General features: G+C 50.0%; 1 protein-coding gene and 3 non-coding genes across 4 annotated transcripts in view; 1 reads left to right on the forward strand and 3 right to left on the reverse strand.

Moving 5' to 3' along the window:
* Positions 1-23,347: 23,347 nt before the first annotated feature.
* Positions 23,348-23,420, forward strand: TRNAV-CAC. Its single transcript has one exon. It is a non-coding gene; the product is annotated as a tRNA-Val (tRNA).
* A 2,907-nt stretch (positions 23,421-26,327) lies between these two features.
* TRNAT-AGU lies at positions 26,328-26,401 on the reverse strand. The gene has a single exon. It is a non-coding gene; the product is annotated as a tRNA-Thr (tRNA).
* A 27,002-nt stretch (positions 26,402-53,403) lies between these two features.
* TRNAG-UCC lies at positions 53,404-53,475 on the reverse strand. The gene has a single exon. It is a non-coding gene; the product is annotated as a tRNA-Gly (tRNA).
* Positions 53,476-62,669: 9,194 nt separating this feature from the next.
* Positions 62,670-71,542, reverse strand: part of LOC120381922 (zinc finger protein 420-like) — a gene marked incomplete at both ends in the record, with an annotated part of 146,778 nt that continues 137,905 nt past the window's right edge. Inside the window, one exon of the mRNA XM_039500085.1 lies at positions 62,670-63,078. Coding sequence (XP_039356019.1) covers positions 62,670-63,078 — 409 coding nt within the window. The remainder of the gene's footprint in view (positions 63,079-71,542) is intronic.

Here is a 71,542-nt window from a genome sequence, read left to right on the forward strand (position 1 = left end):
CATTCAATGCAATTTTAAAATGACTGACGGCACCAAAAAGTCACATGTCCAAAAATGATACTAGTGGGTGGGAGATAAGGGAAAAAAAGGGGGGCAAGGAAACTTGTCAAAACTTGGATGATGAATAAAGTTATTACTACTCAGGTTCTTCAGAGACCCCCACAGCTTCTAATAACCCAGGGACAGGACTCCTTACCCAGGAGGTCACCGTCTCATAGTTCTCCTGCATGACATCCCTGTAGAGGGCTCTCTGAGTGGGGTCCAACAGAGCCCCTCTTCTGTGGTGAAATACACAGCCACCTCCTTGAAAGTCACCGCCCCCTGAAAGAGCAAGAGTCCAACACTCAGTACCTGCTGCCCCACTCACAATCCCACTATTCACGGAACAGCAGCACCAAGTAAATGGAAGCTCTGGGAGGCACATGTTAACAGAGTCCCACCCCACCTTGCCTAGAGCAGCCAGGAGGCATCAGAGGGTAGAAAGAGAGAACCTTTGTGTCTCCCAGCTGACAGACGGAGGCAGGGTCTTCACATTTATCACATACCTACTAGCCAGAGCTTGATATAAGAGATGGGGCTGTCTCTGGACCCTGCTGGTGTCTCCCTGGTAGGAATCCCAACACTCTCCAAATAAAATATATGGAAGAAAGGGGAAGTCAATAGTAAAGAATACAAGTTAGATCAATGACCAATTAATGAAAATAAGAAGGAAGTATTTAAAAAGTATATTAAGTTCAAAATTAATCCCTAACAATGGTAGTGGCAAATTACTAGAGGGAAATGGCAGAATTATCAAAATAATGCAGAAGAGGTAAAAGTGTTCAATAAATATTTCTCTCCTGGATTTGGAGAAAAACGGATGATGTAACTCATATAAGACGTTGACGACGACAGTCTTTCCATCCCAACAATAACTCACGAGGATGTTAAACAGCAGCTATTACAGTCAGGCATGTTTAAATAAGCAGGTCCAGATAACTTGTATCCAAGAGTTTTGAAAGACCTGGTGGAGGAGCGTGGAGGACTGTTAATGTTGATTTTAATTAGGACTTGGAACACTGGGGAAATTCCAGAATACTGGACTAAAGCTAATGCTGTGCCAATATTAAAAAGTGTAAAAGAGATGACCCAGCTAATTACAAGAGTGTTAGTCTGATACTGGGCAAGATAATAGAGCAGTGAATATGGCTTTAATTAATAAAGAATTAAAGGAGGGTAATATAATTAGTACCAATTAACAAAGGTTCAGACACAACAGATCCAATCAAACTAACGGGATATCCTTATTGCATGAGATCAAAAGTTTGGTTGCAACTAATAGTATTGATGTAATATACCTAGACTTCTGTAAGTTCAGCACAACATTTTGACTAGAAAACTAGAAAGACACAAAATAAACACAACATACATTAAATAGATTAAAAACTATGATTGTAAATGGGGAACCATGGTGGAGTAGATTTCTTTCTAGGGGGTTCCCACAAGGATTGGTTCTTCGCCCTGTGCTATTTAACATTCTTATCAATGACATCAAAGAGAATATAAAATCATCACTGATAAAGTTTGCAGTTGTCACAAAGATCGGGGTTGGTGGTAACTAATGAAGTGTCAGTAGGTTCAGGTTCCAGCACTGGGAGTCTGGGAAGTTTTCCCAGTCCTGGCTAGAGGGATATTTCCTGTTCTACAAAGAGGGGAAGTTCCATTCCCAACTTCTGTGCCTTGAAATTAGGCCCTGACACTACACCCCACATTCAGCATAGTGGTATGATTATCAAATGATTAGGACATGATTATGATGCATTTTGTGCAAGACGCATCATATATTCAGTGTCTTTGGAAAAGTTATGATTTGCTGAATATGATTGTCCTATCTGTGTGCACGTATCATGTTTGTATCTGAAGTTATGGATATTTACTCTGTATCTGTATTTCAAATGTGCTTACTCTGGGTAACATCCACAACGAGCCTTTCAGGTACAACAAAGAAGCCAGAAAGTGTTCATGGCTCATCAACAAAGACAATGGACCATGGAAGAGCTTAGCCTTCCTGTGAATGTTTCAGCCAGCCTATGAGTCATAGAATCATAGAATCTCAGGGTTGGAAGGGACCTCAGGAGGTCATCTAGTCCAACCACCTGCTCACAGCAGGACCAAACCCAACTAAATCATCCCAGCCAGGTCTTTGTCAAGCCTGACCTTAAAAACCTCTAAGGAAGGAGATTCCACTACCTCCCTAGGTAACCCATTCCAGTTCTTCACTACCCTACTAGTGAAAAAGTTTTTCCTAATGTCCAACCTAAACCTCCCCCTCTGCAACTTGAGACCATTACTCCTTGTTCTGTCATCTTCTACCACTGAGAACAGTCTAGATCCATCCTCTTTGGAACCCCCTTGCAGGTAGTTGAAAGCAGCTATCAAATCCCCCCTCATTCTTCTCTTCTGCAGACTAAACAATCCCAGTTCCCTCAGCCTCTCCTCATAAGTCATGTGCTCCAGCCCCCTAATCATTTTTGTTGCCCTCCGCTGGACTCTCTCCAATTTATCCACATCCTTCTTGTAGTGTGGGGCCCAAAACTGGACACACTACTCCAAATGAGGCCTCACCAGTGCTGAGTAGAGGGGAATGATCACATCCCTTGATCTGCTGGAAATGCCCCTACTTATACAACCCAAAATGCCATTAGCCTTCTTGGCAACAAGGACACACTGTTGACTCATATTCAGCTTTTCGTCCACCGTAACCCCTAGGTCCTTTTCTGCAGAACTGCTGCCCAGCCATTCGGTCCCTAGTCTGTAACAGTGCATGGGATTCTTCCGTCCTAAGTGCAGGACTCTGCACTTGTCCTTGTTGAACCTCATCATATTTCTTTTGGCCCAATCCTCTAATTTGTCTAGGTCCCTCTGTATCCTATCCCTACCCTCCAGCGTATCAACCACTCCTCCCAGTTTAGTGTCATCTGCAAACTTGCTAAGGGTGCAGTCCACACCATCCTCCAGATTGTTAATGAAGATATTGAATAAAACCGGCCCCAGCACCGACCCTTGGGGCACTCCACTTGATACCGGCTGCCAACTAGACATGGAACCATTGATCACTACCCGTTGAGTCACGGCTACTATGACTCAGCAGGCCATGCTAGGACATGCGACCAGACCATATGCCACTAAACTCCATTTTGGTACCTCTATTTTTCCACAAACTGGACTGGGAACTGAGTTTGGAACAAAGGGTTCCTGCCATATGGAAAAGCTACATAAGGTGGGGTGTGACATCATCTCTTGGCCTCATTCCGCACACAAGAAAACTCCCGGAAACACCTCAGGAACAAAGACTGAACTGGGGGAAAGTGTTGGTGCCAGGGTAAAGGGATTTCTAGCTTGTATATGGAAACTTGGTGGACTGCTTCTATCATCAGTCAGGGTGAGAAATTGCTAATTCAAATTCTATTCATCTAGTATGTTAGGCTTAGTTTGAGTTTTTGGTTATTTAAGTAATCTGCTTTGATCTGTTTGCTATCACTTACGGCTGGGAAATTGGCTTTTGTCTTCTATCTGTCCTTGAGTGGCTCAGGTAAAGCACTCAGGTAGCTTAGTTGGCTGCATGGCGCCACCTGCTGTCGTGTTGGGTGATAACAGGCCCTGGAGAGGCTGGCTGAATCTCCAGCAAATCAGTGTGAGAAGGGCCAGCCTAGCTTGAGGGTTAGAGGGCACAGCGTTTCCCAGAAGCCCCCCAGACTGCACCCCGGGGTGACAACCCATCACATCCTAGAGTACACAAGTCTCAGCAGGTTTGTCACATCCTGTCCCCTCCCATTCCACACCCTAGATAGTTACTGCCTCCCACCCTCCTATACATTTACTGCTCCTCTCCAACCAGAACCCACCACCAGCTCCTGAGAATCCCTTACCTGAGCCAGCTCCATTGCAGCCATTTCCTTTCCCCTGGGAGGAGGGGATGATTTGGGGCGAAACGTGGATGTTATTCTGTAGCCTGCCAGGGTGAGAAGGGCAATGTGAGAGAATTCAGACAGGGTTTCTGTCCTTTCCACATGTCGATTCCCCCCAGCATTGTTCCCTGCTAATGGACATTCCAGGTTCTGCCACACTGTGAAGCACAGAGTGACAGTATCCCAGTACAGGCCTAGCCCCCTCCCACCAGGGTGTGACCCTCTGACACATGGTGAAACCCTCCCAGCAGCAGAGTCTCTCTGTTACACTTATCAAGTTTGTGGATGATACCAAGCTGGGAGGGGTTGCAAGTGCTTTGGAGGATAGAGCTGAAATTCAAAATGATCTGGACAAACTGGAGAAATGGTCTGAAGTAAACAGGATGAAATTCAATAAGGACAAACCCAAAGTACTGCACTTAGGAAGGAACAATCAGTTGCACACATACAAGACAGGAAATGACTGCCCAGGAAGGAGCACGGCAGAAATGGATCTGGGAGTCACAGTGGATCACAAGCTAAATATGAGTCAACAATGCTACACTGTTGCAAAAAAAGCAAGTATAATTCTGAGACGTATTAGCAGGAGTATTGTAAGCAAGACCCAAGAAGTAATTCTTCCGCTCTACTCCGGACTGATTAGGCCTCAACTAGAGTATTGTGTCCAGTTCTAGGTGCCACATTTCAGGAAAGATGTGGACAAATTGGAGAAAGTCCAAAGAAGAGCAACAAAAATGATTAAAGGTCTAGAGAACATGACCTATGAGGGAAGACTGAAAAAACTGTGTTTGTTTAGTCTGGAGAAGATATGATCAGCTTTCAAGAACATAAAAGTTCGTTTCAAGGAGGAAGGAGAAACATTGTTCTTCTTCACCTCTGAGGACAGGACAAAAGCAATGGGCTTAAATTGCAGCAAGGAAGGTTTAGGCTGGACATTAGGAAAAACTCCCTAACTGGCAGAGTGGTTAAGCACTGGGATAAATTGCCTAGGGAGGTTGTGGAATCTCCATCGTTGGGGATTTTTAATACCAGGCTGGACAAACACGTCTCAGGGATGGTCTAGATCAGGGTGGCCAACATGTGGCTCTTTAGAATTTAATATGCGGCTCCTTGTATAGGCACCAACTCCGGGGTTAGAGCTACAGGCACCAACTTTCCAGTGTGCTGGGTGTGCTCACTACTCAGCTACAGGCCCTGCCCCACTCCACCCCTTCCCTGAGCCTGCAGTGCCCTTGCTCCATTCCCCACAGTGTCTTGCATAGCGTGAACAGCTGATCGGGAGGTGCGAGGAGGGAGGGGAGGTGCTGCTTAGTGTGGCTTCCCATGGGTGGGAGGCACTGGGAGCAGGGGGTGGGAGCTGATGGGGGGCTGCTGATGTATTACTGTGATTCTTTGGCAATGTACATTGGTAAACTCTGGCTCCTTCTCAGGCTCAGGTTGGCCACTCCTGGTCTAGATAATACTTCGTCCTCCCTGAGTGCAGGGGACTGGACTAGCTACCTCTCGAGGTCCCTTCCAGTTCTGTGATTCTAAGAACCAAAGGCCAGAGACGAGCAGAATCAAAGGAGTCACTCTGGGGATTCTCCCTGTCACTGTCCCCAAGGCAGCTCTCTCAGGTTTACAAAGCTGTTTGATGCTCCAGCCTTTATCCAGTCTCTCCTGGCAGTGCCCCTTTCATGGGCTGGGCCTAGTTTTAGCTTTTGGGAAGCGTGACCGGGGGCTCTGAGACTGGGCCTTCTTGCCGCAGCACATCTTGTTCCTTTCTGTGGCTCCCCAGTGAGTCCCAATGAGTAGACACTCCTCACACAGACTGTGAACATAAGAATGTGTTTAGTGTTTAGACTTCATTGAATGCTTGTGAGTTGCTGCCTGGGTTAACATCTGACTAGTTGCATTGTGAGCCTCTGTGGCTCTGTAAATCACCACACAGGAGAGAGACTTTACCTAGGTGAAGTGCTGATTGGCAACAGAATGCATTACACCCTGCCAGGCAGGAAAGGTCCATCAACACCAGAGAGACTATTATGAGATGTTAAAGAAGACACAAAAAACTGTTGTTGTGCTCTTGACTTCCCATTAGCTGAGTTTCCAGGACAGAGCACATGGTAGGAAGGGGATGAAAAACCCAATGCCGAAGGAACTGATGATCTGTATGTTGCTTGGACTCTGGGGGGCAAAGTTTCTAGGCATAAGCAAGAGATCCCCAGCTGCCTAGCCGGGGTTAGTCCTAAAGAATATGCAGAGCTTGCTTATTATGGAAGCTTCTATTACCTTTGAAATCTAAGACTGCAACTCGTCTGCATCTATAGGATTACCTGCTTTAACTTTGTAAACAACTCTCCTTTCCTTTTAATTAAGTCTTAATACAGGTTATGACAGGACTGGCTACAAGTGTTGTCTTTGATGGGAGATCTAAGAGTCATCTGAACTAAGGACGTGACTGGTCCTTTGGGCCTGGCAGTAACCTGAACATTGCTGTGATTCGTGGGGTAAGGCAGTGGTTCTCAACCAGAGGTCTGGGGCCCTGGGGGGCCGTGAGCAGCTTTCAGGGGGCTGCCAAGCAAGGCCGGCATTAGACTCGCTGTGGCCCAGGCCAGAAAGCCGAAGTCCCAGCGCACGGGGCTGAAGTCCAGGGCCCTGAGCCCCACCACTCGGGCCGAAGCCGAAGCCTAAGCAATGTAGCTTTGTGGGGGCCCCTGTGGCGTGGGGCCGCAGGCAGTTGCCCTGCTTGCTGCCCCTAGCACCAGCCGTGGATTTTATATAGAGAAAACCAGTTATTGTGGCCCACATGGGCAGTGGAGTTTTTATAGCGTGGGAGGAGGGCGGGGGGCTCAGAAAGATATATGGGATCACCCAAGGGGACTGTCTGTGATTCCATGTTAATGCTGTTACAGAGCCTGAAGTGTTTACACTGGATACTTGGTTGGTGAAATCTCCATACAGACCTCACACCCAATTTGGGGTTTGTGCCCTGCTTCTCACCAGTCTGCCCGAGGCTGGTGCTCGTGTTCTCGAGTCACTGGAGACAGCGTTACAGAGAGGGGCTGTGACTTCCCCACGGTCACTGAACAGGTCTGTGACAGAGCCAGGAACAGACCCTGTTAATGCCAGAGCCCCGTCACCCGCAGCTTGGAAAGGCCCCCCGAGCACACTGTATTAGGCTGCAGGAAGAGGTGTGCAGGGACTGCAGCTGAGCTGCCAAGACAGCCTGTGCATCCATGGACAAACCACCTCGCTGCGGGGTGTCCCCTGGGTCAGGAGAAGTCAGTGTCCAGCCCTGTGGGGCTGTGCTCCCGGCTCATACCTCCAGCACTCGCTGCTGCCCCTCCCTTCCCAGCTGCACTGTTCAGCCAGCCCCAGGCCTCTGTGAGGTCACTTCCCCCAGCCCCCACCTCAAACCTTCAAACTGGGACATGGTGCACCGGTGCCAATCAGAGTGCACTAGTGTAAATTCTGTCTGTACTAAGGGTTTTACACCAGTGTGGCAGAGACCTTCAGAAACAGCAGTACGGTGGCACTAGGACCTATTTCTAGGTCGGTCACGGACAGCCTGGGTGACCTTGGACACATCAATGTTTCTCCTCCTAACTTCAGTCTCTTTACCCAGCTGACACTCACTGGGGTCTCCTCTCTCTCCAGAGCTGCTCACCACTACAATCTGTGTGGGTGTCCCCAGAGCTAAGGCAGGTCAGCTCGGGAATAGTCTTACAAGGGGGGCTGGGGAGTCTCTTTCCCTGGAAGATTTTAAGAACAAGTAGGACAAAGCTCTGTCAGAGATAATCTAAATATACTTGGTCCTGCCTCGGCAGAGAGAGCTGGACTTGATGACATCTTGAGGTCCTATCTAGCCCTACATGTCTAGGATGCGATGCAATATATACATATAAAAACCCAACATACAGAATAAAACCCACCACATCATTTCAGGGGGGAAAAAAAAACACAACCTACACTCCACAGCATAAAATGACAATACAAAGGAGAAGAAAGCAACACGATGCAAACGACAACATCCGAGGGCAAAAGCACACAATGGAAAATAGCTCAACTCAAACCGACACAGCACAGGCACCAAACATGCTGAGGCAAAACAATCCACCATAAAACTGCTACACAACATGGTGCGATCACAGTTCCAAATGGCACCATGCACAACAGCTCAGCGTAGAACAGGACACAGCACAAAACAGAATTATTTCAGTGTAGGCCTGGAAGGGATCTTGAGAGGGCGTCTACTCCAGCCTCCTGTGCTGAGACAGAACCAAGTATCCCTAGACATTCCCAGACTGGTGTATCTCTAACCTGGTCTTAAAAACCTCCAATGTAGGAAATTCCACAGCCTCCCTTGGAAGCCAATGCAAGGCAAACACTGACCAAAACAACGCTGCACACACACACGCTGGGCCTGGGGTTAAGGGGAGAGGTAAGAATTCAAACAATCTGGGTTCAGTTCCCAGTTTTGCCCCAAATTCTCCATGAAAACTTGTTAGACACCGGCAGCTGGCCCGTGCCCGCTGACTTGGGCTCACACGGCTCAGGCTGTGGGGCTGTTTAATTGTGGTGTCGATGTTCCGGCTGGGGCTGCTGCCCAAGGTCTGGCACCCTCCCACCTCGCAGGGTCCTACAGCCTGGCCCCAGCCCGAGCCCAGACATCTACACTGCAATTAAACAGCCCCTTCGCCTGAGCCTGGTGAGGCTGAGTCACCTGGCATGGGCCAGCTGGGGGTTTTAATGGCAGGGTAGAGATACCCTTGGTGTCTGTTCAGCACCTGTCACAATGGGAACTGTGATCTCGGTGTCTGTGCAGAGCCCTGCGCAACAGGGCCTGACCTCAGTCGGGATCTCTGCAACTCCCGGCATTACAGGATCCCTGAGTTTGTTTAGGGTCCCTGCAGCAACTGGCAAAATGTGGGGGCAGGATCTCTGTCAGGGTCTGTGCAGTGCCCAGTACAGTGATCTGGGTTGGAGTCAGTGCAGTGCCAGGCTCAACAGGGACACAGATCTCAGTCGAGGTCTCTGAAGTGCCCAGCACAATGGAGGCAGTGGTTTGGGTCGCAGTCGTTCGCTGCCTGGCACAAGGGGGCGGGGGCGGGGCGTGATCTCGGTCCAGGTCTCAGTTTTGCCTGGCACAACAGTGGGGTCTGATCTCACCTGGGGTCTCTTCAGTGCCTGGCAGAACAGGGCCCAGATCTCAGTTGGGGTCTCTGCAGCAGCTGTCAGAACAGGGCCATGCTCAGTACGATAAGAGCCCTGATCTCAATCACACACCTGGAGAGAGAAGTGGGAAGATTTTCAAGAATTTGATATCAGTATTTCAGAACTTAGGAGAAAAATGGGGCACAAACAATATATTTGCCAATATAAGGGACAAACATCAACATGGGGATAGATTTTTGTCACCATTCAACCATTTAAGAGAAAAGAGAATTATTTAAGAGAATTATTTGGAAATTGGAGAGGATTACACAGCGATATTGAAGCTACAACAGAATGGGAGGGATTCTTCTGGTCTCACACTCACAGGGCCAGCAGAGCCCTGGGTGATGTCTTTTCACAGGGGACAGGAGTGGGGCTGGAGCCAGAAGGTCGCTGGCTGTGGGGAGGGGCTGGCAGTGGGGTCTGGGAATGTGACTAGCAAGTGGGGGGGGGGGAAGGGGAAGTAGCTGGACTGGGAAACCTGGGGCTGGGCCGTCTCCATGGGGGACACTTGCTCCTCCCTCCCTTTCCTGGCCCTTCCCAGGCCCCGTTGCCAGCAGAGAGTGGCCCCCCCGCCAGCGCAGCCCAGAGGTGTCCCTGTCTCAGGGCCCCCCCAGCCTCTGCCCATTCACCCTCTGCCCAGCTCAGGAATCCCTCGGGGGAACCATTTCCCACCCGCACAAGGACAAATCCCTGCAGGTGGAAATGGGGGAAACCCCCAAACCTGAGACCTGACCTGGCCACTGGCGAGGGGGAGAAAATGGGGCACAATCGGGGGGACAGGGAACTTCTCAGGGGTTGGGGAGGGTCACCCTGGGCGCTGCTCGTGGCTCTCTAGGGAGAAAGGGGGCAAGATGGGGAGGAGGGGTCCCCACGGGAGGGCAGCGGTAAATCCGAGGGGATCTCAGCCCCCCCCTTTCTCTGCCCGCTCCTCGGGGGTCACCTGCCCCCCCCGGCCATGTCCGGGCTGCACCGACATTTCCCGGTGCACCCCCCCCGAGTGGGCCCCCTTGTCTCTCCGGGGGGCGCTGGGCTCCTGCGGGGGCAGCAGCTCCGAGCCCCCCGCGGGCGCTGCCCCCCCCGGGAGCAGATCCCGGCGCTGCGAGATGCCGGTTCCCCCCCCCGGACACTGGGGCAGAGTCACCGCCCGGCCCCGCCCCGGGCTCGCTCCGGGGCCTGGAGGCTGCAGCTCCGCAGCGGGGCAGGCCCGGGCCGGGCCGGGCACGGGGTGTTAATGGAGGACTCTCCGCCGCGATCTGCGCATGCCCAGAGCTCCAACGGCACCAACCCTTCTCCGGCCCGGAGAGGCTCCAACGGCCCCGCGCGAGCCAGGCAGAGCCGCAGCGCCCCACGATCCTTTCCAGCCCGGCTCCGGCTCCTGTTCCAACGTCACTTCCGCTTCCGGGGGAGTCCGGACCTACATCTCCCAGCCTGCCCCGGGGCCGCTTCCGCCCTCTCTAGCCCAGGGAACGACGGGTTCCGGCAGCTGTTACTGCGCATGCTCCGTGCGAGCCCCGCTGCGGGCGGGAGAACAACGCGGCTGCGGCCGCCCCCGCGTGAGCCGGGCCCGGGCTGACCCGCTGCTGCGCCCCGGGGGGGGGAGCGGTGCGGGGGGGCCCGGCCGGGGGGGGGTTCTCCAGCTGGGCCCCGCCCCCCGGGCAGCCCCGGGCTCTGCCCGCCCCAGCCCCGCCCGGAGCCCCCGGGGCGGGAGAGACCCCGGGGGGGGGGCGCTGGGGGGGCGGGCACGTGACTCTGCCCCGGGGAACCCGGGAGACGCCTCAGGCCGCCTCGGCCCCAGCGGAGCCTCAGCAGGATCCGCCCCCGCTGGGATGGGGGCGGGGCAGGTCCCGGCTCTGCGCGGTGCCCCATCGCTGCCCCGGGGGCCCGGAGCTGCTGCAGCGCTGAGGCCGGGAGGATCCTTCCCGCAGCGAGTCTGAGCCGCCCCCCCCCGGCTCTGCTGTGCCCGGTAACGGGGGGGTGAAGCGGGTCCCCCCGCCTGGTGCCCCCGTCCCCGCACGGGCGGAGCGGGGCAGCCGCGGGGGGAGCCCCCCGGGCCCGGGGCGGGGCCCCCGGCGCCCAGCCCGGGCCCGGGCGCCAGGGAAGGGGACGGGAGAGGGTGTGAGGGGAATTAGAGGGGGCAGGTTCTCAGATCTCTGCCCCCGGCACAGTCACTGCAGCCTCCTGCCCAGGGTCACTTCCCTGTGACCGAGGTGAGGAGCAGAGAGAGGAAGAACCAGCCCCGGACTCTCCCTGTCCCCCCTGCGGCAGGAGTGCGCTGCCCTGGGGGCAGGGTCAGGGGGACCCCCCCCAAGGGGGCTCCTTTGGGTCTGGTCTGGTCCAGGGTTTGGTTCACACCCTGTTGCTGGGAGGGCTTCAAAATGTCTTGGTTGGTTCCTGCTGCTGGGGAGCACAAGGGGACAGGAGGGCCGGGGGCCAGGTCTGTGCTGCACTGTGGGGACTGAGCCTGTTCCCAGCCTGGCAGAATCTACAATCTCTGTCTGCAGGAAAGGGCCTGGGGAATCGTGATGTGAAATGAACTGAAGCCGGTTCTGAAACCTCCACAACTGCCCTTCTCGCCCTGCCAGGCTGCAGAATGACGCCCACCTCTCGCTCCAGCTCGTCCCAGCCTCCCATGGGACAGGAGAAATGGCTGTAGTGGAGCCAGCTCAGGTAGGGGTTATTGGGGGGTTGCTGGTGGGTTCCTGCTGGAGGGAAAGGGGCAGGAAATACTGAAGAGGTGGCAACTTCTGGGGAGTTAGGTCTGGAGGGGGGCAGGGAATACCCTGGGTGAGGATAGGATTGGGGACAGAGTGTGACAAACCTGCTGGGACTTGTTAACATGGGCCTAGATCCTCAGAACAAACACTTGGGTGTTGGGGGAGAAAATTCCCTAATTTGTGAAACAGGAAACAGACAAAGCAACTCCCTGGGCGGGGCTGGGAAAACTGACCAGACTTCCAGTGCTGAACCCTCAGCCTGCTAGCCAGGGGCTGGTGTGACATGGAAAGGGGGCACCCAGCAGGGAGGTGTAGGGAAGATGTCCCGGCCCCTCACATCCAGCTGCTGGCAGTGGGGAGGGTGTTGGGTTCCCTACCATGGGGCTGTGCCTGGACCCTACTGGGGGCTCCATCTCCTGTATCAGCCTCTGGCTAGTAGGTCTGTGGTGGATCTGCTGGGAGAGACGGGGCTCTCACTTCGTCCCCTCACCCAGATGTCTCCTGGCTGCTCTCAGCAGTGTGGGGATAGGACTCTGCTGACTCTCTCAGAGCTTCCATTTGATTGGCTCCTTTCCTCCCTGAATAGTGGGGCTGTGAGTGGGGCAGCAGGTACTGAGTGTTGGGCTCTTGCTCTTTCAGGGGCCGGTGACCTTCGAGGAGGTGGCTGTGTATTTCACCAGGGAAGAGGGGGCTCTGCTGGACCCCACTCAGAGAGCCCTCTACAGGGAAGTCATGCAGGAGAACTGTGAGAATGTGACCTCGCTGGGTAAGGGTTCCTGTCCCCTCAGTTTTTAGAAGAGAAATGCAGAGTTAAGGTTCATGCCACTCCCTAATGCAACCTCTGCTCTGCCCTGTTTCAGCATCACCCCGACATGCCAGAGACACCCACACTAGCCCTCTCCCCTCCCCTGTTACAGAGCGCTCTGGGAACAGAGCAGTACAGCAGAATGTCTAACATGTTCTTCTCTTTGCTAAGATAATATTCGGGTTCAACTCAATCATAGCAAACAGAAGCTTCCTCCCCCTGGCCTGCTCTCCAGTACTGAACCTCCTGCACCCAGGCCATCTGAGACTTGCACAGTGTTACTACCCCCTTGCCCTCAACCTGAGTTTTCCTTTTGAGTCACTGCCTTCACTTACCCCTCACTAAGCCCCACAGATCACTCGAACATATGCCACCAGGGTGCTGACAACCCCCATGGCAAGAACACACCCTTGGGCACCTTTGCTGACCAAGCCTACAACACTCAGCACGGAAATGAGGCAGAATTGCCCCCCAAGTTTCACATGCACCTCTCTGCATAGCACAGGCACAGCTCTGCCCAGCTGCTGCAACCCATCCCTCCATCAGCCAGTCACAGCTACAGCTGGCCCAGTGCACACAGCTACAGCTGGCCCAGTGCACACAGCTACAGCTGGCCCAGTGCACACAGCTGGAGGCATGCGGATAGGTGCTGAGATTCACACCTGTGAGCACAGCACAGACAATGTCTTAGTCTTAGTCTTTCCTCGGGTCGATTATAGGTTCATAGATTTTAAGGCCAGATGTGACTATTAGGTCGTCTACTCTGACGTCCTTTATACCACAGACCATAGAATTCATCCCGTTACTGCTGCATTGAGCTGAATACCTGAGTCCCTTTGGCAGTTGGTTAACCTTTGCACGGCCCACACAGAACCATTCTCACTGGTTCTGGCTAGCTACAGGGTTAAGGGTTGGGGGAAAGTTTACATTAACTTTTCCTGGTCTGCAGAGGTTTAAGTTTACTCACCGTCCATATGGTGCAAGGCAGGAGACAGCACTGGGCAACCTTAACTCGGCATTAATGTAGCTTATGAGCATTTAGTTTCCTGTTTTAAAAAATGGATGCTTTTGCGCTATAGCTGTATCTGTAATTGAGCTTTGGCCAGCAGAGCCATGTTGGATGGTGTGCGTGTGTGCACTTTTTCACAGCCTTAAACAATAGAGCTGGACTGGCAAAGCTTTTAAGAGCTACGTAAGACCTACCTAACTAGTTCCTCGACAGACACCTGACATGCCACCTTTAGGTGAACGAATATGCGTCTACCTGGTGGGAATTCAAACCCTGCGCCTGGCACCCTCTTGGGTGGGGCACCCGTACGGCCCCCCCTAAAGGCCGGTCCTGGGTGGGGAGCAGAATTGATCCCCTCCACTGTCCCCTGTGGGGAAGAGTTTGGGGGAATTCAGTCCCTGATTTTTATTTTCTGTCTCTCCAGCACTTACTTGGGTTTGTTCTCTGCCTTTCCATCCCCAATTCTGAGATTTCTCCTCTCTTCTAGCAGGTGATGGGGTGGTGAGGGAGAGCGAGGAGCAGAATCCTCACCAGGAAGATGCTGAGCTCGCCGAAGCGCATGGGGAATTACTGCGAAGAGCCAAAGGGAGTGTGTCCAGCCCCCATGAGCAGGGAAAAGCTGGTGAAAATTACCCCAGACCAGAGAGAGAGCAGGGAAACCACTCAGAGGAGAGAGTGGATGAACCCATTAATTGTCAGGGAACTCATAGGGACCTCAAGGAAACTACGTCCCAGGAGAAAATCCTCATGGAAAAGCGAGAGACTACGTGTAGTGAGTGTGGGAAAAACTTCCACTACCGCTCAGCCCTTATTCGACATGAGATAATCCACACGAAAGAGACACCTTACAAATGCTGTGAGTGTGGGAAAAGCTTCAATCGTACCTCAGCCCTTAGTAGGCATCAGCGAATACACAGAGGAGAAAGACCTTATGAATGCTGTGAGTGCGGGAAAAGCTTCACTCAGAGATCAGCCCTTATCTCTCATCAGACAACGCACACGGGAGAGCGACCCTACGAATGCTGTGAGTGTGGAAAAAGCTTCTCTCGGAGCTCAAACCTTACTATGCATCAGAGGATCCACACAGGAGAGAGACCCTATGAATGCAGTGAGTGCGAGAAAAGTTTCACTCACCTCTTCTCTCTTATCTCTCACCAGAGAGTCCACACAGGAGAGAAACCCTATGAATGCAGTGAGTGCGGGAAAAGCTTCTCTCGGAGCTCAACCCTTGTCACACATTACACAGTCCACACCGGAGAGAAACCCTATGAATGCAGTGAGTGCGGGAAAAGCTTCACTCATAGCTCAGGCCTTTCTAAACATCAGAGAATCCGTAAAGGAGATAAACTTCATAAAAACCTTCTCTAGAGCTGTCAGGAGATTTTTTCTTTAATTCTTTTGACAGTTCCCAGGTAGTGAGTGTTAAGGCTGTTTGCATCTTTTGCACATTGTAGTCCCTCAGCTCCCACACATGAGTTGCCCACTTTTGAAGCTCGCCCGTCTTTGGGGTGGATCCTGTGGTCCTTTGTATCAACTCCATTGTCCTGCGAGTCATGGGAGTGGGTGTCTTTTCTACCAGGAATGTCATCACCCCAGGTGGGGGAGATGGGGGGTGTCTTCAACCAGCTACGTTGAGATAAAATCTACCTGGGTCTCATCACTGTGGTTGCCGTGGAGTTAGCTAGCTTGAGTTCACTTTCCTGATGTAATAAGACAGCTATTCTTGCAGTAAAGACATGGGCTATGGATAGTCAGTGGGGTTATCTAGCACATTTCCTCCTGATCTGACCTAATCACTGTCACATTTCCTTGTCTAAACAAACCTGGAGATTCAGATTTGTACTCCTCCTCCCAGTGCAAAGTTATTGTTAGAGACGTCAAGTTCCTCTTTGAGGACAGATTGTCTCATTCCCAGTTGTTCTCACATTACCCTGGATTGTGCAGAACAGCAGTTATTTTGTTGACTTTTTTTTCTCATTTAAAATATATTTAAATATGATGAAGAGCTGGAGCAGTGTCAGGGAAATAAGGGTCATTTTAGGCTCTGTGACACTGGAAGGAGATGGGGCGACTCAGACATTCCATCCTTCCCCATCACCCCAGAACTGTTACCTTGTGCCTGAGCCATGCACAGATCACCCCTTCGTATTCCTTCGCTTCCCAGCGTGTCTGGTGGGGTCATGTTCTTGGCTGTCCATGCTTGGGAATGGTGCTTGTACACGTCTTTGATCCTAAATCAGAGTCAGTCTGGCAGGAGATGAAAGTGTCAGACTTGGAAGGGGATTTCAAGTGGATCCCAAGCACCGTTCAAATCCCTTTTCCCTCAATGGCAAAGCCGCTTCTGGGAAGGTTGGTTGTTTTTTCTCCCGTTATGAAAGTGCTATAACTCCTCTAAATAACACTAATGAGAGAGGTATCAGAGGGGTAGCCGTGTTAGTCTGGATCTGTAAAAGCAGCAAAGAATCCTGTGACACCTTATAGACTATCAGACTTCTGGAGCATGAGTTTTCGTGGGTGAATACCCACTTCGTCAGATGCATGAGAAAGCGCTGGGTGAAGCAGGTTTCAGTGGATCATGGGAGAATCTCTCATCCTGATTATGAGATATCAGATGTAACGTAGTCTGGAATTTCACTTTAAATTAAAATGAAAGTGTCTTCTACCTCTCTGTGATATGGGTTCTCTATCTTTCATGAAGGCTCCTTGGTCATATAACTACCCGTTAGTTTTGTTGGATAGAATGTAGCTCAGATTTTTTGTGAAATTTCAGACAAATTACCATTTTTTTTTACTTCAGGTTTGTTTTTCCCCCTATCCCTGCATGACGACATGGAGAAAATTCAAATACAGTTCAGTCAACAGGAGAGAATACTCTAAGCTGTTGGACATATTATCAGAGAAACAGTCGTATGTTTAAATTTCCACTCTGAAAAGGTGAACAGCAGCAGACCCCAAATGGGTGAAACTGATGGAAGTAAGTGCACATGGTCACAGCGCAGTTCAGTTGTTTAAGTCAATATTGTCTCAGATGATCCAGGGATAGAATTCCACAGCAAGTGATTCGGAACTAGGAAAACGCCCAGGTATTTGGTTCCCAAGGTGTTCGTGACCCAGTCCCTACAGGAGGTTACTCCTGAAGAGATCTCCTAGCTAATCCCCAAATTTGGGAAATGCTGTCTGTGATGAGGTGTATCAACCCTGACCTGGCACTGCTAGGGTTAACTGCGCCATGTGGGCTGAAGAGGCCACACCCACTCAGCCTCTCTGGGCATGCTCCGACGGGAGACGGAGTATAAACGGGAGCAGCTCAGCCTGGGCGGACTGGGGAGAACAAATCTATGTTGTTGGCACCGGGTGTCGGGGAGGGTAGAGCCCAGGCCTGGGATGGGGGGAAGCCCAGGGCTCGGTCAGCAGGAGCATGTGGCGGGGGACCCCAGGGCTGAGGTGGGGGCATCCAAAATTTTTTTTGCTTGGGGCAGCAAAAATCCTGCCTCCACGCACCGTGAGGTAGCTATCAGCGGATCATTATTATCCCTACTTGAAAGAGGGAGAAGCTAAGGCTGAGAAAGGAGAATTAACTTGTCTTAGGTCACACAGCCAGTCAGTGGCAGAGTTGGGAATAGAATCCAAGAGCCCTGATTTTTAAACTAACCATCGGATCTTGAATTTCAGACACTGAATGACCTGAATAAAGTGCTCTGATGAGCTCCAGACCAACAACAGTGACAGTAATTATTTAGCAAGTATTTGAGGAGAACTGCAATGTTAGAGAGAATCATGAGCTGCTCAGAGACCATTAATGCAGAGAAGCAGCAAAATTCATCAAACATAGAACTGGTTCTGACTTATTTCCTTGCTCTTAAAAGAGAACACCAAGGACCAGAATCTCGTCCCTGTCAATAACCCCCTGCTCAGCCAATCAGGGATACAGACTGAGGACGGGAGGCTGAGGGTTCTCACCAGAGAACCCAAAGGATGGCCCCGGTCACTGATGGGATCACTGCCCGAGCACTATTTCAGCCCCACATTTTTGGGTGGACCTCCCACAGTGGGAGCTGCAGAGCACTCCCCCGCAACACACACACACACACACACACACCCACACCCCCTCCTGGTGTTGGGAGGGGAACAGGTAAAAGGACAAAGGAAGCAAGAGAAAAAGAGGGAGGGAGGAAGAGGGGAAGCAAAAAGAACAAACCCTAATGTCCCCAGTGATTCTAAGGGACAAAATCCCAAGTGCAGAATAAAGTCCTGCCTCCTTAAGCTCGTGTTTTCCATGCCTAGAATTCAACTGTCACCACATGGATCAGACTGAACAGGTTTCAAACCTCCAGGAGGCTCTTACCTTCTAAACAGGGACGGCTGTTTTCTAGTAAAATCACTACAAGGGAAGGAGAAAACTCGAAACACGTCTGTGAACCCAAATACTCTCTCAGTCCTCAAAGAGAGACCTGGAGAAGGAAACTTGCTGGAGCAAAGCCACAGGGGTCTCTGAGGTTTCCCTGGCCCCTAGCCTCTATCCTGCCTCCCTGATGTCAGCATCTCTCTGTGAGGTCACCACCTCCCCACCACCTTGGACCAATAGGCTGAGGTCCTGCAAAAGGCCTTTGTGATGTCACTGCCACACCCCTCCCTTGCTGCGCTAATGCCCTGCCCCTGGCCAGGCACTTTGCAGGTTTGAGCTACTCCCTGTGGATCACCTCACTCAAGGAGCGTTCGTTCTAGGCAGCAAGCCGGCTAGACAGGGAAACATCAGGCGCTGCTCCCAATGCTACACTCAGTTTTTCAGAAATTAGTCGACTTTATGGCCAGAAGAGACCGTTAGAGCATCTAATCTGACCCCCTGCATATCACAGGCCTCCTGTAGGACACAAGAGCTACTTTTGAGGCAAACACATTCCAGAAAGGCATCTTGTCTTCATTAAATGACATAAGGAGATGGCGAATCCACCATTTTCCTTGGTAGCTTGTTCTTGTGGTGAATCATCCTCACTGTTGAATTTTTGTGCCTTAGTTGTAATATGAATTTGTCTCTCTTCACCTTCCAGCCATTGGGTCTTCTTATGCCTTTCTTTGCTAGATTAAAGAGCCCTTAAATACCCAATCTTTTCTCTCCATTAAGGCACTTCAATGAAGTCACCTTTCAATCTTCTTTTGATCAGCTAATCAGGTTGAGCTCTTCCAATAGCTCACTAGAAGGTATTTTTTCCAGTCCTCACAACATTAGGTGGCTCTTTGCTGCCCCAGCTCCAATTTCACAACATCTTTTTCAAACGAGAACACCAAAATTGGAGGCGGTATTCCAGTATCAGTCTCACTGATGCTGTCACCTCCTGTGACGTTATTGACATAATCTGTAACTGTATAGATCACCTCTGCGACCACTGTTCTATATTTGCAGCCAATATTACAGAGAAGTGGTCGTGTAAGGGGTCTATGGAGAGGTTCTGATTGGTTGATTATAATGATGCTATCTCTAGATGTGTATCATTTTTTTGTAGTTGACATTATGAATATTGGCTCTATGCTGCCTGTATTTCAAACTTGTGCTCTGCTTCAGGGAATTATACCTTTGTTTAATTGATGAAAACATAAACTAGACACTTAGAGGATTGGAACTAATATCAGCTGATGGACAGGTGTGCTAGGTTTTTATGCATTTGGACAGTGAAATGTTGAGTGTTCACATTCATTTCAAGCATCCTCGTAAGGTGGAGCTCCTGTACATAATGGAGAATGGAAATGAAAATGTTTTTCTTTTTTTTAAGAGGGTACCTGGGTTTGAACAAATGACCACCTGATCTGCAATCAAACACTCTACCACTGAGCTATACCCCCATTACAACAGGAATATGGAATCGTGGTCTCCAGGACTTGGAAGGACAGACCCTGCTTCATCGAGCTCCTTTGCCATTCCCAGACCACAGGTGGTTTTAAAAATGGGGTTTGATTAAACTTCTTAAATGTGGTAAACACCACAGCTTGCACACCCACTGATATAGCTTCTCCCCATGACAGAGCTGCCACCTCCTGGGGAAGTGGATTGACTACACCAACGGGAAAACTCTCCCCCCTCAGCATGGAGCAGTGGTTCTCAAGCTGTGGGTCAGGATGCAAAGTGGGTCGTAACCCTGTTTTAATGGTGTCACCAGGGCTGGCATTAGACTTGTTGGGTCCTGAAGCCAAAAGTCTGAGCCCCCCCACCCAGGGCTGAATCCTCAGGCTTTGGTTTTGTCCTCCCCCCACTGGGGCTCAGTCTTTGGCCCTCCCCCAAGTGGAGGGGCTTGGTCCCTCTTTCCAGGGCTACGTATTAAGTTATTTTGGCAGAAGGAGGTTGTAGTGAAAGGACATATGAGAAACTCTGGCACAGAGCATCTCCATTACTGAGCTGCAGCAGCATAGACTCACTGTTTGAAACATTGACCTGGCCTTAGCCTCTGAATATGTCTAGGCTTGGTTCCCTATGGCACTGTTGTGATCAGACACTGACAGTACAGCCATGGAGACACCACACACCAGCCTTGCCTAGCTGGCAAGGATCAAACCTTCACAGAAAGACACCCATGGTTTTCTAGCCCAGCTACCTAAGGCCTCAGCCACTTAACACAGGGCCTTTCTACACTCTGGTTCTGTTCTCACTGTAGGGTCATTACAAATTGTTTGCTCAGACCAGCTTCCCCAGCCCACTCGCTGCTGTGCAGCTCTGTACGTGTGGCCATCGCTGAACAGCAATAATTCCTGCCCATTTCCCCTTTGGCTGGAGCATGATTAGAGTGTGTTTGTGGTTAATGATGTTGCTGTAGATTGTTCATTCCCTGCCTTGGCAATTCAGACAGTCCCTTTTCCTGTTGTATCGCCAGCACCTCTGGGAGTCCAATAACAGGGGCAGGTTTTCTCTGGGCACTGAGATTTTTGAGGGCGTTGGTGGCTCCTTTCTTTCCTCACCCTGGAGTAAACTCAGCTTTTATTCCATCCTTGATAACTCATGGAATAACAACAGCAGCATGAAGAGGAGAGTGAATATCTCACTGCCAGGGGGAAGGTAGACGCATCCCCTCTGTCTGACCATTGCCATTGCAGGAGAGAAGGTTTCAGTGGAATCGAATGCCCTGGCTCAGACAATAGACACAGGGAGGTTTTGCTGTTCATGGATCTGTGCAAAGGAAATTGTGTGTCTGTGTGAAAATGAGGAGGGATATGAAATGCCCACGTGGTGGTGCCTAAGGCAAAAGGGAACCCTAGAGGTTTAGAACAGGATAAGTTCTCAAGCAACATGTTTCTTACTTTGCCCATCTGTTAGTTTTGATGATTATCGATGGAAAGATTTTGCCATTGGGTCGTGTGTTTACACAGAAATTGACATTTACCAACAAATACATAATTCTTCCAAGCCTGCCGGTGGTGAGTTTAGAGGGACACACTCACTCTTTCCACCCCCCATGCCAGGCCTGTGCTCTCCAGAATGTCAACTTCCCACAGAGCTGGGATCATTCTCTCATCTCCCCCCAGACAACTGCCCCACCCCCACTTTTGGGGTCCCCTTCTAACACTGTCCAACTCCCCTGCTGGCAGGATCCCTTTCCATTCCTTTCATTTCCTGCCTCCCCTCTGAGTGAGGGCTCTGCATTGTTCCCACACTGGGAATTGAACCCAGGCTGCCGGGGTGAAAACCAGGGAGCCAAATCACGAGACCATATGGGACTTGTATAGTCAATAGCACCTTTACACATTCACACCCAATAATTCAAAGTAGCCATTCAAAACCTTCAAAACAGACTTCAAAGAGAAATTGCAGAGTTACAATTGATTTGCAAACTTAACACCATTAATTTGAGCTTGAATAAGGACTGGAAGTAGCTGGCTCACAATAAAAGCCATTTTTCCCTCTCTTGGTATTGACACCTCCCCATCAATTATGGGGAGAGGACCACATCCACCCTGACTGAATTAGCCTTCAACACTGGTTCTCCCCTTGTACGGTAACTCCCGTCACTTCATGTTCCAATGTATATTTATGCCTCTATCTGCAATTTTCACTCCATGCATCTGAAGAAGTGGGCTTTTTACCCACGAACGCTTATGCCCAAATAAATCTGTTAGTCCTTAAGGTGCCACCAGACTCCTCAATGCTTTTAATTCTAAGCTGACCTTAACCCTTTCAGTACCCTTACAAACTCAGATGCTTCTCACCACAGGCTGGCTGGTGGCTTTTCAGCCAGGCTCTCCCCTTTCATCAGCGCTTCAGTTGCTTGGTGTGGGGGTGTCTGTAGATGTAGGTGACAGAGAGAGATAAAGCCTGGCAAATGTCTCTCCTTTTATCATGTCCTTTCTTCCCTCATGTCTTTGCCCCCCCTCCCCCCTTCAGAGTCAGGTGAGCATCACTGCATCTCTCCAAGCAAGTCTGAGCAATTCCCCTGGGGTGTCCTCATGCAGGTGAGTCATTGCATTGTAGCTCTCTTGCTGGACAATGGCTGTCGATGGGTTGTTTGACACCCTGTCCGGGTGTTGGTTACTTTCCTTGCTGTTGCCATTAGGGAGCTAATATTTGGCTGACTCCCCCACCTTGCAGCACAGTGACAACCACGCTGCACAATTCTCATAACTTCATATGCATGAATGGTATACATCCATGGGTAGAGAAGTGACTTTCAGCAGATCATATCCTTTCCCTGATACCTTACAAGTCATGCTCTATATGTAAGATCACGATGATATGAAAATGAGGATTATGGGGTTACAGCCGCTCCCCCAAAGGTATAGTATGTCACACTGAGATTCTATTTTCCTTTGTTCTGTAACAGCATTACAGAGATCCAGTGACTGACCAATGGCATTTCCAAGTGCTAAAATAGCAAGCGATGTCGGTCTCTCATTGGCCATCAGCAACTGAAGATGTGGTTTAATGAGCCGGAGCTCCAAGGTGAGGGTGGCTCTGTCCACTGCCTTCCGTTGCGCTGCTGGGCCCCAAGTCCGTGGTGGCCAATAAGTGATGCTGGGAGAAGAGAGTGGGGTGGCAAGTGGTGGCAGGACTTTTGCCACCAGGGTCTAGCTGCCCAACTTCCTCCTGGTACTGCTGGCCCCCCGTCACCTTCAGGTAACCCAGGAACTAAGGCAGGAATAGGGCGAGGAAGCAAGTAAAGCTGAGCAAGGAAGGCAGAAGTGAATCTTGTCTTCATGGGCCACTCGCAATGGGCCGCTCGCAATGACGTCCTTTTTCTGTGCCACAACTGACAACAACATCCCAGACAGAAAAGTAATAGGCCAAAAAGAAACCGAGCAGCTGCTGAAGTAGTTCAGTTGGGAGCATGCTAGACTAACAGGCTCTTCTATCCCCCTTTGTGCACGGGTGGGATGTTTTCTGAAAGTGCAGCAGTTCCTTTAACTGCCACGAGTCCGTCATTTCAGGCTATGCAGCAAGAAAAGGCAGCATGGGCTTCTGCACCGAGTTGGCCCACCTGACCTTTCATTCTTCTCTTGCTCTTTGTCAGCAAGGGGAAGAAAAAGAAGCTCTCCCTCAAGCTGGAGTCACAAGGGTGACGTAAGGACGACTTCCTGAGTGCCCGCTCCAGTCCTCTGCTCTGCCAGCTGACCTATTGAAGGACTGTCACCACTTTCTCCAGGTTTGTCCATCGGTCTGTGCCAGGGTGAGCAATAGCTAAACTAAGCTGTTGGAGTTTCTGTAGCGTAGTGGTTATCACATTTGCCTCACACGCAAAAGGTCTGTGGTTCAAAACCAGGCAGAAACATGCTGTCTTTTGCCAGATCCCTTTGCTGTTCAGGAAGGCCTCCTCCTTCTCCTATTGGCCTGTCCGTGGGATAACTCCAACCCCTGCATGACAGAGGGTGCTGACAGCAGTGGAGAAAGCACCTTGGCGTCAGGCTGGAGAACCTAGAGGAGTGCGGCGTGTCACCTTTTGGAGGCTTGTGGCTTGGCCTCCTCTGCTGTTGGAGGTTGGCCGGTGGAGGCCGGCTCTTCCTGCTGGCCTCCTCTGTGTGACTTGCCAAAGGAGGAAGTGAGGCAGGAATGGGGCAAAAGAGGAAAGTCGAGCTGAGGAAGGCAGGGCAGAAAGTAAGCACATCAGTGCGGCTAAATGGGGTTAGTAGAGCATCACCATTCGTTCTGCAAAGCCGGGGGAGGTGCGGTTGGCTGCTGGGAGGCAGAATCCTGTGCCTGCCTCTTGGCTTCCCAGGGGTGGCTCCTTGCAGCCCAGGAGAAGCGGGGTTCTGGGGGGAAGGAAAAGCAGCAGTGGCGAGGCTGAGTGGGCTCCTTTCTGGCCGACATGTTGGGCTGTGGCGGGAGGGGGGGCGGTTGGGAGTTGCCTGTAAGCCATAAGTGGACTTGGTGCAGTGAAAACCGCTGCTCCATTCTGGCTGACCATGGGAGTGAGGGCAGGGCGCTGGCTGTGAGCAAATGGGATCCAGGAAGCCCCAGCCTGCCCCTCCAGGGGCCCAGTCTTCTTCTTCTGTCCTGCCATGGGGAGCCCGGCCTAGAGCCTGCCCAGCATGTGCTGCAGCTCGAGCATTAAGCCTTCCTGTGTGGCCTGTGCTGGAGCTGACCCTGGCCCCCTGTGGGGCACTGTTGGGGCAAATCCCGACTGCAAATAATTCTGGCCACAAGATCAACCCATTGGGTCGAATGGGGCAAGCTGGAGGCCTGGTGCCTTAGTCTGTGGGGCCAGAAGGTCAAGCCATTTTCCTGCATGTGGGGGGGGAGGCAGCCGCTGTGGTTTGCCCTTCCTGCTCCCTGCGCTGCTGCACCCTAAAATCCCTGTCGGCCGGCAAGATGGGCTGGGAGCCTGGAGAGAGGAGGCAAAGGGGTGGCCCGAGCCCCCTCGGCCACTGCCCCTGCCCCCGGCAGCCCACAGAGACCTGATGCCTCCCCAAGTGACACACGGAGATGTGCCAGCAGCGCTAAGGCAGCTCCCTGCCCACTCTGCCCCCTCCCTCCCTGCCACATTGCTCCTGGAAGTGGCCGGCATATCCCTGCAGCCCTGAGTGCAAACGCCACAGCTGACCCGCCCCCGTATCCCACTGCCTAGGAGCCACTGCCGGAGGGGAGTGTGTGCCAGTCACTTTGGGAGCTGTGCTGCCCGAGGTAAGCACCTCCACCCCCGACCACCTCCTGCACCCCTACCCCTGCCCCAGCACAGAGGCTCCCTGTGTCTTGAACAAGCACTTTCAAGGATTGGCCAAGAACTTCTGCTCTGTTTCTGTGAAAGAGACACAAAAAAGGGAGCCCAACGGACAAGTTTAGTTCGCAAGCACAAACTGGCAGGGCCAAGCCTGGATCTCTCAGTTACTCAGAAGGCTCTTCAGCCAGCTCTTCCCAAAAGCCAGTCTCTAGAGGCTTTTGTGACATGATGTACTTCAAAATAGCTCCCTGTAGCTCACATAGTCATCATTCCTATATGGCTGTGATATGTCCTACCAACCATTCCATGTAAGTTATCATATGAAAAGTCATGATCTGCTGAAATCGGTTATTCTGTCCAAATATGTATAGCATGAGGGTGTGTGAAGTTATGCATTTTGCTGTATGGTTGTTACTGAAATAGGCTATAATTTTGCTAGTGACCCCTGCCGAGGAGGGTGTTCAACAACCATGAATCAGCAGAGGAATTGTAATTAAGGGATTTCCAATTCAGTGACAGATGCCCAAACACAACACTGTGGGGACCGCTCAAGTCTATGACTCAGTTGCACAAGACCACACCAGGAGGATTCCCCAACCTAGTGACTCAGCAGAGCCCACCCGGACACGTCTGGGCAAGTGTCTTCTAGACACTTGAACTAAGGCTATAAAATAGGAGACTGGGGCATCATGTTTTTGCCTTTCTCCTCCCCCACCTATGCTGGAAGCAGCAGGAATCCTGAGAAAATGAAAGTCATCTGAGGACAGTAATCCAGGTTTTAGGGGGAATTCTATGTATTAAGGAGGGTAACATCCAGTAGGATGAGAAAATTGCTTGACCTAACTACTGCCTAGTGTAATAAGGTGTAAAGTTTAGATTTTGCTGTGGTCGTACAGTGCTTAGTGCTCTGCATTCTGGCCTCAAGAGCCATGGGATGCATGTTGAGTTACAATGACCTTTTCCTTGTCTCCACATTTCTTATGTGCCTCCTTCTGACACTTGTCAGAAAAACAACTGGTTTCTTTTGCAAGCATTTGCATTGCAAGGCAGAGGCAGTCTTCTCTGTTTCCAAAAGATTCACCAAAAGGTGGGAAGAGCAGACACATTTGTTAAGGCACCACTGGGAGCTGCATCCCTAACTCCACTTTACCTGGCAGGTGAGTCACCCAGCTTAGCCACGGTGCGACTCTCTGGGACTTTTCTCCCAACCGCTCCATTTTTCATCAATGACAAACAAAAGGAAGGTGACATGACATCTGTGTGTGAACATCTCCAGGGAATCACAAGGACATGTGGCGCAGGCTCTCGTGTTGCAGCAATTGCAGTTGAAGCAACCACCATGCCAATGCCAGTCATAGCAGCGTTTTCATCAACTCCAGGTTTGTGATTTGATTGTTTCCAATGCTTCTCTCCAAGAAGCTTTTCCTTAGCAAGCAATGACTTGGATACCAAGGGAGGCCTCTTCTGTTTCCTAGGCAGACACAGGAAAATGTGAGCAGAGGAGACAAAAGCCATACACCAAGGCACCACTGGGAGTTGAACCCAGGATCTCCTGTTTACTAGACAGGTGCTTTAGCCAGCTAAGCCATGGTGCCTGCCTGAAGAAGGTATTTGCAACTGTTTCATTTGATGGTTGAAGTCAGCACCTGCAAATTCTAATGTACAGACGTTCCCCATTTCCCTCAAGACTTGCAGACCTTGAGGTGTCTGGCTCTCCGTGCACAGAAAGCCACAGCTGAGTAGACAGAGGGCTTCTAACAGGTGCCTCTACCACCAGTCACTGTGATCAGATAATGGTTAGTGATCTGTGTTTCAGTCGCAGCAACCTCGGCTCAGTTCTGAGTCATGGTAACCTTTCCTTCAGCTCCAGACTTCTCATTTGCCACTTTCCATGTGTGATGGGCTGTCTGCCCCAAACAAGCAGGAGAAAGATTAAGGCAGCCTTGAAGAGGCTGTGCAGAACCCAGCCTATCAAGAAAGGGCTTATTGGGAGAGCCAATCAGGAGAAGGCTTGCTGGAGCAGCCCATATATAAAGAGCTGCTCAGCAGAGCAAGAGTTAGTCACTCCTTGGAGTTTGAGGAGGGAGGATTGGCTGCTGTGAAGGAAGGAAGGAGCAGGGAGGGCACCGTGATCAGAGCAGTGCTGGGGTAAGGGGTGCATGAGTGACTTCCTGGCTGACTACTGCCAGACTAAGGCCCTGATACAAAGGTGGAGGAAGGTTCTAGGTCTGTTGGGCAATGGTCCAGGGAAACAGATGGCAGGGTTGGAGGTTTAGACCTTTTGCCTCAGTAGCCACTGACACGGGTGGCTACACCCTGGACTGCAGCCGGCCACTGAGGCAAGTGTCTGGGTAGAGGACATCCCCCCCCCCCAGCAGGGGGGAGAGAACTGAGTGGGGCACAGCCAGAGGGCTGTGTCCATAAGAGGACACTGAAGTCCTGAGAGCAACATGGGTCCTAATGATCATAGAATCTCAGGGTTGGAAGGGACCTCAGGAGGTCATCTAGTCCAACCCCCTGCTCAAAGCAGGACCAAACCCAACTAAATCATCCCAGCCAGGGCTTTGTCAAGCCTGACCTTAAAAACCTCTAAGGAAGGAGATTCCACCACCTCCCTAGGTAACCCACTCCAGCTCTTCACCACCCTACCAGCGAAAAAGTTTTTCCTAATATCCAACCTAAACCTCCCCCTCTGCAACTTGAGACCGTTACTCCTTGTTCTGTCATCTTCTACCACTGAGAACAGTCTAGATCCATCCTCTTTGGAACCCCCTTTCAGGTAGTTGAAAGCAGCTATCAAATCCCCCCCTCATTCTTCTCTTCTGCAGGCTAAACAATCCCAGTTCCCTCAGCCTCTCCTCAGAAGTCATGTGCTCCAGCCCCCTAATCATTTTTGTTGCCCTCTGCTGGACTCTCTCCAATTTATCCACATCCTTCTTGTAGTGCGGGGCCCAAAACTGGACACAGTACTCCAAATGAGGCCTCACCAGTGCTGAATAGAGGGGAATGATCACATCCCTTGATCTGCTGGAAATGCCCCTACTTATACAACCCAAAATGCCATTAGCCTTCTTGGCAACAAGGGCACACTGTTAACTCATATTCAGCTTTTCGTCCACCGTTACCCCTAGGTCCTTTTCTGCAGAACTGCTTCCTAGCCATTCGGTCCCTAGTCTGTAGCAGTGCATGGGATTCTTCCGTCCTAAGTGCAGGACTCTGCACTTGTCCTTGTTGAACCTCATCATGTTTCTTTTGGCCCAATCCTCTAATTTGTCTAGGTTCCTCTGTATCCTATCCCTACCCTCCAGCGTATCAACCACTCCTCCCAGTTTAGTGTCATCTGCAAACTTGCTAAGGGTGCAGTCCACACCATCCTCCAGATCGTTAATGAAGATATTGAATAAAACCGGCCCCAGCACCAACCCTTGGGGCACCCCACTTCGCCAATGGCCAGTTCAGATCTCAGGTTTGGGGGTTTCCCCCATTTCCACCTGCAGGGATTTGTCCTTGTGCGGGTGGGAAATGGTTCCCCCGAGTGATTTCTGAGCTGGGCAGAGGGTGAATGGGCAGAGGCTGGGGGGCCCTGAGACAGGGACACCTCTGGGCTGGGCTGGGGGGGGGGCACTCTCTGCTGGCAACGGGGCCTGGGAAGGGCCAGGAAGGGGAGGGAGGAGCCAGTGTCCCCCATGGAGACGGCCCAGCCCCAGCTACTTCCCCTCCCCCACCTGCCCAACCCAGCAGCCCCCCCCTGCACCACTTGCTAGTCACATTCCCAGACCCCACTGCCAGCCCCTCCCCACTGCCAGGGACTTTCTCACTCCAGCCCCCTCCTGTCCCCTGTGAAAAGACATCACCCAGGGCTCCCTGCCGACCATGTGAGTGTGAGGCAAGAAGAATCCGTCCCATTCTGTTGTTGATTCAATATCGCTGTGTAATCCCCTCCAATTTCCCATCTTTTCTCTTCAACTGTTAAATGGTGACACAAAATCTCCCAGAGGTTGGTGCTTCTCTTTTACATTGGCAAATATTTAGTTTGTGCCCCATTTTCTCCTCAGTTCTGAAATACTGATATCAAATGCTCAAAAATCTTCCCCCTTTTCTCCCCAGGTGTGTGACTGAGATCAGGGCTCCTATCGTATTGCCAGGTGCTGCAGAGACCCCAACTGAGCTGTGGGCCCCGTTCTGCCAGGCACTGAAGAGACCCCAGGTGAGATCAGACCCCACTGTTGTGCCAGGTAAAACTGGGACCTGGACTGATATCATGGGCCCCTACCCTCCCCTTGTGCCAGGCAGCGCACGACTGTGATCCAAACCACTGCCTCCATTGTGCTAGGCACTTCAGAGACCTCGACTGAGATCTGTGTCCCCGTTGGGTCTGACATTGCACTGACCCTAACAAAGATCACACCCCACCACTGTACTGGGCACTGCACAAACCCTGACAGAGATCCTGCCCCCACATTTTGCCAGATGCTGCAGGGGCCCTAAACAAAATCCGGGATCCTGTAATGCTGGGAGTTGCAGAGTCCCCGACTGAGGTCAGGCCCCTGTTGTGCAGGGCTCTGCACAGACACCAAGATCAGGGTCCCCATTGTGACAGGTGCTGCACAGACACCAAGGGTATCTCTACCCTGCTGAGTCACCCATGCCAGGTGACTCAGGCTCACAGGGCTCAGGCGAGGGGGCTGTTTAATTGCAGTGTAGGTGTCTGGGCTCGGGCTGGGGCCAGGCTGTGGGACCCTGCGAGGTGGGAGGGTGCCAGACCTTGGGCTGCAGCCCCAGCCGGAACATGGACACCACAATTAAACAGCCCCACAGCCTGAGCCGTGTGAGCCCAAGTCAGCGGGCACGGGCCAGCCGCCGGTGTCTAACAAGTTTGCATGGAGAATTTGGGGCAAAACTGGAAACTGAACCCAGATTGTTTGGGTTCTTGCCTCTCCCCTTAACCCCAAGCCCAGCGTGTGTGTGTGCAGCGTTGTTTTGGTCTGTGTTTGCCTTGCATTGGCTTCCAAGGGAGGCTGTGGAATTTCCTTCATTGGAGGTTTTTAAGACCAGGTTAGAGATACACCAGTCTGGGAATGTCTAGGGATACTTAGTCCTGCCTCAACACAGAGGGCTGGAGTAGATGCCCTCTCAAGGTCCCTTCAGGCCTACATTGAAATAATTCTCTTTTGTGCTGTGTCCTGTTCTACGCTGAGCTGTTTTGCATGGTGCCATTTGGAACTCTGATCGCACCTTGTTGTATTACAGTTTTATGGTGCATCGTTTTGCCTCAGCTTGTTGGTGCCTGTGCTGTGTTGCTTTGAGTTGAGCTATTTTCCGTTTTGTGCTTTTCTCCTAGGATGTCGTCGTTTGCATCGTGTTGCTTTCTTTTCCTTTGTATTGTCATTCTATGCTGTGGAATGTAGGTTGTTTTTTCCCCCCCTGAATTGCCTGACGTTATGTTGTGGTGGGTTTTATTCTGTATGTTGGGTTTTATATGTATATATTGCATCACATCCTAGAAATGTAGGGCTAGATAGGACCTCAAGATGTCATCAAGTCCAGCTCTCTCTGCCGAGGCAGGACCAAGTATCTGTAGATTATCTCTGACAGAGCTTTGTCCTGCCTGTTCTTAAAAACTTCCAGGGACAGAGACTCCCCAGCCACCCTTGTAAGACTATTCCAGAGCTGACCTGCCTTAGCTCTGGGGACACCCACACAGACTGTAGTGGTGAGCAGCTCTGGAGAGAGAGGAGACCCCAGTGAGTGGCAGCTGGGTAAAGAGACTGAAGTTGGGAGGAGAAACATTGACGTGTCCAAGGTCACCCAGGCTGTCTGTGACAGAGCTAGAAATAGGTTCTAGTGCCACCGTACTGCTGTTTCTGAAGTTCTCTGCCACCCTGGTGTTTTAGGCACTGGTGCAAACCCTTAGTGTAGACAGAATTTACACTAGTGCACTCTGATTGGCACTGGTGCACCATGTCCCGGTTTGACGATGTGCGGGGGGGGGGGGGGGAAGTGACCTCACAGAGGCCTGGGGCTGGCTGAACAGTGCAGCTGGGAAGGGAGGGGCAGCAGTGAGTGCTGGAGGTATGAGCCAGGAGCACAGCCCCACAGGGCTGGGCACTGACTTCTCCTGACCCAGGGGACACCCCCCAGCGAGGTGGTTTGTCCATGGATGCACAGGCTGTCTTGGCAGGGCAGCTCAGCTGCAGTCCCTGCACACCTCTTCCTGCAGCCTAATACAGTGTGCTTGGGGGACCTTCCCAAGCTGCGGGTGACGGGGCTCTGGAGCTAACAGGGTCTGTTCCTGGCTCTGTCACAGACCCGTTCAGTGACCGTGGGAAGTCACAGCCCCTCTCTCTGTAACGCTGTCTTCAGTGTCTCGAGAGCGCGAGCACCAGCCTCAGGCAGACTGGCAAGAATCAGGGCACAAACCCCAAACTGGGTGCGAGGTCTGTATGGAGCTTTCACCAACCAAGTATCCAGTGTAAACGCTTCAGGCTCTGTAACAGTATTAACATGGAATCACAGACAGTCCCCTTGGGTGATCCCATATATCTCACCATGCAGGTGAGCTCACCTTCGTGACAGATGGTCCCTTACTCCAGGGGTTCTCAACCTTTTTCTTTCTGAATCCCCAGTGATGGAGATTCCACAACCTCTCTAGGCAATTTATTCCAGTGCTTAACCACCCTGACAGTGAGGGAGTTTTTCCTAATGTCCAACCTAAACCTTCCTTGCTGCAATTTAAGCCCATTGTTTTTTATCCTGTCTGCAGAGGTTAAGAAGAACAATTTTTCTCCCTCCTCCTTGAAATGACCTTTTATGTACTTGAAAGCTGATCATGTCCCCTCTCAGTCTTCTCTTCTCCAGACTAAACAAACACAATTTTTTCATTCTTCCCTCATAGGTCACGTTCTCTAGACCTTTAATCATTTTTGTTGCTCTTCTCTGGACTTTCTCCAATTTGTCCACATCTTTCCTGAAATGTGGCACCCAGAACTGGACACACCATTCCAGTTGAGGCCTAATCAGCGCGGAGTAGAGCGGAAGAATTACTTCCTGTGTCTTACTTACAATACTCCTGCTAATACATCTCAGAATTATACTTGCTTTTTTTGCAACAGTGTAACATTGTTGACTCATGTTTAGCTTGTGATCCACTGTGACTCCCAGATCCGTTTCTGCAGTGCTCCTTCCTGGGCAGTCATTTCCTGTCTTGCATGTGTGCAAGTGATTGTTCCTTCCTAAGTGGAGTACTTTGCATTTGTCCTTATTGAATTTCATCCTGTTTACTTCAGACCATTTCTCCAGTTTGTCCAGATCATTTTGAATTTTAATTCTGTCCTCCAAAGCACTTGCAACCCCTCCCAGCTTGGTATCGTCCACAAACTTGATAAGTGTAATACAGAGACTCTGTTACTGGGAGGGTTTCACCATGTCTCAGAAGGTTACAGCCTGGTGGGAGGGGACTAGGCCTGTACTGGGATAAGGTCACTCTGTGCTTCACAGTGTGGCAGAACCTGGAATGTCCATTAGCAGGGAACAATGCTGGGGGGAATCGACATATGGAAAGGACAGAAACCCTGTCTGAATTCTCTCACATTGCCCTTCTCGCCCTGGCAGGCTACAGAATAACGTCCACATTTCGCCCCAAATCATCCCCTCTCCCAGCGGGAAGGAAATGGCTGCAATGGAGCTGGCTCAGGTAAGGGATTCTCAGGGAGCTGGTGGTGGGTTCTGGTTGGAGGGAGAGGAGCAGTAAATGTATAGGAGGGTGGGAGGCAGGAAGTATCTTGGGTGGAGAAAGGGAGGGGACAGGATGAGACAAACCTGCTGAGACTTGTATACTCTAGGGTGTGATGGGTTGTCACCCCGGGGTGCAGTCTGGGGGGCTTCTGGGAACCGCTGTGCCCTCTAACCCTCAAGCTGGCCCGGCCCTTCTGTCACGGAGTGTGGGGGAGTCCGGTCCTGCACCCCTCTGCCTGGGACTCAGTGACTCTCAGCCAGCCAGTAAAACAGAAGGTTTATTGGACAACAGGAATGCAGGTTACAGCAGAGCTCGGAGGCACAGCCAGGACCCCTCAATCAAGCCCCTCTGGGGTCCAGGAAGCTTAATCCCCCTAAATTCCAACCACCCAGCCCAAAACTTAACTCCCCTCCCTCCAGCTGGACCCTTCCTTTGTCCACCTTCCCGGGCAAAGGTGTTGACACCGCTCCCTGCTCCCTGGCTCAGGTTACAGGCTGAGCACTTGTCTCTCACCTAAAGTAATCCCCGGCTCTCCCATCTCCCACACAGACAGCCCCTACTCCATCACAGCTCTCCCCCTTTGAGACTGAACTGAGCGGGGTCACTCTGCCCAGTGACCTGAGGAAGTTCAGGGCCCCCTCTCCGGGACAACGCTTCCGCTATGAGGTTGGCACTTCCCTTCACATGGACCACGTCCATGTCATAGTCCTGCAGGAGCAGGCTCCACCTCAGGAGCTTGGCGATGGCTCCTTTCATCTGGTGCAGCCAGGTCGGGGGAGAGTGGTCGGTGTACACGGTGAAGTGTCGCCCAAAGAGATAGGGCTCTAGTTTCTTAAGGGCCCACACCATGGCCAGGCATTCCTTCTCGATGGCCGTGTAGTTCTGCTCCCGGGATAGCAACTTCTTGCTCAGGTACACGATAGGGTGTCTCTCCCCCTTTTCATTCTCCTGCATTAACACTGCCCCCAGTCCCGTGTCTGAGGCGTCGGTGGACACCATAAAGGGTTTGTCAAAATCTGGGTTTGCCAGAACTGGGCCACTGAGCAGAGCCTCTTCAGTGCCCGGAGAGCCTGCTGGCACTGCTCGGTCCAGACCACCTTGTCTGGCTTCCCCTTCTTGCACAGCTCAGTGATGGGGGCGGCTAAAGTGGGGCACGAACCTATGATAGTACCCCGCCATCCCGATAAAGGCCTGGACCTGCTTTTTGGTTTGGGGAGCAGGCCAGTCTCTGATTACCTCCACCTTGGCTGGTTCTGGCTTTAGGCAGCCGCTCCCCACCTGATGGCCCAGGTAAGATACTTCAGCTATCCCCACCTTGCTCTTCTCCTCCTTTACGGTTAACCCCGCCTCTCGGAGTCGGTCCAGCACTCGTCTAACCTGTGACACGTGGTTCTCCCAGGTCTGGCTGAAGACGCAGATGTCGTCAATATATGCCACGGCAAAACTCTCCATCCCCCTCAGTAGCTGATCCACCAGGTGCTGGAAGGTGGCTGGCGCTCCCTTGAGGCCGAAGGGCAGGGTCAGAAACTCGTAGAGCCCCAGAGGGGTGATAAAGGCCGATTTCAGCCTGGCATCTGCGTCCAGCAGCACTTGCCAGTAGCCCTTTGTAAGATCCATGGCGGTGAGGTACCGAGCGCCTCCCAGCTTGACTAGGAGCTCGTCAGGCCTGGGCATGGGGTAGGCATCAGATACGGTGATGGCATTGAGTTTTCGGTAGTCCGCACAGAACCGGATCGACCCATTCCTTTTTGGGGACCAGCACCACCGGCGAGGCCCAAGGGCTGGAAGACAGCTGGATCACCCCCAAAGCCAGCATGTCCCTGACCTCTCTTTGTAGGTCCTGGGCAGTTTTCCCAGTGACCTGAAAAGGGGAACATCTTATAGGGGGATGTGACCCAGTCTCCACCCGTTGGACAGTTAAATTAGTGCATCCAGGCTGGTTGGAAAACAGCTGTCGGTATAGATGCAGCACCCCTCTGATCTCAGCATGCTGGGCCAGGGTCAGCTGATCAGAGAGGGGAATTGCCTCCCGGTGGGGAACCAGCTTTGTCCCAGGAATAGATCCACTAAAGGGTCATCTCCCTGCTCCTCCCAATGTCCACACACGGCCAACACCAAATTCCCCCTGTGATAATATGGCTTCATCATATTGACATGGTACACCCAGCGGTGGTGCGCCCGGTTCGACAGCTCCACCACACAGTTTACCTCATTTAGTTGCTTGACAACCTTGAAGGGCCCTTCTCAGGCGGCCTGGAGTTTGTTTTTCCTCACGGGGATGAGAACCATCACTTGATCCCTGGTGGCGAAGGCACGGTCCCGCGCCGTGCGATCATACCAGACCTTCTGCTTCCTCTGGGCTCTGGCCAGATTCTCCCTGGCCAGGCCCATGAGCTCGGCCAGTCTTTCCCGGAAGGTCGGGACATACTCCACCACTGACTCTCCATCGGGAGCGGCCTTCCCCTCCCATTCGTCTCTCATCAGGTCCAGGGGCCCCCTCACCCGCCTTCCATATAACAGTTTGAAAGGCGAGAAACCAGTAGATTCCTGGGGTACCTCCCTGTACGCGAACAGCAGGTGAGGTAAGTACTTGTCTCAGTCCTGTGGGTGCTGGTGCATAAAGGTTTTTAGCATCATCTTTAGCGTCCCATTGAACCTTTCCACCAGCCCGTTGGTCTGGGGGTGATACGCTGAGGCCCAGTTGTGCCGGACCCCACATTTCTCCCACAAGCACCGGAGCAGGGCCGACATGAAGTTGGACCCCGGTCCGTTAAGATTTCCTTGGGGAACCCCACCCGGCTGAAAATGGTCAGCAGCGCATCTGCCACGGTGTCTGCTTTGATAGAGGACAAGGCCACCGCCTCAGGATAGCGAGTGGTGAAGTCTACTACCACCAGAATGTATTTCTTCCCCGACCGGGTCGCCTTGCTGAGAGGTCCCACTATGTCCATGGCCACCTTCTGGAAAGGTTCTTCTATGAAGGGTAAAGACCTCAAAGCTGCTTTCCCCTTGTCTCGGGCCTTCCCCACCCGCTGGCAGGGGTCACAGGATCGGCAGTACTGTCGGACATGGGTAAAGACCCCAGGCCAGTAAAAGTTCTGTCGCAGCCTCTGCCTGGTGCGTTGAATTCCCTGGTGCCCTGCGAGGGGGATGTCATGGGCCAGGTACAGCAGCTTGTGGCGAAACTTCTGGGGAACCACCAGCTGCCTCCTGATCCCCCATGACTCTACTTCCCCTGGGGGAGCCCATTCTCGGTACAGGAACCCCTTCTCCCACAGGAACCTCTCCTTGCAACCTCTCCTCATGGTCTGTACCGCACTGAGGTTAGCCCGGTCCCTGAGCTTCCGCAAGGAGGGATCCTTCTGCAACTCGGCCTGGAACTCAGCAGCTGGGACAGGGATGGGGACCTGCTCTCTCTCGCTGGCTGGGTCATGACCAGGGCACCCAGGGCGTTGCTGGGCCAGACCTCCAGGTCCCCCACCATTAACCCCTCCATGGGCAAATATGGGTGTACCCACTTGGCCCCCCACTTCAGGTGTACCCTCGCCACGGGCACCTTGAATGGGGTCCCGCCCACGCCCATCAGGGTCAGGTAGGTGTTGGGCACCATCCGATCTGAGGCCACCACCTCGGGCCGGGCCAGCGTCACCTCTGCGCCCGTGTCCCAGTACCCAGTGACCTTTCTCCCATCTGCCTCCAGGGAAACAAGGCACTCGCTCCGCAGGGACAGCCCTGCCCCCACCCTGTAAACCAAAAACTCAGAGCCTGGAGCATCCAGCCCCCCAGAGGAGCTGACCTGGGGCCCTCCTCCCTCCTTCGCCAGTGGTACGCGGCCAGCCCCCCATTCCTGGGAACGCTGCCCCTCGTCCAGCTGGGTCTCTACCAAGTTAATCCGGTGTGAGGTCTGTCTGCTCAGTCTGTCCTTGAGCCTGGGGCACTGGGATCGTATGTGGCCCCTCTGGCCACATTGATAGCAGCTCATGTCCCGTTGGTCCCCTCGAACTGGTTGGTTGTCCCTAACGCTGGGCGTTCCCCTTGGGAGGGGGTTCTCCCGATTCCCCCTTTGGGAGGTCCCAGGATGACTCTCTCTCTGCATCGCAGCGGGCCTGTTCCTTTGGGACTCCTCCCTGCCACCCCCCGACCGGCTCTTCACAAAGTCATCGGCCAGCCGCCCTGCATGTTGCGGGTTCTCCGGCTTTTGGTTCCTCAACCACAGCCCCAGGTCAGATGGGCACCGCTCATACAGTTGCTTCAGTACCAGCAGTTTAATCACGTCCCCCTTCGTCTGGGCCCCATCTGCCCACTTGCTGGCGTACCCCTCCATGCGGACGGCTAGTTGCAGATAGGAGACCTTAGGGGTTTTATACTGACTCCGGAACCTTTCCTGGTACATTTCAGGAGTCAGCCCAAACTCGCGCAGCAGGGCCTGCTTGAATAGTTCGTAGTTCCCTTTCTCCTCCTCTCCCAGCTGGCCGTACAATGCCACGGCCTTGGGGTCCAGTAAGGGGGTGAGAACTCGGAGCCTGTCCGCAGGATCTACCTGGTGCAGCTCGCAGACCATCTCAAAGGCATCCAGGAACTCATCCATGTCCTCCCCCTCCTTACGCTGGGGCAGGATGCATTTATCAAAGCTCTGCGCAGTCCTGGGCCCCCCCTCACTCACCGCAGCCGGGGGCTCACTGCCCCTCAGCCTCACCAGTTCCAGCTCATGATGATGCTGTCTCTCTTTCTCCTCCCGGTCATGGTCTCTCTGTTTCTCACGATCCTCCAGCTCTCTCAGTTTTAGCTCCTTCTCCCATTCCAGCCGCTTCCGCTCCACGGATGCCGAGCGTCTCCGGGATGATCCCCTGCTGGGGGGTGAGCTTCGCCGGGAGGATCCCCTGCTGGCCGGAGGGGTCACAGTGCCCTCGGTATTCACTAGGCTCCTCCCCGCCCTTCCCCTAGGCATAGGGATGGGGGGTCTCGGGAAGCCCTCAGCTGCCGGCTGACCACTCCCAGCTGGGACAGACACTGGGGCCTGCGCTGCATCTGCCAGGCTGCTTCCCTCAGACACAGGGATCAGTTCATTCAAGCGGTCTCCCTTGTGTAGCTGGGCAATCAGCTGGTCCTTGGTGAGCCTCCCTCTGTGCAGCCCCCTCTGCTTCCACAGCTCCACCAGGTCACACTTAAGCCGCTTGGCATACATCTTCCTGCTGGCCACTCGCAGGCCGGGGTGCTCACCGCTCCCCACGGTTTCCAGGGAGACCCCTAGTGCACCAGCCCTTCTTAAGGTCACCACCTTTCTGCCAGGGTCGATCCGCAGACTCCTCCGCCCCTGGGACCGCTCGCTGCAATCCCCCGGGGGACCCTGTTACTGCAAATTCCTTCTCTCTGGTCACACACTCCCAAGGGTTAATTACCCCTAAAATTGTCCCTTTCTTTTACTGCTCCCCAGTCACTTATTGCAGGAAGCACCGTCCACGGGGTGCAGTAAATCCCACCGCTACCACCAGTTGTCATGGAGTGTGGGGGAGTCTGGTCCTGTACCCCTCTTCCTGGGACTCTCAGTGACTCTCAGCCAGCCAGTAAAACAGAAGGTTTATTGGAAAACAGGAATGCAGGTTACAGCAGAGCTTGGAGGCACAGCCAGGACCCCTCAATCAAGCCTCTCTGGGGTCCAGGAAGCTTAATCCCCTAAATTCCAACCACCCAGCCCAAAACCAAAACTAAACTCCCCTCCCTCCAGCCGGCCCCTTCCTTTGTCCACCTTCCTGGGCAAAGGTGCTGACACCCCTCCCTGCTCCCTGGCTCAGGTTACAGGCTGAGCACTTGTCTCTCACCTAAAGTAATCCCCGGCTCTCCCATCTCCCACACAGACAGCCCCTACTCCATCACACCTTCTTGCACTGCTTTGCTGGAGATTCAGCCAGCCTCTCCAGGCCCTGTTATCACCCAACACGACAGCAGGTGGCGCCATACACCCAACTAAGCTACCTGAGTGCTTTACCTGAGCCACTCAAGGAGAGAGAGACGACAACAGCCAATTTCCCAGTGATAAGTGTTAGCAAACAGATCAAAGCAGATGACTTGGCAAATAACCAAAAGCTCAAAAAAGCCTGACATACTAGATGGATAGAATTTGAATTAGCAATTTCTCACCCTGACTGATGATAGAAGCAGTCCACCAAGTTTCCATACACAAGCTAGAAATCCCTTTACCCTGGGACCAGCACTTCCCCCAGTTCAGTCTTTGTTCCTCAGGTGTTTCCAGGAGTTCTCTTGTGTGCGGAATGAGGCCAAGAGATGATGTCACACCCACCTTATGTAGCTTTTCCATATGGCAGGAACCCTTTGTTCCAAACTCAGTTCCCAGTCCAGTTTGTGGAAAAATACAGGTACCAAAATGGAGTTTAGTGTCATATGGTCTGGTCACATGCACTAGCATGTCATGCTGAGTCATAGTAGCTATGACTCATAGGCTGGCTGAAACATTCACAAGGAGGCTAAGCTCTTCCATGGTCCATTGTCTTTGTTGATGAGCCATGAACACTGTCTGGCTTCTTTGTTGTACCTGAAAGGCTCGTTGTGGCTGTTACCCAGAGTAAGTACATTTGAAATACAGATACAGAGTCAATATCCATAACTTCAGATACAAACATGATACATGCACACAAATAGGACAATCATATTCAGCAAATCATAACTTTTCCAATGACACTGAACATGATGCATCTTGCACAAAATGCATCATAATTATGTCCTAATCATTTGATAATCATACCACTATGCTGAATGTGGGGTGCAGTGTCAGGGCCTAATTTCAAGGCAAAGGTGTTGGGAATGGAACTTCCCCTCTTTGTGGAACAGGAAATAACCCTCTAGCCATGGCTGGGAAAACTTCCCAGACTCCCAGTGCTGAACCCTGAACCTACTGACACTTCATTAGTTACCACCAACCCCGATCTTTGTGGCAACTGCAAACGTTATCGGTGATGATTTTATATTCTCTTCTAGGTCATTGATAAGAATGTTAAATAACACAGGGTCAAGAACCAATCCTTGTGGGACTCCCCTAGAAAGAAATCTACTCCACCATGGTTCCCCATTTACAATCATAGTTTTTAATCTATTTAATGTATGTTGTGTTTATTTTGTATCTTTCTAGTTTTCTAGTCAAAATGTTGTGCTGAACCAAGTCATATGCCTTACAGAAGTCTAGGTGTATTACATCAATACTGTTAGTTGCAACCAAACTTTTTTATCTCATGCAATAAGGATATCCAGTTAGTTTGATTGGATCTGTTGTCTCTGAACCTTTGTTAATTGGTACTAATTATATTACCCTCCTTTCATTCTTTATTAATTAAATCCATATTCGCTGCTCCATTATCTTGACCAGTATCAGACTAACACTCTTGTAATTAGCTGGGTCATCTCTTTTACACTTTTAAAATATTGGCACGGCATTAGCTTAGTCCAGTCTTCTGGAATTTCCCCAGTGTTCCAAGTCCTAATTAAAATCACCATTAACAGTCCTCCACACTCCTCCACCAGATCATTCAAAACTCTTGGATACAAGTTATCTGGACCTGCTTATTTAAACATGTCTAACTGTAATAGCTGCTGTTCAACATCCTCGTGAGTTATTGTTGGAATGGAAAGACTGTCGTCGTCAATGTCTTATATGACTTACATCATCCGTTTTCTCCAAATCCAGGAGAGAAATATTTATTGAACACTTTGACCTCTTCTGCATTATTTTGATAATTCTGCCATTTCCATCTAGTAATTTACCACTACCATTGTTAGGGATTAAGTTTGTACTTAATATACTTTTTAAAAACTTCCTTCTTATTTTCATTAATTGGTCATTGATTTCTGATAGCTTCCCTTACCAATTTTCTACAATTCTGACTTTCTAACTTCTATTCTTTACTATTGACTTCCTTTCTTCCATATATTTTATTTGGAGAGTGTTGGGATTCCTACCAGGGAACCACCAGCATGGTCCAGAGACAGCCCCATCTCCTGTATCAAGCTCTGGCTAGTGGGTATGTGATAAATGTGATGACCCTGCCTCCATCTGTCAGTTGGGAGACACAAAGGTTCTCTCTTTCCACCCTCTGATGCCGCCTGGCTGTTCTAGGCAAGGTGGGGTGGGACTCTGTTAACATGTGCCTCCCGGAGCTTCCATTTCCCTGGTGCTGCTGTTCCGTGAATAGTGGGGCAGTGGGTCCTGAATGTTGGACTCTTGCTCTTTCAGAGGCCGGTGACCTTCGAGGAGGTGGCTGTGTATTTCACCAGGGGAGAGGGGGCTCTGCTGGACCCCACTCAGAGAGCCCTCTACAGGGATGTCATGCAGGAGAACTATGAGACGGTGACCTCGCTGGGTAAGGAGTCCTGTCCCCTGGGTTATTAGAAGCTGTGAGGTCTCTAAAGAACCTGAGTAGTAATAACTTTATACCTTTATTTGTCATACAAGTTTTGACAAGTTTCCTTGCCCCCCGTTTTTTTGCCTTATCTCCCACCCACTAGTATCATTTTTGTCATGTGCCTTTTTGGTGCCGTCAGTCATTTTAAAATTGCATTGAATATATCCTTATTGGCTACATGAATAACTGTAGCTTTCATGCCTTTCCCTCATTTTAAGAGGAAAATACGCCACCTGTAGAATTCTTAATTGAGTAAATAGGTGTATGACTCGTGCCTGGCTTGTGTGACAGTCAGATGAGCTCCTCTTTTGATAGGAGAGCGTATAATGTTTCCATTCAGGACCGCACCGGTGAAGGGAGAACAGAGCTGTGGGAGGGGCAGAGAAGGGGGGGAGTAGATAATTCTGGGGTGCCAGGACATGGGGAGGGTGTGTGCAGGGTTAGAGCTAAGAAGCAGAAGGGAGGGATGAGGTAGTGAGAGGTGAGGAGGGAACACAAGAATCTCCCAAGGTGCCGGGAGGTGGTGCTGGCTGAGAGTAATGGGAAGAAGTGGAGAGGAGTGTGGAGGAAGGGCACCCAGGAAGTGGCTCAGTCTCAGGTTTGAAGCTAAGTGGCCTGTCCTTGTGGAAGAGTGGGACCCCTTGGGGGTCTAGTGCACTCAAGAGGCACCTCCCAAGGACTGTTTAAAAGCCAGGGCATTGCAGAGATCCTATGGATCCATGACAGTGCCAGAGGTTCAGCCTTATGGGGAAAAGATACAAAACAAGAAAAGGATCTAAATGCGTGTTTACCATCGCTCCCTCTCAGTCCTCATGGGAATCCCTGGTCCGTTCCAAAGTGTATTAAAACCTTCCTTAAAGGCTTACCTCTTGGTTATCAGGTCATGTCCATTTGTTAGAGGGTTTTCCCTTCACCCTCCCACTTCCCTGGTTCTTGTCACGCAGACAGCAAGCAGCAAATGACCAGAAGTCTGAAGCACAGATAATGCGATGTTTATTGGGGTTATTTCCAAGCAAGCATATTCCACTGCCCCAATGAACTTACACCTAGAAAAAATAATTATGCGGCAGACAGAAACAATTAGAGAACCAGACTGATTAACAAGGTTAAAGTGGTGGCCATAAAGATAAAACAATACAGAAATGAGGGTTTCACAACCATTGATAAGTGATTTCTTGCCATCCAGACAGGCTGCTATCAAACTAAGTTTTCTTTATCCATCTTAAGATCTGTATCTTTATCTGGTGGCGATGGGCGCTATCAGGACAGGATCATCTTCCTAACAGCCCAGTAGCACCTTATTTCCGTGTGACTGGTTTGGGATGTGAGGATGTGACCCTTCGCTTCCCAGCGTATGGCTGCCCCTGCTGCTTAGCCAAAGGCCTTAGCCTAAGAACAAGGTCTCAGCCTATCCTAGTGAGAGAAGGCCCTTACACAGGCAGACTGAGATTTTGATAATTAGGTAGTTACAGGGGTATAAAGACAAAGTGATAAAAATACACCTACGTTCTTAAACTATAGGCTTTACAGGCAGGCCTGAATAACTCTATTCTAACAGTGAGTTCTACCCCTTCCCCCATTCTGTGTCTGTCCTGTCTATTTAGATCGGTGTCGGCAACCTTTCAGCAGTGCTGTGCTGAGTCTTCATTTATTCACTCTAATTTAAGGTTCCGTGTGCCAGTAACACATATTAATGTTTTTAGAAGGTCTCTTTCTATAAGTCTATAATATAGAACTAAACTATTGTTGTATGTAAAGTAAATAAGGTTTTTAAAATGTTTAAGAAGCTTAATTTAAAATGCAGAGCCCCCGGACCAGGGGCCAGGACCCAGGCAGTGTGAGTGCCACTGAAAATCAGCTCGCTGCCGCAGGTTGCCTACCCCTGATTTAGATGGTAAATAATTCTGGGCATGGGCCATCTACTATTCTCTGTTTGCACTTTGCCTAGCACAATGGGGACCCACTGTTAGTTGGTCCTTAGGCACTAAGGTAATGAATATGATTTGTTATAATAGTAACTCTCCTGCCACTTTGAGCCAAGGAGGATGGCCTTGGGATGCGTAACCTTATTTGGGGTGTGTTAGTAATGTTGATTTGATATATCAACTTAATTTAATTTGCATTGTAATTATTTAATTAATTAATAATACTTAATCATTTATATTAATTAATATGGGTTTAGGCTCGCCAATTTGTTTGATCAGAAGATAAAAGTTCGTGTTTCGAATCGGGTTCCACAGAATTGATAAAGGGATCTTCGGGGGTATGACAGGAAGCTCACAGTGAGACAGATATAGTCATAACGACTTTTTATTAAACTCAATGAAATAGTAAGTAAATTGTAAAGCAAGTAGAATTACAGAGTTACAATTGTAATACTGTTATTCAGGAGATACATATGATGATACAATATTATGTGCTGCAAACTTTGGTTAATATTCACAGCCTGTTTTGATAAACTGGTGTTGGCCTCGCCTCTGGCGGTTCCGGTTTCACACCTCTTGCAGAGGAAACTAATGCAAAGAGCTGTCAAAGCAACTTTAGAATTTATTTTTTAGCTCAACTAAATAATCTGATACACAGACTAAAATAACATTTAGAGAGACCAAGTTTAGCCGAGTCCCTTTTGAACTTAAAGTTTGAAAAGAAAATAAGTGCGGCCTATTACTGGTTAATAGCTGTTGTAGAGGGATAGCATGAATACGTAGCTGAAGATGGTGAAGTGTAGAGAAGAAGGAGGAGGTCGAGGTGGGGGTGGGAATACCATAGTGAGGTAGGTTACCTCTTTTTATAGAAATAAATGCTGGAAATTCTTCCTCTTATGCCCAAATTTCAGTCTTCCCCCATAGAAATGTTAGGGTACGCTTACTTCATAGTCTAGTGTGTGTGCGCGTATGGATGACAGGTATCTGCGCACTTGAGGGGTACTTGTTAAGTCTGTGAGTGCAATTTTGAAAAATCCCCTTTGCCATTCTTCATTGTCTGTTGGTCTAGGTGAAGGGTCTTAGACCTAAGCGTAGGCACTTTATTTGGGTATAGGAAAAACAGCTCCTTTTCTGGGTAAAAGGGCACAGGATATAGCTATGCTAATTTTGCTTTAGCTTAAAATGCAGGTTTTTGGCCTGTAGGTTTCTTGCATTACAGCCAAACATATTTTTAATATAAATTAATAAACCTATCACAATACTGTACTTATAAGAAAAGAGATATTGATGCAGGCAAGCAGATGAATCCTGAGGGCTACAGATGTTACTGCCTAAAATGAGATGGGGTTAAAACTATGGAATATTCTTTGTGACAAGTATCTCACAAATTCTACTGACCTCCCTTGTTTTCTTTGCCTGCAGTAGGGTTTCCAATTTCCAAACCTGATGTGATCTCGCAGCTGGAACGAGGGGAAGAGCCGTGGGTCCCGGACCTCCAGGGCTCTGAGAAAGAAGTGGTCCCGAGAGCTGCCTGCACAGGTGAGGAATTGGTTAAACAACTCAACAACTGCTTAGGAATGCAGGAAACATTTGGGATGCCCTACAAAGACCCTGTGAGCTCTTCAAATTCAGGATTGTTCCCTGCAGATGAGTGACATCTGCCATAATGATTCCACATGGCTTCCCTGCTATTCTGATTGACAACTGGCAGCAGGTCGCTCCCTGATCTCACTTTCCCCTGAGAGTTATGGTGCAATGAGGACCCAGAACTGATGCCTTCCTCTCTTTTCTGTGGAAGGGTTTGGGGAAAATCAGCTCCTGATAGGTTTGATCTCTCCCACATATATTTTGGTTTGTTCACCCTTTTTCCATTCCTCTCGCTGACATTTCCTTTTTCTCAGGCACAGGGAGTGACCTATGTCTGGATTCTCTCTGTCTCCCATCCAGCGATGGGATGGTGAGTGAGAACGAGGAGGAGAAACCCCAGCAGGAAGACACTGTGCAAGTAGATCCACATTGGCTGTTATCAGGAAGATCCAAAGGGAATGTTTCCAGGAGTTGTGCACTCCCAGAAAACACAAAAGCCTGTGAGATTCAGCAGAGGCCAGAGGGAAACTACAGTAGCCACTCAGACCTTATTCCACGCAACAGAATCAACTTGGAAGAGAGACGATACATGTGCCATGAGTGCGGGAAAAGCTTCAATTGGCGCTCAAACCTTATCAGACATGAGAGAATCCACACAGGGGAAACGCCCTACACGTGCTCTGAGTGTGGGAAAAGCTTCAATCAGCGCTCACACCTTATCAGACATCAGAGAATCCACACAGGAGAGACGCCCTACACGTGCTCTGAGTGCGGGAAAAGGTTCAATCGGAGCTCTACCCTTATTAGACATCAGAGAATCCACACAGGGGAGCTGCCCTACACATGCACTGAGTGCGGGAAAAGCTTTGGGCAGAGCTCTCACCTTATCACACATCAGAGAATCCACACCAGGGAGATGCCCTACACGTGCTCTGAGTGCGGGAAAAGCTTCAGTTACAGCTCAGTCCTGAGCACACACAGGAGAATTCACGCAGGGACACGCCCTACACGTGCTCTGAGTGTGGGAAAAGCTTCAGGCAGAGCTCTCACCTTATCAGACATGAGAGAATCCACACGGGGGAGACGCCCTACACGTGCTCTGATTGCGGGAAAAGCTTCATTTCGAGCTCTCACCTTATCGCACATCGGAGAATCCACACAGGGGAGACGCCCTACACATGCTCTGAGTGCGGGAAAAGCTTCAATCAGAGCTCAAACCTTATTACACATCAGAAAATCCACATGAGAGAGAACCTTAGCAAATGCCTTGACTAGGGCTGGAGAAATTTTTTTTTTGTTTTTTAATCACATTTGCTAATTTCTACATAGTGATCTTTGCACCATCTTCACCGTGGTGTCTCAGCTCCACCAAATGAGTTGCCTGCTTCTGCCTTTTGCAGCTCACCCTTCTTTGGGGTCAGTCCTGTGATCTTTTCTATCAACTCCTTTCCTTTGAGTCGAAGGAGTGTGTGTCCCTCCTGCCAGGAATGTTCGTCAGCCGCAGGTGGGGGGAGAGAGGGTTGATTCCAACAAGCCACACTGAGGCTAAAACTACCTGTGCCTTCCATCCACTAGGGCTGTACATGGCATCGACTGCTCAAGTTAGTGATCTTGGTGTAACAAGACAATTATAGTTGTAGAGCAGATGCGCCCAGGTGCAGGGGTTGGCATTAGCTTCCCCCTTGACCTGACCTAAACTCCATCACTTTCCCTAGTCTAAACAAACCCTGAGCATCCCGGTTATACTGTTCCCCCATTTCACAGCCATTGTTAGTCATCAAGTTCACTCTTGGCGAAGAAGTTGTTTCACTCCCAGTTGCTCTGATGTTGGTTCAGGTTGTGCTGGGGAGCAGATATTTTTACTACCATTTTTCTCACTTAAAATATATTGAACTATAACAAAGAGCAGGAACAGGGCAGGGATAGAGAGTGAAATGTCATTTCACCCTCTGGAACAACAGAAGAAGATGGGGTAAATCAGAGGGAGTCCCTTATTCCCCATCACCATCCCAGTTCCCCTGTTGTGCAGTTGGTTAGGTCAGTATTTTTTCTAAAGGGCTGGGAAGAGGATTCCCTCGTAAATAACTTGTAACTAAACAAAGTGCCCAGGCATTGGGCTCCCAAAGCCGTTGTGGCCCAGGCCCTGCAGGAAGTGGCTCCTGAAGAGATCTCCTTCCTCATTAGCTGCATGTTGCCTATTATTTGGGAAATACAATCCCTATCTAGGTAGAGATGGGAAACATGGAAGTGACTTTTCTCTTCAGCTCACCCCTGGGAGATGCTGCAAATGTGTAGAAAATGAAATCCGTGTTGAATGTGCTATAGCTGCAGAAAGATACCTGTTTTTAATAGAGACCTGACATTTGTTGTCTTACAGGGATTCTAAGTTGCACCTGAATTTAGTCCCTAATTTAAATCTGTGCCACCAGATTAAAGAAATAAAAGGGCATAGTTGGGGGAGTTGTACCTCACTGTCGCTACTGATCTGTTGTGTGGTTTGTGAAGAATTCTACACCAGAGAAGTGTAAAATTACTCCAAGTAAGGACAAAGATTTGACAAGAACTCGGGTAGAAATTGCAGGTACTAGTGGTTGATTTTCACCCCAGAGATGGAAGCTGTGGTGACCTGTGGCCCAGGTAAACTATTTTTAGAATGCTGCTCCCTAGTTAAGTGGCATTGATCACACTCCTGAAGGACGCCATGATTAAATTGGGCACAACTGTCTTTTACCATTTGGATCCAAAGTTAGATGAATCACAGAGAGAAACGGCTGATTCCTTCAGAGCCATTCCATGCCTACGGGTCCCAATCTGGCTGCCTTGTTGGACAAGAAGCACTTCCATGCTGGCCAAACAATGGTAGCCAATGAGGGAATGTATCAGATGCGAAGTTCAGACTGCAGGATACTTGAATGCTGAGTCCAGAGTGTGTGGTTTAGTCTAGGCCAGCACAACTCATAAAGCGGCGAGGGCAATATTACTCCAAAGGGAACAGCTGAAGGATGAAACCCCCCCCGCCGCGCGGACCACCCCCCCCCCGCGCGGCCGGGCCCCTCCCCGAAACAATCCCGCCCAAGTGCCACCTGCCCCATGGAAACAAACCCTCCTTCCCCAGCACCGCCCTGCCAAAACGGAGGCATCGAACCTTGGTAATATGTTATAGCGGGCCTCTAAGGTAGTATAATTAAGGTAAAAGGAAAATGTCTTTTTGCTAGAAGTAGAATAAGATCTTCTCCCCACTTTGTAATCAGTCGCCCTGTGGAGTGAATGAGGTGGAAGGCAGCACCTCCAGACAGCTGCAATCCTTGGAGAGGGGCTGGGAGACGGACCAGATCAGCAGAACAGGTCAGCCACTGACTCATAGCTCGTCTCCTCAGTCCCCTGCTGCCGGCTCACCAGCCCCTCCCACTTGCCTCCTCAGCCACCCCCTTCCGTGCTGCCGGCTCACCCACCCCTTCGCCACTGCCCGCTCATTTCCTCAGCCCCCCTCCCTCACCTGCTATTGTGTCATACAGGAGGCCGGTGATACGCAGGGGGTCAGATTAGATGCTCTAATGGTTTCTCCTGGCCATAAAGCCGACTCATTTCTGACAGACTGAGTGTAGCATTGGGAGCAGCGTCTGATGTTTCCCTGTCTAGCCGGCTTGCTGCCTAGAACGAACGCTCCTTGAGTGGGGTGACCACAGGGAGCAGCTCAAACCTCCAAAGTGCCTGGCCAGGGGCAGGACATTGGCACAGCAAGGGAGGGGTGTGGCAGTGACATCACAAAGGCCTTTTGCAGGACTTCAGACTATTGGTCCAAGGTGGTGGGAGGTGGTGACCTCACAGAGAGATGCTGACATCAGGCAGGACAGGAGTGAGGGGCCAGGGAAACCTCAGAGCCCCCTGGGGCTTTGCTTCAGCAAGTCTCCTTCTCCAGGTCTCTCTCTGAGGACTGAGAGAGTATTCGGGTTCATGGACGTGAACGCCAGGAGGAACCTCTTTCCAGTTTTCTCCTTCCCTTTTAGTGATTTTACTAGAAAACAGCCGTCCCTGTTTAGAAGGTAAGAGCCTCCTCGAGGTCTGAAACCTGTTCAGTCTGATCCGTCCGTGACAAGTCACTTCCTTCTCTATACCTCAGGCTCCTCCCCATCTGCCCAATGGGAACAGGAACAGTTCTCGAACTCTGGGCAGTTGTGAGCCTGAGTGAGATAAGGGCGTTAAAGCCCTGTGAGAAGGAGAAAGGGAAGTTTCACAGTGTTTAGCAACAAGGAATTCTAAAGTTTGCTAAAATGTCTAGTCTGTGGAAACAAGAAATGGTCGGGCCAAACTTTTAATCACTGACTTTTCTAAAGCCCATTCAGGGATGTGAGTCTCTGTCTTTTCGGTACCTGGGGTTCTTTGCCAGCAGGAGAGAAGAGGTTCCTGCCTCCATTTTTGTGGCCTTAACAAACCAGGTGTTGTGCCCCAGTTCTCGTCTTGAGATCCCTGAAAAAGAACTTCTTCCCATCCATGAACAAGACAAGACCTATCTTTCAAAGGGGAACAAAGAGACCCCTGGGACTTACAGACTAGCTAGCCTCACTTCCACAGCTGGAGAGATACTGGAATATATTCTTAAACAATCAGTGTGTCAGCAGCACCTACACGATAATTTGGTTCTTAGGACGAGTGAGCATGGATTTGACAAGAACAAATCGTCCCAAACCCAGCCTCTTTCCTTCTTTGGCAGGGTTCCGGGCCTAGTGGAGGTGGGTAAACAGTAGATGGGATCTATCTTGGGGTTACTAAGGCTTTTGGCACAGTCCCGCAGGACATTCTCACAAGCAAATGAGGAAAATGCGGTGTAGATGCAATCAGTGTCACGTGGGTGCAGAGCTGGTTGAAAGCCCAGACTCCAGGGGCCCTTCTCCATGGTTGGCTGCCCAACGGAGAGGGTGCACCTAGTGGGTCCGGCAGGGATCAGTCCGGAGTCCGGTACTATTCAATAGTTTCATGAATGATTTGGAAAATGGAGTGGAGAGCATGCTTCTAAAATGTGCAACTGACACCAAGCACTTTGGAGCTCAGGGTTGGAATTCAAAACGCCCGTAACAAATTGGAGACTTGGTCTTCTTGAGCCAAACCCCATGGCTGGGCCTCTCTCTCTAGACTGGGCTGAAGTGAAACCCCAGAGACAAACACTCCTCCTCCTGGGCAGTGCGCTCCGACCTTGAATGGTCAGATGCTGCTTAGCGCTGTCAGAGCAGCTTTGGCTGGGGGATTCTCCCAGCACTTTCCAATAGCGGGAAGGTACGAAATCCCCATTTGCCTGCTGTTGACGGAGCCCTAGAGGGGGGAGCAACTTGCCCAAAGTCCCACCGGAAAAGGAAAACAACCAGCAGTGGAACCAATAGGGGTGTCAGGATCTTGGAGGCGCTGTCACCCCCACACTAGGGCGGTGTTATGCACCCCCTGCTGCTGGCCGAGTTTCTCTGTCCCTTGGCAATAAGACAGTCTAGAATCCTAGCCAGGGTTATTCTATCTGCTACCCAAGATCCATAAACCTGGAAATCCTGGATGCCCCATCATCTCAGGCATTGGCACCCTGACAGCAGGATTGTCTGGCTATGTAGACGCTCCATCATCATTCCACACAAAGGTGGACTACAAGCCGTCAGGAACAGTATCCCCGATAATGTCACAGCTGAACTTTGTGACTTTGTCCTCACCCATAACTATTTCACATTTGGGGACAATGTGTACCTTCAAGTCAGCGGCACTGCTAGGGTACTCACATGGCCCCACAGTATGCCAACATTTTTATGGCTGACTTAGAACAACGCTTCCTCAGCTCTCGTCCCCTAAGGCCCCTACTCTACTTGTGCTACACTGATGACATCTTCATCATCTGGTCCCATGGAAAAGAAAACCCTTGAGGAATTCCACCATGATTTCAACAATTTCCATCCCACCTACAATCTCTGCCTGGACCAGTCCACACAAGAGATCCACTTCCTGGACACTACTGTGCTAATAAGCGATGGTCACATAAACACCACCCTATACCGGAAACATACTGAACGCTATACTTACCTACATGTCTCCAGCTTTCACCCAGACCACATCACACAATCCATTGTCTACAGCCAAGCTCTAAGATACAACCGCATTTGCTCTAACCCCTCAGACAGAGACAAACACCTACAAGATCGCTATCAAGCGTTCTTACAACTACAGTACCCACCTGCTGAAGTGAAGAAGCAGATTGACAGAGCCAGAAGAGTACCCAGAAGTCACCTACTATAGGACAGGCCCAACAAAGAAAGGAACAGAACCCCACTAGCCGTCACCTTCAGCCCCCAACTAAAACCTCTCCAGTGCATCATCAAGGATCTACAACCCGTCCTGAAGGACAATCCCTCACGCTCACAGATCTTGGGAGCCAGGTCAGTCCTTGCTTACTGACAGCCCCCCAACCTGAAGCAAATACTTACCAGCAACCACACAACAAAAACACTAACCCAGGAACCTATCCTTGCAACAAAGCCCATTGCCAACTCTCTCCCCATATCTGTTCAGGGGACACCATCATAGGACCTAATCACATCAGCCATGCCATCAGGGGCTCATTCACCTGCACATCTACCAATGTGATATGTGCCATCATGTGCCAGCAATGCCTCTCTGCCATGTACATTGGCCAAACCAGAGAGTCTCTACATAAAAGAATAAATGGACACAAATCAGACATCAAGAATTATAACATTCAAACACAGCCAGAGAACACTTCAATCTCCCTGGTCACTCGATTACAGACCTAAAAGTCGCAATATTACAACAAAAAACCTTCAACAACAGACTCCCACGAGAGATGCTGAATTGGAATTAATTTGCAAACTGGACACCATTAAATTAGGCTTGAATAAAGACTGGGAGTGGGTGGGTCATTACACAAAGTAAAACTATTTCCCCATGTTTATTTGTCCCCCTACTGTTACTCACACCTTCTTGTCAACTGTGGGAAATGGGCCATCCTGATTATCACTACAAGTTTTTTTCTCCTGCTGATAATAGCTCACCTTAACTGCTCACTCTCATTATAGTGTGGATGGCAACACCCATTTTTTCATGTTCTCTGTGTATATATATATATCTTCCTGCTGTATTTTCCACTTTATGCATCTGATTAAGTGGATTTTAGCCCACGAAAGCTTATGCTCAAATACGTTTGTTAGTCTCTAAGGTGCCACAAGTACTCCTCATTATTTTTGCAGATAAATTCATGGAGGTGAAGTCCATTAATGGCTATTAGGCAGCCTGGGTAAGGAATGGTATCCCTAGCCTCTGTTCATCAGAGGGTGGAGATGGATGGCAGGAGAGAGATCACTTGATCATTACCTGTTAGGTTCAGTCCCTCTGGCATTGGCCACTGTTGGCAGATAGGATATGGGGTTGGATGGACCTTTGGTCTGGCCCAGTCTGGCCATTCTTCTGTTCTTATGAAGGGAAGGGCAGAGCCCTGCAACAGAGTTTCTGTAGTGTAGGGGTTATCACATTTGACTAACACACAAAAAGTCCCTGCTTCAAAATCAGGCAGAAACATGATGGCTTAATTTTCCCCAACTCCTAGTGGCCTGTCCCTGCTGTTGTAGGAGCAGCAGTGATTTCTATGCTCAATAGGTCTGTTATACTTCCCCCATTCCCATTTTTGTCTCCTCTCCCTCTCTGAATGCCTGTGAAGTGGCTTTCCCCCTCCCCCTCCCGCTCCCTCCTGCAATGCTTGTGGGATGAAGGGGCTGGTTGAACAGCTGGAAGATCAGAAGAGCTCCTAGATAGACAAGGTGTCTGGGACTCTAATTAGGCAGCGATCACACACCCAGAGCATGGACATTGCCCAAGGTGGAGTGTGACCCACCAGATGCAGCCAAGTCATCTCTAGTCGCAGGCCATGAGGAGCAGGTCCTTAAAAGTGGAAGGGGCCCTGTGCTCAGGAGTCACTCACAAGCTTGTACCTCCAGTGAATGCCCTTCGCCTGGCCAGTGGTTCGCTGCATTGCAGCTCATTGTGCCTCAGGAAGACTTACCTTCATCGCACTGTCCATCACGGCGCTGTGGGACACTTACCTGGCAGAATCCTGTGCCTGCCTCTTGGCTTCCGAGGGATGGCTACTTGCAGCCCAGGAGAAGAAGTATGGTTCTGGTGAAAGGAAGACAAGCAAAGCTCTGGGAGGAAATTTGGGTGTGGGGTCTGCGCTGGGGGTGGGGGTGGGGTGCAGGAGGGGTGGTGCAGCTCCCAAAGTGACCGGTACGCACAACCCTCTGGCAGCAGCTCCTAGATGAGTGGGGCCACGGGATCTCCATGTGCTGCTGTCTGCAGGCGCTGCCTCCAGAGCTCCCATTGGCTACAGTTCCTGGCCAATGGGAGCTGCAGAGTTGGTGCTCGGGGCAGGGGCAGCACGTGGAGACACTCCCCCCACCCCAGGGGATGCTGGGACATGCCAGCCACTTCTGGGAGCGGCATGGAGGGACGGATGCAGAGTGGGCATGGAGCCACCTTAGTGCTACTGGCACATCTCTGCACACCCCTTGTGGGGGGAGGGGAGCAGAGGGCCTCCATATGCTGCCTGGGGTAGGGGCAGTGCACAGAGCTGCCTCCCCTCCCGGGTCTATTCCAGGAGTGGGTGGGTGGGGTCTTTTGGCCTGCAAGGTGCAGCAGGTCAGACTAGATGATCACACTGGTCCCTTCTGACCTTAAAGGCTCTGAGTCTAAAAGGGAGAGGGAAGTAAAGGAATTTTAAAAAAATAAAATAAAGCAAGCATTGTAATACCAGGATGACTCCAACTGCTCATTATATAGTCCCACCCCTTTCTTCCTCCACTGGGTGTTTAATGACCTGTTGGGATTTGGGACACTGATTCTCTCATTCCATTGATAAACTGAAACTAAACCAATTCCCAGGGGAGGAATCATCACATCTTTGCATTGGCTGGGAATTGAACCCAGGTCAACTGCTTGGAAGGCAGCTATGCTCACCACTATACCACCAATGCATCTGGTGAAAGTCTCTGATTTTTCACACTTGGTGATTGGTCACCTTACTTCTCAGCATGAGGCAAATGTCTCTGTGGTCTCTGCCATTCATCGTGGGGTTTCCCCACTGATAACTTCTTGCTGGGTTGGGGAGGGGAGAGAGAAGAGGCGTTTATTCTGTTTCATTCCTCTCCATTTTCTGTTCCTCCCCTTCCCTTCCAGGGTCCTCCCTTCCATTTCAGACTGTGCAGTGACACCCTCACCGCACCCAGGACTCTCGAGCCTCTGGAGCAGCACGATCCCATGAGATCCTCAGTGACCAAGGGTCTTTTCCAACTTCCAGGAGACCCAGCTTGAATCTAAAGGAAGCTCTGTTCCTTCCTGGGGATCCTCTCTCCCTTCATGGAGATCAAGATCATGAAGCCTCTGCCTTGCCTCCTGGGTCTGAATTAATGTCCCATTTCCCACTATCTGCTCGAAAGAAACAAATGTTTCTAACCCAGGTGAGCGGCGTTAATTCAGCTGGAATCCTTCACCCACATTCCTTAGGAGATACAGACTCTCTGTGACACAGACTGACTGGGGTTCATCTCTGCATGTCCCCAATGGGGAAGGAAAGACACTGAGGGGGAAAGAAGAAGATGGACAGAAGGAGTCAAATGGGGCTAGACCAGAATAGGACATTTTCTGCCTGTTAAAATGTACTAGACTCTAATTGCTTAAAACAAAACAAAAACCCACCAGCTTCTGCTTGAACCATCAGCTTTTCACAGAGCATCCAAAGTGGTGAAGCACAGACACACATAACCACCTACAGCCCAAGTTTGTCTAAGAAGCACCTATAGTGGCTCATGCAGGGGGAAATACAGCTGTGGGTGTGAGTTCAGGCCTCACTCAGAGTGTTGGTTTTCATTAGCCACGGAGCTTCCCCCACTTCCTTTGCCCAATTCACATGGAAAGTGCCATAGGAGGGTGATGAGAGTAAATTCTAAACTCTGAAATGTGGAGGTTGGCCCAGAGATTGGAATAAGGGGTTTGAAGAGAAAAAGCTCTAAGAGTATAAAACCAGACAGTCTCCAGGGGCAGGTATGGTACAACACCTCAACAGGGAGCCATTCAGGGGAGGGGGTTTCACTTCCTCTGTTAAATGTCCTGAGAGGTATTTGAAGATGAAGATAATGCCATGGCTAACAGGTGACTAGCACGTCCTGGGTTAAAGAAAGGGACCTGGGTTACTAGTCGGAAGATTTGCGTTACCGTCACTGTCTGACCCCCCTTCAGTGCGGAGCAGGTGTGTACGTTGCTGGGTGGAACGCACACACTCCTGCAGAGCAGGGGCAGCTGTTTCCATGGCAGAGAGCCTGGCACTTAGGAGACTTTCTACACTTGCTGTTTTGAAGCAATTCAGTAAAATAACAGAGGAGCTACGTCTGGTCCAAAATTTCAGCCGCCCCAGGTGCAAAAACGCTATTTTAGGATCTACATCGGAGGCTCCCGGCACTAGGACACCTGACCAGAGAGCTCAGTGGGGGCGTAACAGCTGCTGACTCTGAGGGTCCCAGGCTAAATCCACTTGCAGGGGGAAGCGTGTTGATTTATTTGATGGATAATGAGCACCAGCTACCAGGGGAGAAGCCCTGAGAGTCGCTGCCACTCCAGCTGCTGCTAGGGCAGGGGGGAGCCCCAGGGGGCCAGCTGCTGCTCTGGCCACCCCAGAAGTGCTGCCAGAGGCCACCAAGCTGTGGCTGCTCCTGCTGCCCTCGGGACCACTGGTCAAGTGGTCCCTAGGGCCAGCCGCATTGGCTGCTGCTTGGGTGGTCCCTGGAGCCAGTTGATTGAGTGGCCCTGGAGTCAGCCACTGTGCCCACTGCAGAAGTCACGGAGGTTGCAGGAAGTCACAGAATCCGTCACTTCCACCACCTCCGTGACAGACACGGAGACAAACCCCTCCCTGCTGTGACTGCAGTTCCTGGAAGGAAAGAGAAAAACAGAAAGTGACGAGAGAAAGAAAAAGAGAGATTCCCTGTCACCTCTCTCCCTGCTGCCTCCCCCCTTGTATTCTGTAACCCCATTTCACTGGGTTCCCTGTGCTGGTGCCATGGGGGTGACACTAGAGTTCTGGGGATTTGGGGGGCTCTTCATTTCTCAACAATTCACACAAATTTGTCTTTGGGCTGAAATTTCTCCTGTTAGGACTCTGTCAGAGCTGTACCCCACACTGTTTGTGGGGTGGTGGAGGGAAGAGGGGAGATGTAAATTGCAGAGCAGGCAGAGAAGTCGCTCATAAAGGGTCATATTGATCCGGTGACTGGTTCTGACCTGGGTCACACGTCCTCTGACAGGCTCATGTGCAGAACATGGGAGCTCTGGCTTGTCCTAAATGCTGTAGACTGTGAGTTCCTGGGAAAGGGCAGGGGAGAGGGAGCAAGAGGAGAAAGGCAGAGACATTGGAGATGAGGAATTGCGGGGAGAAGAAGGAGAGAACAGAGAGAAAATAAATGATTGAAGCAGAACAGGTGTCCCAACTCCATCTTGCTCATCACAGGTGTTCAGAAAGACAGGTAGTTTTCCAGTGTCAAGTCTGAACTTTGATTCTAACAATGTGCATTGAAATATCAAGGGGATCTCCACATACCTGATCTCTTCCCCCCTCCCCTTTTTTAGTATTAACTTTTATTTTGATGTGTTTGGCTTAACCGTGATCGTCCTTTTCCCCACCTGTATTGCAATTTGGGGTTTATGTTTATTTTGCCTCCCTGTTGTTCATGTCATTATAATTATAACAGCAAAGGAAACTGCAGGAGCAAAAACTGACTCAAAACTTCCGGCATGATGGGGACATGCCGGAACATCCTACAAAGAGCTCACGCAGCTGGAATCATAACACGCAAGCCCAGGGGATGGGAGATGCAGGTTTCCAAGTTTTCTGTCTTTCTCAGATGACACATTCCAGCCCCTTGTGTGCCTCCATCCTGTATGACCTGCTGGACTTCGACACATTTATTGTTTCATTCTATAGATAATGTGATTGTAACACAATGTGACTGAAATTAAACCACTTCCAGATGAGGAAACAGAAGAGAAAAGCCATTATTGCATTGGCTGGGAACCAAACCCAGATGAATTGTTTGGTAGACACCTACGCACACCACTATACCACCAATGCATCTAGCAGGAGTAGCTTATGACCACGGAGTTAGTGAGCAGGGTGGATGGGCTGGAAGCTGCCTGACAGCTGGGAGCAGAGTTACCATCCCAGAGTGACTGAAAGGGGGCAAAGGTGAAAACAGATCTCACTGGGAGCTGGCCCCACACCCGCCCCTAGGAGAGGGGAACTGAAGCTCAACTTCAATCACAGAAAAATCTTCCCTGAGAAGGAAGGGGACAGCTTGTTTTAAAGACCAGGTTTGTGTTTGTTCCTGCTACATACGGAGGGGCTGGGTAGTGCTGATTCCAGCCCCCAGACTCTGGGAGGATAAGGAACAAATTCAGGCTGCCAGTGACCGCAGGAGGGAGATGATCTTTTGACAGTGACGGATGCCTCGTCCTAAAGGCCTTTGTCTGCCCCCTTCCAGTGACTGTTTGGCACAGGAATGCAGCCCCCACTCCTGGGTCTCTCTTGGGGAAATAATGTTTCTGTGCAAAACACCAAAGCTTTTAACAGAAAGGAAGAAAAGGAAATGGCCACATGATGGGACTAGGACATAAGGAATGAAACACAAAATCCTTCTCCATGTGCATTGACTTTTAACCTTGTTTGTGGTGGTGTTGTATCCATGTTGGTCCCAGGGGTCCTCTGGGGCGCCGGGCATTGGCCACTTTCGGGAGAGTGGGCTAGATGAACTGGTCTGACTCAGTGTGGCTGTTCTTATGTTCTAACTGCTGGTTATGGAAGAGACGACCTTCCAGGCTACACAGAACTGAAGAAGTGTGTGGGGTTAGCTCCACAGCTTGTCTCTTTCACCAACAGAGGTTGGTCCTCTTACCCTCACCACCTTGTCTCTCTTGGACTCTGAAAAGTGTTTTCTCTCCACTCCCTTTGGAGAGAAGTTAAGTTTCTCTTTGGGCAACTATCAGGCTGAAGAAATTGTATTGACTGTGACACTAGAATGGAAGATTTAATATTATAAATAAATGAGTCTAAACCTGAGGTTCTGGTTTTCACATTGGTTTTTCTAACTCCGTTCCCAATTCTCTTCTAGAAAGGCCTCCAGGCTGCCTGCCCAGCCCAGCAAAAGTGGCCAGGAGAAAGCCCACATTGCTGCTCTTTCAGGTACTTGAAGGCTGCTATCAAATCCCCCCTCACTCCGTCAGTCCCCAGGCTGTGGCAGTGCCTGGGATTCTTGGGTCCTAAGTGCAGGACTCTGCACTTCTCCTTGTTGAACCTCCTCAGATTTCTTTTGGCCCAATCCTCCAATTTGTCTAGGGCACTCTGGACCCAAACCCTGTCCTCCAGCGCTTGGATTCTTTACATGCTTTCACAGAGCAAAGAGCACATGTTCCATGATTTCATAGGGCAGAGTTTTGTGCTATCGGGAGCTTTCCCTGTGTGAATTTGACAGGTGGATCAACATAGAGACACACTGTGACCCTTCTCAGGGTGCTGAGGACTGTGAGTCTCCTTGTTGCCACCTACCACAAGGAAGAGGGAGTTTTGCATTTGGCAGCTGGATGTTAGTGACCAAACTCACCAGCCTGCTGGAACTCAAAGACCCCCCTTCTGAGCTACAGCAGCCACCTTAACCCTTGAGTTCCTTCAATGTGTCCCCCTCTGGGGTCCAGCCCGGATCACCAGATACTCGGTGAAATCCCAGATCCTCTCTTCCCCAAGTATCCCAGGTTACTAGTTTTACTGTGGACCATTGCTACTGTATCTCACACACCACCTGAGTACAGTTATCGAACAAGCAAAAAATTTATTTAACAACGGATAGAGATTTAAACAAACAAACGTGAGTGATGGAAACCAACTGTTACCAACTAAACAAAGGCAGAAAATGATAGAATAGAAAGGCCAGCACAAAAAACAGAGAGAGGAACAATAAGATACTAAAAGGACAATGGTTGGAACTCTCCATTTCTCTCAGTCTTTGGATTGATGGGTACTAGAGCTGTAGCAACAGTTGAGGAACCAAGGTAAATTAAATCTAAGGGTATGGCTACACTTACAAGTTGCAGCGCTGGGAGTTACAGCGCTGGTCATGCAGCTGTGTAGGGGCCAGCGCTGGAGTGTGGCCACACTGACAGCTACCAGTGCTGCAGTGTGGCCACACTTGCAGCACTTTCCAGCGCTGTATTGAGAGGTGCATTGTGGGCAGCTATCCCACAGAACACCTCGTCCCGTTTTGGCGCCGTTTTGGCGCTGAGTATTGTGGGAAGGGGAAGGAAGTGTGTGGGTCATTCCGCTTCCTGTTCCAACGCCCCGTGGTGCATCGCTTCACATCCCAGCATTCTGTCTTTCCGGCAACGTTTGGCGCCATTGTGAGTGTCTTTCTGTTTTACTCTGTGGGAAATGGAGCCCGAGCTGCTGAGGACTGTGCTGATGAGTGTCGCCAGCACAACACGTTTGGCAGTCGAGCTATTCCTTCAGCTCCAAAGTGACAGCGAGGAGTCTGACGATGATATCGATATCGATTCTCCTGCCACGTGTGACACCAAAGTGCTTGTGGCATTCACAGAAATGCTCAGCACCGTTGAACGCCGCTTTTGGGCTCGGGAAACAAGCACTGAGTGGTGGGATCACATCGTCATGGAAGTCTGGGATGACGAGCAGTGGCTGCAGAACTTTCGTATGAGAAAAGCCACTTTCATGGGACTGTGTGCTGAGCTCGCCCCCACTCTGCGGCGCAAGGACACAAGATTGAGAGCTGCCCTGACGGTGGAAAAGCGGGTGGCTATTGCAATCTGGAAGCTGGCAAATCCAGACAGCTACCGGTCGGTCAGGAACCAGTTTGGAGTGGGAAAGTCGACTGTTGGAATTGTTTTGATGCAAGTTTGCAAGGCAATTAATCGCATCCTGCTAAGAAAGACCGTGACTCTGGGGAGCGTGCAGGACATGGTGGATGGCTTTGCACAAATGGGTTTCCCTAACTGTGGAGGGGCAATAGATGGGATGCATATTCCTATTCTGGCCCCCCCCCACCTGGCATCAGAGTACGTTAATCGAAAGGGGTATTTCTCTATGGTTCTCCAGGCGCTTGTGGATCACCGCGGGCGTTTCATTGACATTTACACAGGCTGGCCTGGAAAGGTGCATGATGCACGCATCTTTCGGAACAGTGGCCTGTTCAGGAAGATGCAGGCAGGGACTTTTTTCCCAGACAGGAAGATCACAGTAGGGGACGTCGAAATGCCCATTGTGATCCTTGGAGACCCCGCTTACCCGTTACTGCCTTGGCTCATGAAACCCTATACAGGGAAGCTTGACAGGAGCAAGGACCGGTTCAACTACAGGCTGAGCCGGTGCCGAATGACTGTGGAGTGTGCTTTTGGCCGTTTAAAGGCACGCTGGCGTTGCTTGTATGGGAAGCTAGACTTGGGGGAAAGCAGCATCCCCGCGGTTATATCCGCTTGCTGTACCCTCCATAATATTTGTGAAGGGAAGGGTGAAACATTCAGTGAGGCATGGACCACCGAGGTTCAAGTCCTGGAGGCTGAATATGCACAGCCAGAGAGCAGGGCTAATAGAGAGGCCCAGCACAGGGCTTCAAGGATTAGGGATGCCTTGAGGGAAGAATTTGAGGCTGAAAGCCAACAGTAATGTTTGCTGACTTGCATGGGAGTGAATTGCACTGTTTACACTGTTATTCTATTATCCCTAAAATGATTTGCAGTGCCTCTTTCTTTACTGGGCTAAGGTATCTTTCACTATCTGCTATAATAAAGACTGTTTTCAAAGCCAAGAATTGTTTTATTGTAAAGAAAAAAAATTCCTTGACAGACAGACACACAACATTTCATGAACACAAGAGGGAAGGGGTGTGGGTTGGTGAACTGTACAGTCACAAGTTTGCATATGTCCTGTCTGGAGTGCTGTTTAACGATTCCTGCACGTCAGGGTTCATATACTGCATGGTTGTGGGGGTTGAGTGCAGAGGGTAAGGGTGGTAGGTATCAGGGCTGGTTGGTGAAAGAACAGGTGTTGGAGGCAGCTGGTGGTGGTAAGAAACTGAATGCTGGGGAAAGGCGGTTTGAGCTGACATTGGGGCACAAGGAAAAAAGCTTTGGGACGGGGGGGGCTGTGGGGCAGCACGGGACTGCTCTGCCTGCATGGCTAAGATTGCCTTGAGACAGTCCGCTTGGCTCGACAGGATCTCTAGCAGCTGGTTTGTGCTTTTCTTCTTTGCCACAGCGTTTCTACGCCAATGTCTCTGGCGGATCATGCTTTCCTTCTCTCGCCACTCCTTCAGTTCCTTTCTCTCTGCAGCAGAGTGCTGAAGAACAGTCTTCAGCATCTCCTCTTTGCTCTTTCGGGGATTTCTTCTCAAATTTTGTAGCCTCTGTGCTGTGGAACATCTGCCCACTCCAGGAGTCAAGGTCACTGTAGAAATGAAACATTTAACAGGGCAGCATTGTATCCACTATCTCCAGACATGAATTGTTACACTGAGGGAGTTTGCACTTTAACATTCTTTTCCCACACGCATAACACGACAGAAGCCACGAAATGGTGAGTGAGGGGTGCTTATAGAAGGAGAAGTGGGGCTTGATTGATAGAGGGGGGCTGGTTGCTTCGGGTAATCTGGAGTGATAGAGGTTGAGTGAAGATGCAGCTGCAGGGGTGATCTTCACTATCTACCTATCTCTTCACTAAAGAGTCTCCCAACATTTTTCACAGGAGTTAATCCTGCAAGATATCTCCCTGCTGCGAGTCACTAGGGGACAGCGGGAGGCTCTTTTACAGCAATGTGGATTCCGCCCGGGACCCTACGCGGCTTCCCTGTGTTCAGAAATGATCCCCCCCCCAGTCGCGGAACAGTGGCGCGGACGCATCAGCGTGACTGGGACAAGAAACACAGTGGCTCTCCCTATAAACCTGCGCAGGCATATTGCCCACGCTCTGGCTGAAACTTTTGCTGAGATAACTGAAGCAGATTACCGCGACGTGATAGACCACATCAACGGGCTATTCCACATCTAGAGGCTGGCATGCATGCAGCCATAACCCCCCTTCCTCTCCAGAAACATTTCCACCCAGAAAATAAAAGCCGCTTACCGTTAACCCGCTCCTCTGCTTGTCGTTCTGCAACTGCTGGCTGCTGCGATTGGGTACTTTCCTCCTGGCTTAAGAAGAGATCCTGGCTGCATGCCCACTCTGGGGTGTCTTCCCCCATCCCAGTAGCTTCACTCATGGTTTCCTCCCCCCCACGCCTCCTCCTCCGCCGCCTCCGCCTCCTCCTCCTGTCCCCCAGCCTGCTCAGAAGTGTCCATCGTTATCCTGGGATTGGCAGTGGGGTCACCCCCAAGTATCTCGTCCATCTCCCTGTAAAAACGGCAGGTCGTGGGGGCAGATCCGGATCGGCGATTACACTCGCGGGCTTTGTAATAGGCACTCCGCAGCTCCTTAACTTTCACCCTGCATTGCAGTGCGTCCCGATCATGGCCCCTATCCAGCAAGGACCTTGATATCTGCTCAAAGATATCGTAATTCCTACGGCCGGAGCGCAGCTGTGCCTGCACTGATTCCTCCCCCCAAGCACTGATGAGGTCCAACAGCTCGCCATTGCTCCATGCTGGGGCTCGTTTGCCACGTGGAGGCATAGTCACCTGGAAAGATTAACTGATTGCACTCCACACCTGGCTGCAGCAAACAGGAAGGAGATTTTTAAAATTCCCGGGGCATTTAAAGGGCTGGTCACCTGAGGCAAGAGCAGTAGAGTGCAAACTGATGAGCAGAGTGGCTGAACAGGACTTCTGGGATAGCTCCTTATTCCCTGGAGGACAGGTAAAGCGCTGGTGAGTGTCCACACCTGCTGAGCAGCGCTGGATCCACCAGCGCTGCACTCCTTATACCCCTGCCGGGATGGGTTTTCAGCCAGCGCTGCAACCAGGGAGTTGCAGCGCTGGTTGTGCCCTGCAAGTGTGGACGGGGTGTAATTGCAGCGCTGGAAAGCCTCCACCAGCGCTGCAACTTGTAAGTGTAGCCAAGCCCTAAGGTTTGAGCTGCTAGTGAAGCATTTCCCACACTCACTGCATTCATAGGGCCTCTCTCCTCGTGGATTGTTTGATGCCTAATAAGGTGCGAACTGCGATTGAAGGTTTTTCCGCACTCAGTGCATTCATAGGGCCTGTCCCCTGTGTGGATTCTCTGATGTCTAGAAAGGACTGATCTTTGAGTGAAGCTTTTCCCACACTCACGGCATTCAAAGGGCCTCTCCCCCGTGTGGATTCTCTGATGTTGAGAAAGGTTTGAGCTGCTAGTGAAGCATTTCCCACACTCACGGCATTCAAAGGTCCTCTCCCCTGTGTGGATTCTCTGATGTTGAGAAAGGTCTGAGCTGCTAGTGAAGCTTTTCCCACACTCACTGCAGTCAAAGGGCGTCTCCCCTGTGTGGATTCTCTGATGTTGAGAAAGGTTTGAGCTGCTAGTGAAGCATTTCCCACACTCATGGCATTCATAGAGCCTCTCTCCTCTGTGGATTGTTTGATGACTAATAAGGTGCAAACTGCGATTGAAGGTTTTCCCACACTCAGTGCATTCATAGGGCCTGTCCCCTGTGTGGATTCTCTGATGTACAGAAAGGGCTGAGCTGTGAGAGAAGGTTTTTCCACACTCCCTGCATGTATTTTTTCTCTTTCGCCTGAGGATATCCTGCTGTGTTGTGATTTCCATGAGGACCTTCTGAGTTCCCCAACAGGAAATAAATTTATCCACTTTCTTCCCTGGCTGGTTTCCTTCATCTGTTTTTGGTCTGTGCTGAATCTCCCAGGATTTTCCCTGCTCATGACTCCTGGACACATTCCTTTTCGATCTTTGAGATAATGCTCTGTTTTTACCCACTGGCTCAACATTTTCAGGCTGAGAATTCTGCTCCTCTTTCTCACATGCCATTGCATCACCTGCTGTGACAGAGACAGAAACCTCAAACAGGGATGGAAAGGGGAAGACCAAACAAAAACAAGTGCTGAAGACAGGTCAAATAAAAATCAGGAGCTGATCTCCCCCAAACTCTTCCCCTAAATAGGAGAGAGGAGGGGGATGAATTCAGCCTTCACATCCCATCCAAATACGCAGGGGGAAGGGAGGAAGCTACTGCCTGGTGTCTGCTAGGATCTATAGGAAGCCATGAACTATATTTACCCTGAGGATACGACCCCTGCTAGGGACAATAATGAACTGAGAGACCTCCCCAAGAGCTTTGTAGGGCATCCCAGATGTTTCCTTCAGGCACTTACAGATTCTGAGGTGGTTTAATGTTTCCTCACCTGTGCAGGAAGATCTCAGGATCTCTCTTTCCTCTGAACCCTGGAGGTCTGGGACCCATGGCTCTTCCCCTTGTTCCAGCTGGGAGATCACATCAAGTTGGAAAACTAGAAACCCTGCTCAGATGAAAGAAAACAAAGGAGTTCAGTTGATTTCATAAGACTTGGTCATAAAAAAAACATTCTATTCATTTAACTTCAGTGCTTAGTGCGACCTGGTGGGCCAGGGGCAGTTCTCACTGCAAATGCCAAGTTAGGGCAGGCTGAAAAAGGGAGAGCAGATGCTCCCAAAACTGCTGGTTAACACTGAAGTTAAACTCACCGACCAATCACCAACTGTGCTTCTTATCCCCCACATGGGTTATCGAGAAGCTGAAAAAAGAAATCACACAGCCCCCTTTATTCCATCCCAGTTCTCTGGCTCCTAATCACCAGCGAGGTCCAGTACAGTGAGAGGTTATTTAAAAACTCTGCTCACATAAACAAAGTGTTCCTCTGACCCCAAAGGGTCAGCCACATCACCAGGTCAGTATAGGTTTGGATATTACCCAAAATTCCATCCTTCCAGACAATCCTTTAGCATCTAAACTAAAGGTTTAAAGGAAAGAAAGACAGAAAGAAGTTAAATGGGAAAGCAGTCAGATACATTCCAAAATGGATATATCAGGTTCTTAGTAGTATTGGTGAATTGCTGGCTTGAAAGTCCATCTGGAACACATCCATAGCTTGGATGGGTCATTCAGTCCTTTGTTCAGGGTTCATTTTGTAGAGAAGTTGCTCCAGAGGTAGGAAGGGGAATTGAAGACAAAATGGAGATGATGCAGCTGCCCTTTACATTCCTTTTGCCATGTGGCCTGTACTTCCTGTGTCCCAAACACAAGCTTCACAGCACGTGGCATGGAAAAGCCTTGGAGTTCTCATTACACAGGCATACCCCGGCATGTCTTGCTGACTCAATAGGTGTATCCCCTTGGTCCTTTCCATGGGCCTCATTGTACAGATGATGACCCTGAATGGGCCATGAAACAGGCTAGGCAGTGTTGATGCCAATATGTCTGGGGGTGTCACCCAGAAACACTGCACAAGTCTGGAAATACAGATATACCCTACATATCTATAACTCACAATACAAAGGTGATACAAACATAGAAACAAAATTATCATACTTGGCAAATCATAACATTTTCACTGACACCTTACATGGCATATCTAGCACGATTCATTGCAATTTTATCAGATTATATTATTATTTTATTATTAATACCAAAGTGTCTCACAATTCCATACAGTGTCACACTTGTTAAACCAGTGAATTCCCAGGACCAGTTCCCCAGGTCCTTGAAGATGCCGAACACTGTGCTTATGAGGGACTGAAATACCCACATATCTTCTGGGAACACACACACAGACACTGTGTCAGTCTGTAGAGCAGTTTTTAAACTAGGAGATGGGGGAAAGCCTACTGCTGCAGAGGAGCGTGTGGATCGGACACAGACTTCTCTTAGGGAAGAGTCTGATGATAGAGAATCTCCAGGTTATAGTCAGGAGCAGAGGAATGAGAAGTATAATGTAGGGGCCGGATCAGATGATAAAGAGTCACATAAAAAAGAATCTGGCACATCAGAAAAAGGCAGGCTAATAAACAGGGACAAGTTTTTAAAGTGCTTGTACACAAATGCCAGAAGTCTAAATAATAAGATGGGTGAACTAGAGTGCCTTGTGATAAAGGAGGATATAGATATAATAGGCATCACAGAAACCTGGTGGACTGAGAGCAATCAATGGGACACAATCATTCCTGGGTACAAAATATATCGGAAGGACAGAACAAGCCGTGCAGGGGGAGGAGTGGCACTATATGTTAAAGAAAGTGTAGAGTCAAATGAAGTAAAAATCTTAAGCGAATCCACAGGTTCCATAGAGTCTCTATGGATAGAAATTTCATGCTCTAGTAAAAATATAACAGTAGGGATCTATTATCGACCACCTGACCAGGACAGTAATAGTGATGATGAAATGCTAAGGGAAATTAGAGAGGCTATCAAAATTAAGAACCCAATAATAGTGGGGGATTTCAATTATCCCCATATTGACTGGGAACATTTCACTTCAGGACGAAATGCAGAGATAAAATTTCTTGATACTTTAAATGACTGCTTCATGGAGCAGCTGGTACGGGAACCCACAAGGGGAGAGGCGACTCTAGATTTAATCCTGAGTGGAGCGCAGGAGCTGGTCCAAGAGGTAACTATAGCAGGACCGCTTGGAAATAGTGACCATAATACAATAGCATTCAACATCCCTGTGGTGGGAAGAACATCTCAACTGTCCAACACTGTGGCATTTAATTTCAAAAGGGGGAACTATACAAAAATGAGGGGGTTAGTTAGACAAAAGTTAAAAGGTACAGTGACTAAAGTGAAATCCCTGAAAGTTGCGTGGGCCCTTTTTAAAGACACCATAATAGAGGCCCAACTTCAATGTATACCCCAAATTAAGAAAAACAGTAAAAGAACTAAAAAAGAGCCACCGTGGCTTAACAACCATGTAAAAGAAGCAGTGAGAGATAAGAAGACTTCCTTTTAAAAGTGGAAGTCAAATCCTAGTGAGGCAAATAGAAAGGAGCACAAACACTGCCAACTTAAGTGCAAGAGTGTAATAAGAAAAGCCAAAGAGGAGTTTGAAGAACGGCTAGCCAAAAACTCCAAAGGTAATAACAAAATGTTTTTTAAGTACATCAGAAGCAGGAAGCCTGCTAAACAACCAGTGGGGCCCCTTGACGATGAAAATACAAAAGGAGCGCTTAAAGATGATAAAGTCATTGCGGAGAAACTAAATGGATTCTTTGCTTCAGTCTTCACGGCTGAGGATGTTAGGGAGATTCCCAAACCTGAGCTGGCTTTTGTAGGTGACAAATCTGAGGAACTGTCACAGATTGAAGTATCACTAGAGGAGGTTTTGGAATTAATTGATAAACTCAACATTAACAAGTCACCGGGACCAGATGGCATTCACCCAAGAGTTCTGAAAGAACTCAAATGTGAAGTTGCTGAACTATTAACTAAGGTTTGTAACCTGTCCTTTAAATCGGCTTCGGTACCCAATGACTGGAAGTTAGCTAATGTAACGCCAATATTTAAAAAGGGCTCTAGGGGTGATCCGGCAATTACAGACCGGTAAGTCTAACGTCGGTACCGGGCAAATTAGTTGAAACAATAGTAAAGAATAAAATTGTCAGACACATAGAAAAACAAACTCTTGAGCAATAGTCAACATGGTTTCTGTAAAGGGAAATTGTGTCTTACTAATCTATTAGAGTTCTTTGAAGGGGTCAACAAACATGTGGACAAGGGGGAGCCAGTGGACATAGTGTACTTAGATTTCCAGAAAGCCTTTGACAAGGTCCCTCACCAAAGGCTCTTACGTAAATTAAGCTGTCATGGGATAAAAGGAAAGGTCCTTTCATGGATTGAGAACTGGTTAAAGGACAGGGAACAAAGGGTAGGAATTAATGGTAAATTCTCAGAATGGAGAGGGGTAACTAGTGGTGTTCCCTAAGGGTCCGTCCTAGGACCAATCCTATTCAATTTATTCATAAATGATCTGGAGAAAGGGGTAAACAGTGAGGTGGCAAAGTTTGCAGATGATACTAAACTACTCAAGATAGTTAAGACCAAAGCAGATTGTGAAGAACTTCACAAAAGATCTCACAAAACTAAGTGATTGGGCAACAAAATGGCAAATGAAATTTAACGTGGATAAATGTAAAGTAATGCACATTGGAAAAAATAACCCCAACTATACATACAACATGATGGGGGCTAATTTAGCTACAACGAGTCAGGAAAAAGATCTTGGAGTTATCGTGGATAGTTCTCTGAAGATGTCCACGCAGTGTGCAGAGGCGGTCAAAAAAGCAAACAGGATGTTAGGAATCATTAAAAAGGGGATAGAGAATCAGCCTGAGAATATATTATTGCCCTTATATAAATCCATGGTACGCCCACATCTCGAATACTGTGTACAGATGTGGTCTCCTCACCTCAAAAAAGATATTCTAGCACTAGAAAAGGTTCAGAAAAGAGCAACTAAAATGATTAGGGGTTTAGAGAGGGTCCCATATGAGGAAAGATTAAAGAGGCTAGGACTCTTCAGTTTGGAAAAGAGAAGACTAAGGGGGGACATGATAGAGGTATATAAAATCATGAGTGATGTTGAGAAAGTGGTAAGGAAAAGTTATTTACTTATTCCCATAATACAAGAACTAGGGGTCACCAAATGAAATTAATAGGCAGCAGGTTTAAAACAAATAAAAGGAAGTTCTTCTTCACGCAGCGCACAGTCAACTTGTGGAACTCCTTACCTGAGGAGGTTGTGAAGGCCAGGACTATAACAATGTTTAAAAGGGGACTGAATAAATTCATGGTGGCTAAGTCCATAAATGGCTATTAGCCAGGATGGGTAAGAATGGTGTCCCTAGCCTCTGTTTGTCAGAGGCTGGAGATGGATGGCAGGAGAGAGATCACTTGATCATTGCCTGTTAGGTTCACTCCCTCAGGGGCACCTGGCATTGGCCACTGTCGGTAGACAGATACTGGGCTAGATGGACCTTTGGTCTGACCCGGTACGGCCTTTCTTATGTTCTTATGTCTGGGGTTGGAGGTGTAGATAAGGGTCAGGGGGACAGGTAGGGTCCTAGGGAGTCAGTTATAGTGTGGGGGGTCTCAGGAGGGGGAAGTCAGGGGACAAGGAACAGGGAGGCTTAGATAGGGGGTTGGGTCCTGGAGGGCAGGGCGGGGCAGGGTCACAGGAGGGGGCGGTCAGGGGACAAGGAGCGGGGGTTGGGGTTCTGAGGGGGCAGGAAGGGGAGGCAGTGGATGGGGTGGGGCTAGGGCGGGGCTCCCTGGGTGCACACCCTAATGAAATGTGCTGCGCACGCCTATGGTCACGGGGGTGAGCCACTTGCATCCTTTTCCTGTTTGTGCCATTTCTTTCCATCTCAAAACCTGAGAACAATTCTCTCTGGTTCTTCCCCTTCTCTCTCCCCTCCCCACATGTGGCTAGAAAATCCAAGGAGATTCCCTCGTTTTCCCTAAAATTATTGACTCTCTAGTCTCTTATTTTTCCCTATTTTGTCCATAATTCTTCAATTCTCCTCAGCTTTGGGATGTGAACCCAACCCGTTTTATCTGCAGCAATTTGTCCTTGGGTAGGTGGGAATTTGCTGCCCTGTGTCATTCCCTGTGATGTTGATATAAACTGGGACCATATAGAATATGGTTTGCAACCAAGGTCCTGTAGTGGCACCAAATCTTATGTAAAAAGGGGTCATATAAGGTGTCTAAGACCAGGTTATGGGTTGCTGGTTATGATTATGCTGTCTGTATGCATGTATCCTTTTGTAGTTGAAGTTATGAATATTGAATCTATACTGTCTGTATTTCAAATTTGTGCTGTGTTTTTGGAAACATTCTAGACAAGTTGGTGTTAGCTTTGCCTAGCCTGTGTGATGTCCCATTAAGGACCATCAGCTACACAATTGACCCATGGAGAGAAGGCAGACACGCCTTGTAACTCAGCAAAGTGCAGGGACTGGCCCATGTGACTCCAGACTCCATTTTGCTGTAATTTTCCACAGTAAGGAACAAAGAGGTTCTTACACCTGGAAAAGCCTATATAAGGCAAATGCCTCATCTCCATCTTGTCTTCAATCCTGCTTCTTACCTCTGGAGGGACTTTGCTACAAGCTGAAGCTCTACACAAGGGACTGACTGACCCATCCCAGCTGGGGATGTTCCAGAGACTTGATTTGAACCTGCAGTTTATGCCATCACTGCAGCAAGCCTGAACTAAGAACTTTGCCATTACTGTATGTAATTGATTCCATTTAACCAATTCTAGCTCTCATCTCTACCTTTTCCCTTTATGAATAAACCTTTAGATTTTAGATTCTAAAGGATTGGCAACAGCATGATTTGTGGGTAAGATCTGATTTGTATATTGACCTGGGTCTGGGACTTGATTCCTTGGGATCGAGAGAACCTTTTTCTTTTATTGGGGTGTTGGTTTTCATAACCATTCATCCGCAGGACAAGTGGCCCTGGTGGTGATACTGGCAGACTGGAGTGTCTAAGTTTCAGAGTAGGTGTATTCTATTTGCTACCCAAGATCCATAAACCTGGAAATCCTGGACACCCCATCATCTCAAACATTGGCACCTTAACAGCAGGATTGTCTGGCTATGTGGACTCTCTCCTCAGGCCCTATGCTACCAGCACTCCCAGCTATCTTCGAGACACCACTGACTTCCTGAAGAAACTATAATCCCTTGGTGATCTTCCAGAAAGCACCATTCTGGCCACTATGGATGTGGAAGCCCTCTACACCAACATTCCACACAAAGATGGACTACAGGCCATCAGGAACAGTATCTCCGATAATATCACGGCAAACCTGGTGGCTGAACTTTGTGACTTTGTCCTCACCCACAACTATTTCACATTTGGGGACAATGTTTACCTTCAAGTCAGTGGCACTGCTATGGGTACCCGCATGGCCCCTCAATATGCCAACATCTTTATGGCTGACTTAGAACAACGCTTCCTTAGCTCTCGTTCCCTAACGCCCCTACTCTACTTGCGCTTCATTGATGACATCTTCATCATCTGGACTCATGGAAAAGAAGCCCTCGAGGAATTCCACCGTGATCTTAACAATTTCCATCCCACCATCAACCTCAGCCTAGACCAATCCACACAAGCGGTCCATTTCCTAGACACTACTGTGCTAATAAGCGATGGTCACATAAACACCACCCTATACCGGAAACCCACTGACCGCTATACTTACCTACATGCCTCCAGCTTCCATCCCGGACACACCACACGATCCATTGTCTACAGCCAAGCACTAAGATACAACCGTATTTGCTCCAATCCCTCAGACAGAGATAAACACCTACAAGATCTCTATCAAGCATTCTTAAAACTACAATACCCATCTGCTGAAGTGAAAAAACAGATTGACAGAGCCAGAAGAGTACCCAGAAGCCACCTACTACAGGACAGGCCTAACGAAGGAAATAACAGAACGCCACTAGCCATCACCTACAGCCCCCAACTAAAACCTCTCCAGCGCATCATCAAAGATCTACAACCTATCCTTAAAGATGATCTCTCACTCTCACAGCTCTTGGGAGACAGGCCAGTCCTCGCTTACAGACAGCCTCCCAACCTGAAGCAAATACTCACCAGCAGCCGCACACCATACAACATAAACACTAACCCAGGAACCTATCCTTGCAACAAAGCCTGATGCCAGCTCTGTCCACATCTATTCAAGTGACACCATCATAGGACCTAATCACATCAGACATGCCATCAGGGGCTCGTTCACCTGCACATCTACCCATGTGATATATGCCATCATGTGCCAGCAATGCCCCTCTGCCATGTACATTGGCCAAACCGGACAGTCTCTACGCAAAAGAATAAATGGACACAAATCTGACATGAGGAATCATAACATTCAAAAAACAGTGGGAGAACACTTCAACCTCTCTAACCACTCAGTGACAGACTTGAAGGTGGCAATTTTGCAACAAAAAAACTTCAAAAAACAGACTCCAAAGAGAAACTGCTGAACTGGAATTAATATGCAAATTAG

Source organism: Mauremys reevesii, linkage group 14, assembly GCF_016161935.1.
Source record: "Mauremys reevesii isolate NIE-2019 linkage group 14, ASM1616193v1, whole genome shotgun sequence".
NCBI classification, from domain to species: domain Eukaryota; kingdom Metazoa; phylum Chordata; order Testudines; family Geoemydidae; genus Mauremys; species Mauremys reevesii.